General features: G+C 46.1%; 1 pseudogene; it reads right to left on the reverse strand.

Annotated features, from left to right (window-relative positions):
* Positions 1-7,328: 7,328 nt before the first annotated feature.
* On the reverse strand, positions 7,329-53,605 carry LOC142775447 (bone morphogenetic protein 1-like; annotated as a pseudogene).
* Between the last annotated feature and the right edge of the window lie 18,484 nt (positions 53,606-72,089).

Raw genomic sequence — 72,089 nt, forward strand, 5'->3', positions numbered from 1 at the left:
ATATGGTAATCTCATTTAGAATGCACGTCATGTGGTTTCATTGTATATGTGGCCACAAGTAACTCTGGTTGCAAAGCAATATGGCAGAGCCTAAACAGACGTCACTGACCACTCCAGTCTGAACTTGCACTTGCTACTTGCCCATTATCATCCCAGCAAAAAATGAATAATTGAATCTGCTACAGATATGTGCTAGCTTATGCTAAGAACCAAGTATGAAGGGTGTTTTGTCATTATTGAGATCAGTTATTTCTTGAAGAACACTTGCTGTCAAACACAAATACATTGCTGTCAAAGCATCAAGACTGAAATATAAAGCAAAAAGAAGTGTCTCTTTAAAAATTACAGGCCACAAGGTGCAAGATAAATATTTGATATACTTGGGATGTAAGGCACGCACAAGAGGTTCTGCCATATTATACTTTTTCTTGTGTTGAAACCTGCTTGCTTTACTCACCCAACACATCTGTAAAGATGCCGTGAAAACACCAAGGAGCTGATGCAGCAAGGTTGAACACATGTCCAGGGATTCCACCATTCTTAAGCAGCCCTACAGTCTCCACAGTCCTGCAACCATTTGTAAGATAAATATAGTTCTACCCAAAGTTCTTGGTTTACAGACACACATGCAAGACGCATAACAACTCTACAGGAACTTTGCATGATAATGCGCTGGGTAGCAAATTGGATGCCAGTATCAAGTATCCCGGCCTGCCGCTTCTTTCTTTACGTTCTTAATTAATCAATTCATGGTTAATAAATGTTCCCCCAATGTGTAGTGTACTGGCAGTCCGGTGAAGAATTGCAATGTATTTCAAACACAGTCCAATTCATGGCAAGTAAGCATGCAATAGCGTTTTGTCAGCTGTTCGAGAAAAGTTTAGCTAAAACCCATGTTTTTTTATAAACACCATTCAATTTGATATAAAAGTTGTGAGCATTATGTGAAGGAACACAGATTCATGTTTAATCAATGATTTCTTATAATGTACTGATATGAATGCAAATAACTGAATATGAAATGATAATTTTTGCTTGAGAATTTAGAGTTATGAACACTATCGCACTTGCCTGCTGCATCTTGTCCAAAACAGCGGCAAGATAGGCTAGTTTGTGTAGGTGAGTAGTAATGAGCAGTGCAAAGTAACAACAAGAAACACCAGTAACAACAGTATGGGGCAAGCACTGACTGCCAACTGTATAATTTATTGCAGAAAAGTTCGCCTGAATATCAGTCAGACAACTCGTGCAAATGAAGGTCTAGTTGGGAATAAACAAGTTCCGAAATCAACAATGCCTGCTTTCACTAACAGGACCCCTCATTCACATAAAGTATGCAGCGATAGGCCCCTACCGAGGTACGTCACAGCATGATGTCACTGGCACAAGTAAAAGGTGTGGCTGGAAAAACACTCCCGCTGGTGGCTAAGCCCAGAACAGTCGTGCAGTGTTTGGGGCAAGTTTTATTTTTCAAAGCTTACACTTCACGTTACAATGTCGACATTAGCTGTAGTATGTGTCAGCAAACATCTAGCTGTGTGTTCAACTGTGTGGTAAAATATTTGCCACGCTGTCTGTTTATCTTGAAGAAGTGAACACACGTAGTGGCCTGTGCGAGGAACAGCGGCTTAGTCTTCAAAAATGTGCACTGTTGATTGCGGCATGTAGTGTGCATTGAAAGGTATTGAGAATATCGGTTCAACTGAGAATATTGTGTGTGGTGTGTGCAGTGTCAATAACAATGTGTCTTGTTTGCGAAGACGATAGCACTCATGGCAGGGACCGGTCGATGAAAAAACTTGATTCGACATTTTAGTCAAGGTAAATATGCACTTGACGCGACCATCTGCGAGTGGGTACATCTCGGTGTTTGCGCTGTGTGCAGAAAAAATTGCATGGTCACTGGGCTGGAAAATACCATTTGCTGAAGCTGCATGTGTGAATCGCCCCGACGAGCACGCAAGCCCAATAAAGGTATAACTCGTTTTATCGAAGGCCTCATATGTCTTCATGTAATAAGCAGAGATTCTTGTTTCACATATACCCAGTAACTTTACCGCTCGATATTCATGAAGTGACAATGCAAACAACAAGTTTGTGTGTTAGGTACTAAGGGAGCAATGTAAATATGCAAATAAGTTGTAGGTGTCAGATGCAGCGATGTAACTGCACAAAAGATTACGTATATATTAGGCTACAGGTTTAAAATCGCATACATCTCAGTGGTCTATCAGGAACGTCACAAACAACTTCCTTGCAAACCAGTCCTTGCACAGAGGTAGGGAATGGCTGGCACGGTGCTCGAAGTGACGTCACACTATTTGCAAACATAGAGAGGTTTCTTACTTAGGCAAAATTTTGCACAATATATTTTTTAGATGCAAGACTGTACTCGTCCACATTGATCATACTGATGTCTTTTGTTGTAACTTTGTGCTGCGAATTACTAGGCATTTAGTCACCATGATCTTTAAAAGCTCACTTAATTGTTCTCTCTCATATTGCTGACAACTGTTTTGTTGCATAAAATGGGCAAAAAAGCAACACAGAAAGGCTGATATAATAAATACACCAACATGGGTATTCTCCTGCAAACAAAAGTCGGCACTGGTCCTGTCATTACCCGTCTTCCTTCTCTCTTTGCCTTGTTTGTGCTGAAACAGCCTAACACCTGATGAGTTAGATGAGAAATATTAACGCATCAAAACTATAAGTGCTTGCATCAGCAACTACACAACAGCGTGATAACCGCACCCCTGCCACACAGCAGCGAAACATATTTTGAACATGCTGGCAGTGTATTATTTTATAAAAAGCAACTCTGGCCGATTACAAAATCTCAAAATGTGCATGCAAGTTTTCTTCAAAGTCAGGCGTACAATGTAGGTGCTGGCCGGTACATTATTAGTTACAAGCAAAGGCGTCTTGCAGGTACACTTGCAGATTGCACGAACACCTCTCTCTCTCTCTACACTAGGCCCACACATTATATCTTTCAACAAGCACACGCGACTGTTTAGGGGCATAATAACGCTCTACCGTGAACGTATGCTAATCACCCCGCTTAGGCGGTTGGCTAGGTGAATCGAGCCAAGTTACAAATTGTATCGCCCGCGAATGTAAACAAAATGCTGCTTTGCATCAAATGGCACTGCAGGCTTTGTTTAATCAACAACGTAGCAAGCGCCGTGTGCGTCTTCCTCACTACATTGCGCATATGAAAAAACTGATCACCATACACATGCATGTTGCCGCAGTTGTCTCGAATTAGCTCCAGTAAGGCCGCGCCGATGCGCCATGGCTCTGCTGGCGTTAGCGTTGTCAAAGCGAATCGGCAACCGCACTCGCAAAGGCGCGTAAGGTTGCCGTTTCACGACGTCTCGTTTGAGTGCAGCAACACACACTTGCACTGAGTGGCATACTTGGTCTACATAAAAAAGTGTCCCCCCTTACCTTTAGTTTCTTTCACACTGTCCTGAGGGAAGCGACCACAGGCGTCAGCCGTCACCTCGCAGTCTTTCGAGCGCCCGCCCAACCCGCCGATTCCTTAGACGACTCGCACTTGAACAACCGCGGGAATAAGGCGCAATCTTAGCACATCACACGAACGAGGAACGGCGCTTCCTTGCGTAAATTTAACATTTCGTGCTCTCGTATGTAGCAGCGCAAACACATGAGAGAAGCACCGAAACGGCATGCCCACGGAAACAAAGAAGACAAACAACATGTGGCCTGAAAAACACTCTGTGAATGGATTTGATTTGGATATCTGTGTGAGGAAAATAAAAAAAAAACATCTGTCGCTGCTATAAACTGAAAAAAAATGTATGTTATGTGGCAAAATAACTTTCAAAGTGATAAACGGTTATTCAAAAAACATGTTACAACTTATGAATATTTTCGCAGGTCTTTGTTTTGTTTTTGTTCTAGCAGACGACAGCCTCCTAGTGCTTCTACGACAGACGTAGTGCGGTTTCACGTTCGGGGCGTGTTGCCGAAGCAAAGCTCTACAGTAGTGATATCAGAGTTATCACTTCTCAATGAATCATAGGATGGCTACAAAGCAGTAACATTTTGACATAGTGCAGTACGCAATCTTTCAAGGTATGACATTTCTTTTTCTCTGAAGCAAATCGAAGCAAGCCGGCCGGCGCAATCAGCTGATGTCGCCACTACGCGAGGCATGGTCGTGCGCAATAGCGTCGCGCCCTGCGCTCGATTTGTTATCAAGCGATAGAGCTACTAAGTGGAATACAGCTAGATGCAGGAATTAATGGCGTATCACTCTAATTCCCTGTAATGGCCGACTCAATCACAAGAGAGCCCCGGAAAACAACCTTCAACTGCTCAAGCTTGTGTGTGGGTGTCAAAATACTTGTTTTCATCCCCGGCGGGGCAGCAATCGATAGTTGAAAGACATGCGAAAAGCATGTGACGTATATACAATCACAAAACATATGCACACAACAATAGATACGATCGCATATCGTACATAAGTATGCCAACACATAGCTTGTAAAAAGCAAATTTATATACATAACTTAAACTCACGTGCACTCTTCAGCGCGAATAGCTTAGCAAGCTAACGCACTCAGTTCACGTACGCGAGCACAACTGAGTGGCGCAGGTTCGAGTCCCGCCAAGTCTATTTTTTTGTTTTTTTCAACGTTTTTATTGTACTGCTATCTTTTCTAATGCCTTAGGTTCTAAAACAAAATAAAAGCAATATTGCGTTCAAGTACGTTTGTGGGACTGTGTTTTTTGCGCAACAGTTATTAGTATTTCTGTTTTCATTATTAATTTTTTATTTATTTCATATTATAACAAAATTAAGGACTAAGGGGAACATTGGGTCTGCTTGATTGTGAAGGGACTCGAGAAGTGAGAAAATTCAAACCAAAAAATTTATTTAAGAAAAAACTGAGCATTTCACAGCCGGACCAGTTTCTTCAAGGGTAGGCCCTAGGTATGCGCGAGACTTGCTATATGACTCATCTCAAGCTGTGGCAGTTGAGGGAAGGCAATATCCCCGAGAAGCAGTTCCAAAATATATTTTGATTGATGTTTTTTTGATTCCTCCAAAATAAGGGCTGCACAATTGTGATCGAGCCAAACCAAGAATTGCGGGCACGAAGTCATGAAACAGAAAATGAATAATGTGGATTGTTTGAAAAACTGAGCTTAATAAAAGGAAGAGTTATGGAGTGCTACGTAGCTTAACTCGCAGTAGGAATTTTCTATATACATATAAATAGTTTAAAATGGACAATGTTGCACACACAGACATTGGTTAAATTTCTTTGCAGCACAGTTGAAGCATCTACGTAGAACTGAAGCATCAAGAGAAGCTCATGCGTCCTCACTTTATTGCGCTTTACATAGCTTGTATGCGTCCATGCAGCCATGATATGATATATTTTAAAGCATTTGTTTAACCTATAATCTTCTTAATCATTAAAGCTGGCCCATAAGTTGTGTCTTATGTAGCACTACAATTGAAGCTTAATCTGCATAGTGGTCTGAAACAATGCTTTTGAAAATCTCTAAACGACCCAGCTCTATACACGACCATTCGAGCATCAATGATAAGCACCATTATGTGTCCGTACATATCAGTTGTGCTCTCATAATTATTTTTCTGACCACTCCCTCTGCCCCTACCTCGTTTCTGTCGTGAAGCGGTGGCAAGTTGTGTATAGCTGTATTATATTGTAGGAGCACATACTATCAATAAAAATTATTTTTAGGCTACATGCAATTAGTTTTCATAGATTTTCATTTCTTTTGTCGGTGCTCAGGAGAGCTAAGCTCATGGTCGATATTTTAAAATGACATTTCTCTTTGCCAATGTTAATGAGAACAGTTTCAATAATATTGACAAGTTCATTCACATTAAATTTAGTTCTCATTATTATTGTTTCTACCAAAAAACGAGCCCTTGAAGTTATGCTTTTTTTGCTTGATTTGTTTTCGTGTGACAGCATGCAAGTAAAATGACAGTTATTGTCATTCCTTGTGAATCACACATTTTCCGTGTGACAGACTTTAGCACCTGGTCATCTGCAGAAGTTGTATTCATTCTGGAAAAGCGCGAACAGCGGTGACTGACAACACAGACTAGCCTGCGTTATTCTTTTGTACTATATATGTCACTGTGCATTCATTTATAACTTTATAGAGCTCGGATTTCCTGCTGAAAATGTGACAACAACTGTAGAGTTTCCACATTTTTGCAACAATCCACATGCCTTTCATACACTATTGAACATTTTCGTAAGCACCTTACAAAATCTGTATATTTCCGTAAGACCTTACATTCTGCATTTTCCTTATGAAAGCTTCTGTACACTCCATACACTTTCCTTATCCTTCCATATCTTCCATAATGAACTCTCCGTATGCTTCATAAGTTTCCTTATCGTTCCATATTTTCCATAAAACTCGCTCCATCCACGCCATAAAACTTCCTTATCCTTCCATATACTCCATAAAAAGCTTTCCATATATGCCATACATTTTCCTTATCGTTCCGTATACTCCATAAAAAGCATTCCGTATACGCCATACAATTTCCTTATCCTTCCATATACTCCATAAGAAGCTTTCCGTAAATGCCATACAACTTCCGTTTATTTTCATAAAACTCCATATTTTTTCCGTATGTAGCATAAGAAAATGTTACGGAGTCCATATATTTTCCGTAAGATTTCATACGGAACGTTTCAGGAGGGATAGGGTTTCCTTTGAGGAGATGGTCCATAGTTTCTTTTTCTAAAGCGTTAACTATGAGAACGAGAACTGAAATCAGCTGCAAGCTGCTGTACTGTTGTGAAGCGACGATAGAAGCGAAATTTCGAAGGTCCGGGTAGTGTGCGACGTCAATGCACGTTAAGATGCATCACATGGTAAAAATTTCCGGAACCCTCCACTGCGGTGGCTCTCATAATCCTCTCCTGGTTTTAGGACGAAAAACCCCAGATATCATAATTAACTCTTCGCTTAACGCTTGCCTTCCTTCTCCTTCCCGAGTTCTTGCTTCGGCACTCTTCTTTAATCTCTCCCACCCGAAGCTCCAATCTTCTTCCTCAACGCCCCCCTCCCAATCACTTTCAATCACTCCACTCTCTTATTGCAATGTCCTCACTTTCTCTCGAACCTGCTGTACTAGGAAATGGAGCTTGGCCGATTCGTTTCACGCATACAAGCCCGATCTTTTTCGTTAACGACATGGCCTTACTTCAAGCCTTTCGTTTTGAAATACAGTCGGTAAAGCTCAGTTGGAAGTCGGGGTCCCCTCTCGCCTTTCGTCAAGTTTCCACCCTACTACGCTAATGCCGATGCGTTATCCCATCAAGCCCGAACTGGTATACGTCCTCCTGCATCCCACAGGTGCAGTAGTGTTCACTCGCCTCCTCTTCGGTGAGCTAGTTGAAGTTGTACTCCTGGCCGATCATGATGTTGCGGGTGACAATTTTGACGTGTTGGTCGCAGTCAGGCCGCGTGTGCTCGTGCCAAAAGCCGAACACGTGGCCTAGCCCGTGCACCACGATGCCGAACTTGTCGCAGTTCTTGCCGATGGAGATAACCTGTGCCCCGTTGCCCCGCTTTCCGACGAACGAGCAGCATCTGCAAAGGCAAAATGCAGGTTCGCTCTGTCAATATGCCACCCTGCACAGCGTCAATCTTAAGGTGGCTCAACTTACACAGACAGTATACGGTTGGCGTGGCGAGTTTTGTTGTTCAATCCAGCCAGGAGTAAGAATTTTCTGCGCTATACGGTGGGCCTGTTTCAGTGGATCACTCGCAAGAAACCTTTGGTTAATGGCTTTTATGCTTAACTAGTAGACTCATGGTTAACAATACTGGAATAGATTCGTATACACCCTAGCGTATTGTGTAATTCATGCCAGTGACATTACTTATGACCACCTGCAGCAGATCATTATGATCCACCCGATCATATGGTAGACTTCAATTCTAGAACAACCCGGACAAATTTTTTCGCCAAAAATCACTTACTGGTAACAGCATTGTTGCAACAAAATTCTCGAAGATCATTACCATTGTTGGAAAAATGCCAGGCCTGCCCGGAAAATGCAGCACAGTCACAGCGACAGGTAGAGTGGCCTTTCAGCGCCTTTTCAATACACTCATTGGGTAACTATATACTGTAAGCACACTTGCTTGATACCCCCTAGAGCAATGGTAATAATTTTTTTGATAGTAGGCCGGCATTCGCTAAAATATTTTTCGTCATTTTTCTGAGAAGCGTGATATCCGCTAATCAATTGTAAGTAATTTTGTGCCAATTGTTCATGCAGTGGCTGACGACGATGCGGCATTATGGCTGAATTGGGTACGCACCACAGTTAATAGGGGAACAAGAAGAAGCTTTTGTAATGGGTTGGAGCATTGGATGGCCCACTCCTTACGCTAATCGCATTGTGCGAGAACTGGTTGTTTTTTCGCTGTTCTCAAACGCTTTATAAGTTCTATTAACGCGATTGCTTTCCCGACATCAAGCCTGCCTAAGGCAAGTTTTTCAACAAGTCACAAGCACCTGCGTAGCTCAGTGGTACAATGTTGAGCTGGCACACAGCGGACCTGTGTTCGAGCCCCACTGTGTCATTGATGCTAGGTATTTTTTTTCGCACGATGTGGTTACGGACACCGGCGGTGGTGGACAACTGCACGTGACGCGAGTTGTGATCTCATAACAGCTTTCGCTGTAATAGATTTCGTGTAGCGCATCCAGCGAGTAAGTACTTGCTTATTCTTCATTTCTTGGCTTTGAACAAAGCATTGCATGGCGGATTGACACTTTTGCGCAAATGCAGTGTAGCTGAGTGCATACCGTGGCTTTGCGAGTCACGTCGAGTAAAACGATGCTTGAAGAATAGCGTAGGGTGTGACGTCAAGTCAGAACTCACATAAGAATAGAGAGGTAAGTTTTATCGCAACGAAGTGGACGCCATATACTGTGCGACGACGCACGAAGCGTTTGTTGGCGTATTTCTTTGGGGTTGAGCAACACTTAAATATAGCTTGCCGAGTCATTGAAATGAATGTGTAAAAAATATTGCTTTGCTGTAAGATTGAGTGTCCAATACTGCTATCACAGTTGACTTCACCCGGACTCGAATCCTGAGTAAAATGTTTTTCCGAAGCAGTTTGCATACCTAACATGACGCTGCGGAAGAATACACGAATGCCACCATTATAACTCGTGGCTCGATTCCAGCTCGAATTCTTCTTTTTTGCGTTGCATCCGATGGGGTTTTTCACTCTCCAAAAATGACACTGAAGCCAACACTACATTTTGTACGACAAGGGCCCCTAACACATGTTGTAGGCCGGTGTGCTCAGATTTAGGTGCATGTTAAAGAACCCTGGTGGTCAAAATTTCCAGAGTTCTCCAATACGGCGTCTCTCATAATCACATGGTGGTTTTGGGACGTTAAACCACACATATCCAGCAAGGGCCCCTTACACTGTCGGGTTTCAAAAGTTCCAATGCCTGCATTGCCTCTAGTTGACTGATATGTAATCCGAACTACCTGTGGCACACACCCGCATAATAGGGACGCTGGTAGGCGGGTATGTGCCAGACGTGACTGGGGAGGGTCACCAGAACACCAAATGTGAACTTTGAATTCATGGGCACAGTCACTGGCGCGCGCGACGTCTCGCTATCTCGGCTGTCATCAACGGATGGCTCGTATTATCAATGCCCACGGCCTATAGGTGGCGCGCCGTGCAATCCAAGATGGCAGCGGAGGGCTGACCAACCCGTGAACTCGAACAGGAAAAGGTAGGACGTACGGACGTAGTCCCCGTGCCGCTTTCACAGGTAAACTCTTGACCGTCAAATAAATGTATATTGTACCAAATTACTTTCCCAACCAGTAGGAACTGCTCAATGTTCGCTACCTCATTTCTTGCCGCAGTGCAAAGGGTGGTGGTGTCAGCTTATCGACCGTGTATCAACGATGCTTTGGGTAATCCTGTGCGTGCTACAGAAAACTGATAAACTCGAATTCACGTATGAACTGAACGGTACTCCGAGATAATTTGTGCCGATCCTGCCTGGCCAATTAGCCGCATTAGTAGGCCAATAGCGAGTACAACGCAGTCGCGGCGGCACAGGACCGAATGTTTACCGTAGCGATGGTTTGCAAACACATTACGCCGTCGTCATTACTTGCGCTGTAAGCATCATGCAGCTGCTTGCTCAATGAAGCACCACCATTCAACTTCCCATTAGGTAGCGCTTGTGTCACAGCCTTTATCAGACTCCAACAGCGTGCAATTCACTGCACTCAGATGTTGCAGGTTCCATCAGCACGATCGAAACAAGGATAACGAAACGAATATATGCGTAGGCTTTTCGCAATGTCAAAACTGTGCAAATGTGCTGAATAACAACGTCGTTCCGACAGCACCGGTGAAGTGCAGGAGAAGCTAGCGTGGACTGTAGTCGTAACTGCGTGCCTATTTCATTGCTCCAAAAATTTCGCTTCGCTGGTCGAGCTCGAGCGTATTGGAGGCACGCGGTGTTTTGTAATATTCACTGTAATCAGGATACATGCAAAGCACAAGAAAAACTATATTATGTTTTGATTTGAGCTCGCTCAAGGATATTATACAATAAATACAATCAAAGTCACTTACGAGCATGAAAAAGAAAACACTAGAAAAGCTTATTGCATCACGAATTAAACTCCTCAAAACTTTTAAGAATCCGCCCAGTGTGAGTGGAGTTATAAAGCTTTGTCGCATGCCGCAATTGCATAATCTCTTCTCTAGTCCCGACGAAAGGGCTGGAAATAATCAGGGAGGCATACAGAAATACGCTTACATAAATAGCGGACACTCCCGTAAAGAAGTGTCGGAAAGGAGTTACTGCGCTCCTTTTAGCGCCACGAGTGGTTGGTCAGAGCCGATAATGCCTTCAACACCAATAAAATAACAAAATTTTCTTCTTTACAATGATGGGATTTGAACCTGAACCTTCATGCTCCGAAAGCGAGTGTCTTTTTCACTAGGCTACACACCCATGCTTCCGAGATGGAAATATATGTACAGCACATTTAAACCACATGAATATGCCTCTGTGCAAAACAAATGCAGAAAGACGAGGCTTTCTAGTCATACTATGCAGTTTTCTGTTGTAAGGCATTAAATGTGCTAAGCGGAACAAGATGTAGAGCAGATATAAAAACTTCCACAAGTTATTGAAATTTTTTTCACAAACAATTGATGTCAAACCTGCGTAATCATTGTCCTCCTGAGGAGGTTATTACATGTCTTAAAAAGGAGTAAAGGCGAGGATGGGTGGGTCATCCAATGGTCAGTCAGACCCTTTCTTGGGCCGGAAAAAGGCTCCTGTGGCTACTCTTTATATGGTATATTTCTCTATGAGGGAGCGGTGGCAGGGCAAAGGAACTACCCCGACATGGGACCTTCAGCACGTTTTGTTTCGTCGAATGCGCGGCCTTCTCAGTGTGATCTCGCGCGCACACGTGGGTAAGTAGCGGCCTCGGTAACTTATTTTTTCGGTCACAGATGCACAGATAATTTTTAGCTCACAACCAACAGAACTCACACCAGCGCCGGGTCTTCTGCGACACGAGCTCTTTACGCTATCGCGTTAAAAAACATAAACGCATGATGGGACGCGATGTGCACTCGCTGCTCGTTCGTCGTCGCTGTCACTCTCGGCGCGTTAACAACCATCTACGTCCAGTGGAAAATCCTCGACGTCAAGACGGTTCCTTTGAACATCACTGCTGAAATTAATCTAAGGAGTTCTCTCCGCCAAACGACTTTGATAGCACCAACAACGCGCCATTGCGCAACCTCAACACGGCGTCACTCGCCACGTTTATATGAGAGTGCGTAGAACATTTCGCTTCGATACCAGGGAACAAAGAAATTGCTTGCAGTGTGCTGGCATCTATCAACGAACGTGCAAAACAAGCGGCACAGTGCACACCAAGTTTGGAAGCGCAAATCGTGAGCCTGCGCCACTTTCCGCTTGCAATGAATGTTATAAACTTCATGCACTACAAAAGCACTGACGAATGCTATACGCGGGAAAAACAAGGTGAGTTTCAACTGCAAAGGTTACACAATATTATTTAACTATGCAACGTGGCTGCAGAAAATCACGCGAATCTGATATTTGTACTCTGCGGGCTATATTCGAAAACAAGAGTCGCCACGTATTTTCACGAAAACTTCACCTCTTTAGAGGCTGCTAAACCGGGGGGAACTATGGGGGTCATCGCCCCCACAGGTTGGAAACCAGGGGGGCACTGACAGCTGCTACGACCCCTCCCCCTTCTTTTTTCACCTTAGCAAAAACAAAGATAGGTATTAACGCCCATATATATATATATATATATATATATATATATGCTGACGGCTGGTTATTTTTCCATCCACATTTCTTTCTTCCTTTTTACATTCCATTGGTTCTAATAACTTCCCCTGTACATTCTTTGGCATTACTGCCTGTTAGATCTCATTAATACTGTGTTAAAACACGGAAAAACAAGCCCTTGGCTGCACACTTCTCTCCCTTATATATATATATATATATATATATATATATATATATATATATATATATAGTCGCCCCCCCGATTCAGATATATTTCCGGAGGTCCTGAACCTCTCGCAAGAACGTATCAGATTTATCGTGTCACGGGCTGTCCGGTATATTCACTTATGCACACAACATACAAAGTGGTTTGTGTTCGTTTTTTGCTAGCCCGTCAACACTCAGGCTATAACCGCCTAACGAGAGAGCGTTGGGAGTGTCTGCCTACTGATCATTCTTGAGAGGAAGCTCCCGAATTCCGCTAGTCAGCGCGATAGTCTACGAACATTGCGAATACGCTTCTACGTGCCGCGCTCTCAACGCGAAGAGAGTGTGCGAAAGGTGTCCCTGGAGCAGCCGTATTTTTTCTGTTACACAAGCGTTTTGTAGAGTTACGTGAGAAAGCATCCAAAAGAGTTAGCTGCCAGCCTCGCTTCGCAGAACATTACTATTTGTGGCTATCACATTCATTGCTTCGCACTTGCGATCACACTGACCTTTTTTTTCTCTTCAATACAACCTTGTCTGACACTTCAAGCCACCGCGGTAGCCTAGTGGTTATAGAGCTTGTCTATTGACTCCAAGATTGAGGAATGGACTACCGCCCGTTGTGCCCGATGGAAGTGGGCTGCTCGAGGTCGCTGTGCTCAGATTTAGGATAACGTTAAGAAATATTAAGCGGTTGAAAGTTCTGGAGCTTTGCGTTACGACAAGCTTCCTAATCACATGTTGTTTTGGGACGTGAAAGGAGAAAAATTACTATTATTATTATTATTATTATTATTATTATTATTCCCTTCAATGTGGTATTTTAAGAGAACAAAACCTAACTAAAGTGAACTTGTTTGCAACACTCCGAGCTAACACTGCGAGTATTCAGAGGCCGTTGTCGCTTAAGCGTGATGTACGTACCATTTTCGGCGTGCCAAAGATATATATAGCAGCACGTGCGGAGATAATTGTTCTATACTCGGCCAAAGCATCCCGAAACATTCCAACTGGAAAGAATGTATACGGGATCGTCATACACCACGAAGCAGTAATTTCAGCAGTGGCGTGTTCGACGCGATTCCAATTGGAGGCAAGAATTCCTGCTATGAGGCAAAAGTTAATCGATGGAGGACGTAACTATGAGTGCTTAAGGAGAAGGGGGGCACCGGTGAATGATATACGTGCCCAAAGAAAAGATTATGCTCATCGCTACGACGGGGTATGATTCAGACAGGTTTTAATGTAGTACACGCGTTGAAACCTATTGCCGCAGAGAGTTGGCGAAAGTCCAGTTCGTATAGGTGGCTGGTTGGAAGAGAGGTTGAACGGACGCCCCTCCTCCATGTGGTACGGTTTTAGTACGCAAGGCATAGATGGTATCTGGATAACGAGATTCGAAAAAAAAGCCTAATGGTTGATCAGCAAGTAGGCCCGATCTTATAATTTCTCTAGCACGTATATTTTTGAAACGTGAGCAGCCGTATTGTGCCATTTTACATTGACAAGGCCACAAAAACACCAACGACACTAAATGTTTCAACGATGCCGAAAGATATAGGTTGCAAGTTACAATCGCACACGCAATTATTATTATTAATTATATTATTATTATTATTAATATTATTATTATATTGTTATTGTTGTTGTTGAACAGGCCCAAAATGGGAAGGCAGTGAATCGATCAATCTGCCTCCAAGTGCCTCTTATCAGCGAAGTATGCTGAGCATAAAAGATGAAGAAAACAATAGAGTAATAAAAAGCGGCTGTCGCTGCTAACACCGTCCATGAAATGCGCTCACTGAGAACATTATTAGTGTGCGAGATTGATTAGGATGACTATTTGCATTCGCACATCACTGAGCTACCGCCGCCGCGAATGGCATTGGCAACTACAGTAGTGACAATTCGCGATACCGTGTTAAACTACAACATGTTCGAAAAGCTTTGCATTGCAAGGCTGTTCCTGCCAACGGAAGACTACGAAAATAATACACGTCAAGGGCCATTTACCTGCCGATGCTGCATACACAGACAGTTATCGTATATATTCCTGTCATATGCACATTAGTTTAGGCAGCATTTCTCCAGTTTCTTCGAGTTTGGGAAGAATAATGTTAGTACGAAAGCCGCGCAAGAGGTAACAAGTTTCCCGACACGCTAGAAGTCTGAGACAGCAGGTAACCTATATACGAGACTAGTACAATCGCCTCCAAAAGGTCCAGTGTGCACATTTTCTTTCTTTACTTCCTTTACTTGCCTTGTTCATACAATTGTGTTCTAGCAGAGGCTCCATAATCTTTCCTGTTGAAATTCATAATCTTTGCTTTCAGAATGTTAGAATGCTAGTCTGCAGGAATGCTAAAAATATTAGCCCCGTATCTGCATGTTTTATTGCAAATGTTGTTGAAAGACCATAGTCTTGTGTGTGGAGGGAGTGAACAAAACATTGATGTTATGCGCGAAAAAATCGGTTAATTGTATTCTAGAAGCGCTGCGTTAGAGAGTCTTTATCCATGCAGCGAAAGCTAACGAGGGCATCGAGGCACGTTAGACACGAGCGCCATCTGTCAGTTATCTTTGAAAACGAAGGAAGGCGTGAGCGCCCGCGGAGAAACATGCGCGCCTGTCTCGGGAGTGATAAGGAGTTGAATGCAAAGCTACGGGCAGGGGCTACCACCGCATCGTCTTAGCATAGCATCAGAGACATTTGACTTTTTGTGCACCACGTTGCACTGTACGCTACGGTCCTTATAATTACTTGTGTGTACCTTCTCTAGAATAAAGGCGTACATACAAAACATCGACGTGTTGTTATTGTGCCTCAGATATGCGCAATAATTGTTTTTAATTGACAAATACACAAGTATGAACGGTGAAACTTGTGCAATATTGGTGGATGCGTCAGATGGACTTCGCCGTTTGAGGTTACATTTGGTGCCTTAAGGGGGATCGATACCGTGGACAAGCATACAAATATACGGACAGACAGACCAACAGCTGTTCTGTCTTTCTAGTCTTTACTTCTTGAATTTTCTAGTTCTCTGTGGTTTCCCTTTTCATTTTTCATCATAGCTTCTCTCACAATAGCTACCTTTAATTGTCACGGTATCACCATAGCGTCAAAACAGGCCGAGGTTATTCTTTTTGCTCGGTCTCACAAGATAGATATTCTCGTTTTGCAGGAAACTTTCGTGTCTAGCATGGGTCAGATTAAGAACTTCTATAGAACGTTTGGCACCAAACCCTATTGGAATTATGGCAGCGCACATTGCCGGGGAGTCGCTGTCATTTTATTGCAACGATTTATCAGTTCTGTGCTACGCTACGCCAGGGATGCGAATGGCCGTGTTCTTTCAATGGATTTTGATTCTGACTTTAGAATCGTGAATGTTGACGCTCTATGGAAGTGTCGGCAACAAAAAGATTTCTTCAATCTTTCAGATTTCTAACTATAGTTAGCTCATCGCGTGTCATTCTAGTGGGCGATTTCAATTGGGTTTTAGAAAACACGAATCGTGTTTCCTTCATAAAAACTGCAAAGTTATGAAATAGAAAGGGTCAGCAGGAGTTGTGGGAGCTTGTTAACGAGCTGGCACTAGTCAATGCTTGGCAGTCGTTTCACGCCTTCCAATCAGGAATAACTTGGACGGAGAGAGGGAGCCGATCGAAGATCGATCGCCTTTATGTCTCGCCCTCACTTGCTCCTAGCATGCACTCTAGCTGGCTGTGTTCTTCCGCTTTGAGCGACCATAGCTTCCTTGTCTTGAGATTCGCCGACTACAGTTTACTGCCATGGGGCAAGATACCGTGGCGTTTAAACCCGCGGCTCTTTAAAGAGAAGGACGCTACAAAAGATAAAGCCGGGCTTCTCATCAGCTAGCTTCTTGGCGATCAGGGTTTAGGTGGTAACGAATGAGATGCTGTGAAGGCCGGAGATGCGGAGCGCTTCCGGGAATGGGGCAAGAGGCGGCCGCGGGAGGAACGCGCCGGTATCAAAGTGGCTTCTGACGCAATTCTCCTGCTCTCAAAGCCGTTCTCCATTGGCCCGGGAGTAACCACGGCTCTTCAATTGCGCTAAAAATATTGAGTCCTGCTCCAGCGACGCTGGGGCCCGTTGCGAGGCACAGCACGCGCAGAGCAGTGGGAAATGGATGCTTGGTGTAGTAGAAATGTTCTTCGTAGACATTTAGCTAGGAATAGTTCAGCTATATCTTCCTTTGTTAATCCAAGCCCAGGCAGTTTAGTGAAAACGCAGGACGAAATATTAAAGGTGGCAAGGCAGTTCTACAAGAACCATTACGCCGAACGACCTCCCACTCCATAGTCGTTTCCTTACACTAAGATTTACGAGGATTTTGATATTTGTGATACTCCTCTCGTCGAAGTGGACGTGCTTGCAGCTCTTAAATCCATTAAGCTTAATCGTAGCCTAGGTTCAGATGGTTTGACAGTCGAGTTTTACGTCAAATGTTTGAAGGTTTTTTTTGGGGGGGGAGGCTTTTACCACATTGGCAAACAGGCTTCTCCGTGAGGGGACTCTGTCAGCCACTAAAGGGAGTGGCGGATCACCCTTCTGTACAAAGATGAGATGAGACGCATTGACCTGAGTGCCTGGCGACCCGTCACTCTTCTAAACTGTGACTACAACCTCATAGCTAAGTGTCTGTCCGTTCGACTCACTCCAGTACTTAGTACTGTTTTGGGCCCGTACGAGTAGTGCTGTGTCCAAGGTCGATCGTGTCAACTTCATGATTTTGCTACTGGAGATCTTATACAATGGTTGAATTCACGCAACTTTCGTGGAATTCTTTTTTCTTTCGATGAAGAGAAGGCGTTTTATATTATCAGTCATAAGTACCTATTTAAAGTTTTAAAGCAGGACGGCTTCAGTGCCAAGTTCGTTATCATTCGTCCTAGTTCTGCTGTTGTTCATTTTCGTCCTAGTTTTGCTGTTGTCATACAAGATCGCGTCTCGGAGCCTTTCGGCGTGTGCCGTGGAGTCAGGTAGGGTGATCCACTTTCGCCTGCTCTCTACGTGCTCGCATTTGAGCCGGTCTTGTAGAGGCTTTCTAAAGACAGCAGCGTGAGTATATTTCCCCTTCCACCAGGTTCCCCTCCCCGGTGGCAATGTTCGCCTATATGCAGATGACCTCTCCATTGTCGTCCCAGACGAGGCAGCTGTTTGCACCATCTTGCATATTATGAAGGAGTACTGCATGGCGAGCGGCGCCAGGATAAATAAATCGAAGAGCGCAGTCATTTATTTGAGCTGTGCTCCCTCCAGCCCACGCCCTGTTAATGGCCTCCCCATAAAAGAGCACCTGCGCATATTGGGTTTCCATTTCGAACCGAATAGCCTGACTACCGAAAACTGGCGGTTAGCTAAGAAAAGGCTGACAGACAAGATTCGGGAACTTGGTGCCTTGTCTTGTCTACTTACACCTAGGGCAACGATAATTCTCATGTATGTAGGTTCAGTTGTGTCGGTTAGGCTCCATACCAGGATTCTCCTGGAAAAAAACTTTTCGTTTTTTTTTGGCGAGTCGTACATTGGCGTAGTTGCCACGCCCCATGCTCAAGTTGCGCAGGGATGAAGGAGGACTCAGTATTCCTGACCACTGCGCTGTGACCACGGCGCTACACGTTAGGTGTACACGGGTAGCTCTCGATTCGGATATGCTCCTCACTCGAAGCTTTGCGTTGTATTTCCTGAGTACGCGGCTGAGACTGTTCTCGCCTGGGGCATTTTCGAATTCAGTGCCTCGGACAGGAATGCCTTCTGCCTTCTATGCAGGGGCCACTTCTACTTTGGCCAGTCTCCAAGAGGTCGACCCCGAGATAGATTTAGCTGAACACCGCGAGCTAGTCGATAGACTCAACCCAGAGTTACCTGCATGCTGTAGAGAATATGACCTGTCCAACGGTAGTCCTAACTGGCAGTTCATTACTTCCAGTTTTCGGGATGCCAAGCGCGCTACATTCATGCACTGCCTGGCCAGAGATCGCCTGCCCAACACGTTCTGGCCCCTCACCATGAGCGCTACACGAAGAATGTGTCCCATTTGCGGAATCAGGGAGGACATAGTTCACATTTTCTCTCAGTTTGCACTACCAGCCTCCTTCCATCGAAGGATAGCTAGTTTGCTTGGTCACCCCGGTGTTCCTTACGACACCGCTCGGTTTTCGCATCCCCTGTCGAAAAGAGCGGTTAAGCAGTACGTGCTTCTGCTGGTCGAGTGCTCCTACCAAGTGTAAATGGCACGGTGCTGTGCCGTCTTCGATGGGAGACGATCTGGGCTTCACGAAGTACTTGCAAAAGTACGGAAGAAGGTGTGGTTCGTCCTCCATCAAGAGTGGCAGCGCCTAGGTGCAAAGAAGTCCGACGAAACGTGGCACCGTCCGGCAGTTATTTTCAGTGAATTGGGAGGGCAGAGTACCATCAATTTTTAATGATGGCGCTCCTTACAGTTCCACGACTCGGCCTAGAGAGCCAATCGCCCCTGAGTTTAGCCCGTGTTGTTATTTGCCTGTTTTTTGCATGTGCTACGGTAATTTTGTCGCCTTGTCGGGCTTTACCCGCAAGGTCCGTGTTGGCCCCTTCTCCGTGCTCGACGACTCTACCCACAGAGGCGGAGGGTGGCTCCCTTCCTCATGAAGGGCTGAGCCGGCTTTTAGTCGTGCTGCTCAATCAGGGTACGTTGGGTTTGCGTGCAGCGTCATTCGCATATGCACCAAACAGTAGTCCTGTAGTCCCCAAGGGACGAATTGTGTGTCGCTGGACCCTAGCGGCCAGGAGACGAGTAGTGACTGCAGCGTGCCCCACACGCTGCATTAGCCCACCTTGACATGGTATGTCCGCTTTGTGTGTCATGATTGAATTACTGCACCGAAGGGAAGCCCTTATGTGGAGTCTCCCTGGATTATACGCCGGGAGGCAGGCCGCGCCTGTTCTGCGCATGGTGCAAAGCGGTGGGCCCCTTGCCAGGGTATGACCGTCCGCCTGAAACAAAAACTTCCCCCTCACATGACCCTTGGGGGGAGGACATGCCGGGACAGACGTATGGATGATGATGGGTTGATGAGTTACGTGAGACTCTGAGACAAAGCGCCTCCGGGAGCCGCCTCTCTTTTCTATCTGACAACGGCCTGTGCAGACAGACCGACAGAAAGACGAACAGACAGACTAAAATTTTGGCGTCGATGTTCCCTAAGAAATACTATCGTCTTTAAAAGTTGCGTTTCTAAAGTGTGCTTTAAGCAAGATGCTTCACAAAGCAAACATGGACGTGAAGAGCACAACGAATGCGCGCGACCTTGTGCTCTCATCAATGTTTGTTTTGCGCAGCACCTTGCCTAATAATGTACGACCGATTCACCCAACAACATTCATTATTGAAATCACGCTTCTTCATTTAAAAAACAGTGGCTTCTTCTTCTACGAGAGCCACCATTAAAGAAGAAATAAGAGCTTCACGTACAAAAACTACAATATGATTACAAGACATGCCTTAGTAGGTGACTCCGGATTAAGGTTCGAATAAATTTCTATCCCGTCAGGTTATTGAAGCTGCACCTAATCGTAACCACACAGAAGTTCTTTGAATTTCATTCTTACCAAATACTTGAATTTTAATATCATCAGTAGCTGCGGCCGGAAGTCAAAGCCGTACCGTCGAAGTTAGAAGAGCGACACCTACAGTTCTAAGTTACTACCGCGCTTTTCTCAGTAAAAAAGCACTGCATGTGCCAAACTCTTGTAGTTGTAGTGGTGGCTCTGCAAAAAGAGCGCAGTTATGAATGCGAAGCATTTTTTGCATACTGGAAACACGTTTTCATCTATCTATCTATCTATCTATCTATCTATCTATCTATTTATCTATCTATCTATCTATCTATCTATATATCTATCTATCTAACCGCCTAAGTCTGGGTGCTTTCGTGGTCATCTCCTTACTGTAGCGTGAACGAAACTTAGTATGGGAGGGTAAAATGGTTTGTCGAACATCATGCGCTCATCAATACATGAATAATCTCACAATCCCGTCGCTTACGTCGTCAAACACTTCCCGTCAAACAGTGACGCATACCCGCCCGCGGGTATGTACCTCTTGTGGACGGGTACGTGCCACCGGCGATTGAGATTTAGTGTTTAACCAGAAATTACATGAACACACATGGGCAATTTTAACGCGTGAGCGTTAAGAAAAAAGCTGACATCGTCAGCGGTGACCCGACGGGTGCAAAGAATAACTGTCAAGGTCCCCGCAGGTATCGAACCCAAGAATTCTGCGTGGCAATCAAGCATTTTATCACAGAGTCATGCCAGGTCTCGGAACTAGTTTTCAAATCAACCCTAACGTTCATAAAACGTCTATTGTTTTGGCAGTGCTGGCCATACAAATATATAAACATTACATATGTACTTCAAAGGTTCAGCCGTCACGTCATTTTAAGGACAATTGTAGTTAGGTGCAATGCGCTGAAGTTGGTTTATGTAGCAGTGTCTAAGGCTACCATCCTCGCGGGCTCTCTGCAGCCCTTGATATGCGCTTATGGCTTCTGGTGTTGCAAATACTCATGTTCCTGTTGTCATCGTGGTGCAAGTGCAAACAACTGGTTACATAAGTACCTGTAACTATTCAACATATCGCCTCGCCACGGTATTCTAGTGGCTAAGGTACTCGACTTCTGACCCGCATTTTGCGCGATCAAATCCCGGCTTCGGCGGTTGCATTTCCGATGGAGGCGGAAGTGTTGTCGGCCCGTGCGCTCAGATTTGGATGCACGTAAAGAACCCCAGGTGGTCAAAATTTCTGGAGCCCTCCACTATGGCGTCTCTCATAATCATATGGTGGTTTTGAGACGTTAAACTCCACATATCAATCAATCAACTGTTCAACATATGTGTAAGCATTCAACGTTTGTACATATGTTTAGCGTGATTTTATTACGTGTCGCTCAATAAAAATGTACAAAACGTCACCTTCCCTCCGCATGCATCGCAGAACCTCTTTTCCCAAGGTACGTGGGATCCGCGAAATTATTTCTTTCTAATTTTCAGGAACTTGGCTCAGCCAATCCCCTCTAGATCATTTCAGGCCTGCTGACTGTTTCTGTCGCGGGCTCTGACGTTCCTCCGTTTAGTCGGGTGTGTTTCACTGCGCAGCCGTGCCTACGCTTGCTCTCGTCGCTCGACAGGAATGGATTGCCAAGCCTGACAAACGTTTTCTTTGCGTGCTGGTGTGCTTGTTGGTGATTTGAGAAGACCATGTGTTTCTGTGTGAAATGCAGCATGGATATGTAACATGCGCTTTGTGGACTGGATATTCGCAATCTAAATGGCTGCAAACCTTAATGGTTTGACGATGCTGCGTGGAAAATTGTTGCGGCAAAAGGACTGAGGTTGCGAGTGTTCTTATTTTCTTAGGACAATCGAAGAATGAAAAGGGATCGTGTAGTTTGTCAAGCTTACATACACATCCTTTTTCTGCTCGATCCGAAGGTACGCTTGTGCGTACTACATATTTCTAAGTCGTTACTATGACACCATCTCCACCACGTTCTGTGCTGGCTCTAAAATAAAGAGGGCAAATGTGCTTCTGGTTTGTTAGCGTAAGCCCTGGCATTAAAATAGTAAATGCGCGTGGCAGTACACTTTGAGAACAGGCGTTTTTCCTTCATTAGTCAGTAAACATTTTGCTATTGCCGATAAGCGAAGTGGACTTCTTGTATTTCGACTGTTTACTTGGTTGGGAAAAATGGAAGAAATGCTGTTGCATTGCTTAGTGCATTGATTGTGTGCATAATATTATGAAGTGTTTGTGGCAGAGTGCAAATACGGAATAGAAGTTTGGACTTTGGAAAAAGATCTCTCGGCAGCTTTGTCCGGTGGGGCCTCGCCATCTCAGCCTTGTGTTCAATAAACCACCACACCGCTACTCTAGACCAAACACAGTGGTAACAGCCTACGACGGGACCGTTACCCTCGAGACTTCGCCGGAGTCATCGCCTAGCCAGCCTGCCCTTTCGTTTGCCTATCATGCCTAACGAAGCAGAAGCTCGGGAACAATTGACCTTACCGGAAACCTTTTCCGGGAAGGCCAACGATGACGTGGACGCATGGCTCTAGCACTACAAGTGGGTAAGCCAATACAACAAGTGGGATGCTGCCTCCCAGCTGTCTCGTGTGGTTTTTACTTTACTGACGTTGCAGTCGTATGGTACGAGAACCATGAGGAGAAACTGATGACGGGGGAACGTTTTGTTGCTGAGATAACTGTAGTATTATGCGGTAGACGCGCCACGGAAAACACAATGCGCGGCGTGGAAGCGCCGGCCGACAAGAAGAACACGGCAGCCGGTAGACAAGCATGGACTACAGTAACGGTGGGACAGCTTGCACGGGTGCTGAGTCGACAGCACGAGGAAGAAGGCTGGATGTCCACCTTATCACCTGATACTTGTGGATTGCAGATCCTTGTCCCCAAAATGTAGTATCGTGCGGCGGACGATACTACAATAACGAAGTGTTTTAGTAACACAGCTGCGCAAAAGAAGCTTGCTGAGCAGACTCTTGCACATAGGGCTCAGTTGCCCGGTGAGACCTGTACATTGTACACAGAAGAGATTTTGAGGCTCTGAAGGCAAACAGATTCCAGCATGTCTGAAGAAGACAAGGTCGCACATATATTGAAAGGTATTCCTGAGGATGTATATAGCTTTCTTATAACGAAAGAAAGTCTGACTTCCGTGTCGGATATCATTAGACACTTTCGGACATTGGAGACATTGAAGCAGCGCAGAATAACGCCAAATTTTGCCCGTCTGGCCAGTGTCACCACGGTGGCCAGCGCAGAAACTGTACCACCTGTTGACTAGCTATAACCATCTGTCAGATCGTTACAATGGCTTTGGTGCACACTGGAGCCACCGTGTCGATCATGAGTGCTGCGTTCAAAACTCGTTTGAGACGGAAAGTCATGTTTTTGTGGGAGAAAGCGATAATAATCAGTGGGGTTGGGTTGCAACTCGCTGTATCCGATTGGTATTTGTACCGCGGCAGTGTCACTGAGTGAGCAAGTGTTTGTGACAGAATCCATGGTTCTTCCACGGAGCACACATGACATCATTCTGGGCATCGATTTCCTGCGATTGTGTGGGGCCACTGTAGATTGTCGAAATGGCGAGGTTATCCTAAGTGACGTTGTTCCTCATAAACTTATTGTGAATTCGGGCAAATAAAACCGTGCTCTCTGATGATATGAAGATACCATTGTCCCGGCCTTCTGTGCTGTATGCGTTTCAGTAGTTTATTCGCATATTACCAACAATACCAGGTTCGACGCACTAGTGCAGCCTTTCCATCTAAGTTGTATAAAGAAGAACACGTGGTACCCCACAGCATCGTTTCAGTGAGGGAATGTTATTCGGAACTTAGGGCAATAAATGGTTCAAATGAACAGGGGCTGCTACCAGGAGGACTTAAGCTGGCCTCGTTTAGAAAATACTCGCCGACAACAGTAGCGGTCCTTAGTGACGTTCGACTTGATGACCAAATGACCACCTGCTCAGGCAGTTTCAAAATTTTACCTATGGCTAATAAGTCACTGCCTGCCTACAAGCGCAGTATGCTTGTGGACGTTCTGTTAAAGTACTTGCAAGTTTTTGATTTCTCGCAGAGTAACCATACACCTTCGATTACTCCACGCCATACATGCAACAGGATAAATAAAAAAATGGCACAGACAATCCGTCAAAAACTGTACCGAATATCGCCGTCCGAGCGCTAGATAATAGACGATCAAGTGCGTGAACTCCTCCAGAAGGGCATCATTCAAGAATCATCGAACCCTTGGGCAGCTCCTGTGATTCTTGTGAAAAAGAAACACGGTACCTGGGGATATTGTGTCGACTATCGTCGTTCGAACTCCATCACGAAGAAAGATGCTTATCCTCTTCCACGAATTTATGACGCCTTGGACTGTCTCCATTCGGCGTCCTAGTTTTCGTCTACTGATTTACGTTCAGGCTACTGGCAGATCGCTCTCCATCTAGTGGACAAAGACTGTTTTCATAACTCCGGACGGACTTTATGAATTCAAGGTGATGCCGTTATGTAATGCTCCTGCCACATTCGAAAGGTTCTTGGATATGATTCTGCGTGGCCTAAAATGGAACGTCTGTATATGCTACCTAGATGGCATCGTGATGTTCGGGCGCACAATTCGTGATCACAACGAACGCGTGGAAATTGTTCTGAAACGCATTAGAAAAGCTGGCCTTGTTCTAATTCGAAGAAGTGTCATTTCGGCGAGCGACAAGCCTTGGAACTTAGGCACCTCGTGAACAGAGATGGTATATAAGGCAGCAGTTGTGAAGGCGTGCAAACACCCTCGCTCAACAAAAGAGCTTCATAGCTTCCTAGGCCTGTGCTCGTACTTTCGCCGATTTATTCCCGCATTCGCCGACGTTGCCTTCCTCCTGACCAGCCTCAAGGTGCTAGTTTTGAATGGACACAAGACTGTGACATGTCCTTCAACCAACTCAAGTTCTTACGTCACATCCTATACTCCGACACGTTGACCCTTCTGCACCGACCGAAGTTCATACTGATGCCAGCGGCAATGGCAAAGGGGCAGTTGTAGTACAACGCTGCAATAGAAAGGAACATGTCATTGCATAAGCCAGTAGAAGGCTAAGTGAACCGGAACGAAATTACACAGTGACTGAGCAAGAATGTTTGGCACTCGTCTTCACTGTACAGCGATTGCGTTCATACCTGTACGGTCGTTCCTTCCAAGTGGTCACAGACCATCATACCTTTTGCTGGCTTGTAAGCCTTCGAGACCCATCTGGCCGCCTTGCACTCTGGGCTCTCCACTTACAAGAGTATGACTTCACAGTATTATACAAGAGCGACAGTAAGCACACTGACGCTGACTGCCTTTCACGGATGCCACTTACTACAACACTTTGCGGTGCCGACAATCAAATTTCCCCTTATAGATTGACCACACATTGAATCACGCTCATCGTTTGACTTTTTCGTAGAATAAATTCCTCACAGTTAATCTTAAAACACTTTCAAGCATGAAACAATACTTAAACCAGCGCTTTTTTTGTGCAAAAGGCAAAACGAAAATTCAGAATGAAGCTGGTAAGCATGCAAAACCTGCCGCGAACCCTTGTTCTTTTAACAGGACACGATGGTGGCATTGGATTCACAGCCTCCTGTACACGCCCTCGCTCGGGCCAATCGAGTCACTTCGTTCTGTGATCTTGATGCTCCGAGTGGACTGTCTGAAGCGGCAATATCGTGCTGCAGCCTTGGATTACGCCTCTGAAACAGTGCTACCATCTGGGACAACTGGACTTTCCATGTGAGTCACAAGGTCCTCACTCTTCTTCTTTCCCACGTTAAATTTTGCGCATCACTGTGCTCCCTGCTTTCTCGGCGGTCTTCTCGGTCGACTGCGTGTTGCGTGAGCGTTATCTTAAGCGCGTGCGTGGAGCGGATCGAATGCGATTGCGATGTTTTTTTTTATTGAGATAGCATATATATGGACACTCTCGGTTGGATTTTGCCGCCGGCGTAGGCGTCGGCATCGATGTCATGCACCGTAGATGTATACGTATCTGAATAATGAAAACGAAAGAAAAAAACACTCTGGTGCGCACAATCAAACGTGGAACTTCTGCGTCGTAACAGCGAAGCGTTAACCACTGAGCCACACTTGAGCCAGTTGTTTACCTGTTTAAACGGCAAGCTATTCATATCAACCACTTATCGCTGTTCACGAGCATTTCGGGGGAATTGTGTTTTCAACATTACCAGCAAGATGGCGCAATGAGCGCGCGTCGCCCCATCACGCGGTGGGCCCGCTCTAATCTCCTACGCGTACTCTGGCAGGCTCATGGCGCGTTCACACTTGGCCTCGAAGAGAGTGAAACCGGCGAAACTCTCCGGAAACTGGATCGTTTCGCCACCCAAGCGGCCGGAAAACCACGCCACTCGGCCGGCGCGCAAGAATCGCTCCGAGACCAATTTTCCCGCCACGCGAAACCGGATCCGGATTCCGCTTCGCAGCCTTGGCTGCGCTAGATCAAACCACGTCACCTAACCAGCCGGCCGCAGATTCAACATGGTGGCACAGGCGTCGGCGTTGGCTCGCATCGGCTCAAACCGCAAACTATCCGTGCAGCATGATGAAGCTTGATGGCCTTAACAAGGACGCGATCATTGAGACCCCGATTTGGATTACGATCGCCGAGAACTCTGGAAGTACACGGTGCAGTGGCAGCGAGTCGGCATGCCCCAACATTTCTCGATGTTGTGTACAGCTGGTTGAAACCGTGCAAACACGGCCGGTGCATTCGCTCGTGTCGTTTCTGCGGGCGTATCTCCCGAAACAACATTTGAAAAGGTACGAGCTGTTGCTTTTCACTACTTCGTGTTCATAACTAGAATACGAACTTTAGTTTTCGGATAGCAGACAAAATCAAAATAATTGTCAAGGTAGCGACGGCAGCGATGGCAGGATGGGGCAGAACGAATGTGAACATTGACGTGTGCGCTCGTGGATTGCCGTCCGCTCTGGCGTTTTCGTTTTCTCTTCACTTCCCAAGTGTGAACGCGGCCTCAGAGAAAGCGAGTGATGCTCTCTCGCGCACTATTATCTCGTCGTGGCGAGGAGGGGAGGATCGTACGCCTTGGATAGCCTCTGGCCTTACCTGGAACAATTCTGCTATAGTTACCGGGCGCACAAAGGTCACTGCAATCATTGCAGTCACCGTTTGCGAAAAGCGCTCGCTTTTCATACACAGCAAAGAAACAAATGGGACGCTCATTCGCGTGCATCCGTACCTGTGAGTACGTTTCGTGCGTCATTTTATGCGTGAGAAACGCGGGGAACGTTTCGATTTGCTTTTCATTCTGCGCATGACCTTTCAATTTGTTGCTATTGCGTCCATTGCTTCGCCTTTGCGGCAAAGCTGTGACTTTTTTCTCTTCTCAACCCTTTTCTTTTCCTCTTCACTCGTATGCCCACTACCCCATGCCCTGTGCCGACCTGTTGAGGTGTCATCTCAATGATAGACAGTAATGAGCGACACTTATCTCTTGTTTTCCTTATCATAATCACTTAGAGAAAATGATTTACGTCACGGTGGCAGCAAGCAGCCCTGAAATTATTTTTTAGGAAGGCGTTGGTTCAGCGCTCAGCCTCGTATCCTGCATTGCAAGGGGTGGCAGAGAGAAGTGAGAGTTACAAGGAGGAAAAGGAGGTAAGGGGGTTGGGAGAGGGCGAAAAAGAGCATAGTTATGTATAGTGACAAGGAGTGGAAGTGATAAGTCAGGGATATATATATATGTCTTGAGAAGTATATAAGAGCCGTAAGTTCGTGTGAATATCACGTAAAAAGTTGCATAATTTTTCTGTGTCTGTCCTGTCGAACTGCTATACGACATAATTTGTCCAACGTATGGGATTCATAGCTTTGGTAACTTGGAAAGCAAATTGTGCTCCTAATGAAATACCCATTCGGTTTTATGGTATTTCAGGAGGGTCTATTTAGGTGGCGAGTAAGCCGGGCTCTCTCCGAATGCGAGAGGTGTTCTGTGATTTACCCGCAAAGGTTCTCAAGCGGTTCTGGCACTCGACAGCTCGCCATAAGGTCGCGGGATTGAGTTTTGGCCACGGTGTCCACATTTCGATTGACGCAAAATTCTAGACACCCGTTTGAGTGTATGCCGTGTAGCATTATTACAGGGCTTAGCGTACACACACACATGCCCGTGTGTGTGCCTGTGTGTTTTGTGCGTGCGTATGTGTGTTTCCATTGTTTGCTAACTCAACTAGGTCGGTTTAGATGCTTACAAGCCTTGAAAAATGACTTTCGTGGTTTTAATATTATCAAGAGTTCAACGTTCCACAACCAAGATATGATTATGAGAGACGCCGTATAGTGTAAGGCTAGAGAAATTTTGACCACCTGGAGTTTCGAACGTGCCCCTAAGTTCATGTGCACGAGCCTCACACAATTTAGTCTCCATCGAAAATGCAGCCACCGTAGCCGGGATTTCACCCCGCGGCCTTCGGGTTAGCAGTCGAGTGCCATAACCACTAGACCACCGCGGCTGGCCATCTAACAAAGTTATGACTGAAGAACGTCTTTCTTTACTAACATTGAGCTAACAAATGGGAATTGAGTAATACGTTTAGCTCTCACGGGCCAAGGCCTAGCATACTGCCACGGACCGCCATTTTTCGCTACCTAGCATCACGCGTATTTAGGGACTTTGCCTTTTTTCTGTGTGCATGCTGCTTGGTTATTTTAAGGTTAGTGCTTCTTAGATTCCACATGTCTTAATGTCACTAGATTAAAAGTTGTTTACTTGTCCAAACTCGCCTCCGGTATTTTCGCGACGTCTGCTTGTGTATGGAACGACCAACCTGCTGTCATTGCCGTCGCCAACTTCGTGGTGGCGACGCTAGAGTGGCTGGTTCTAACACATATTCAATTTCAAAAGCGCAGAAACATAACTGATATCACAAGCATGTACTAACCTTGAACCAGAGGTTCACACGCTTGTGCTAAAGAGAAAAGAAATATATTTCATTAAGGCAATAGGACTTAGGCGGCGCTTTTCTTTAGAATGCATACGGTTGCACAACTGAAACACGGTGTTACAAGCTGCCACTCTAGCGTCGCCAGCGCGAAGTCGGCAACGGGAATGACAGCAGGTTGGTTCGTTCCGTACGCAAGCAGAGACAGTGAAGAGATCAGAGACGTGAGAAAACAAAACAAACTCTACTCTAGTAATATTGCAGCACACGGGATCTAATACAACACTTCAATACAACTAACAAAATACATCAACGCTTGATACAACTAAAAAATATTTATAAAAACATTAAATCAGCTTATGCGAGAGAACTATTACAAACTACACAAATTAACACCAATAGACTACGGGGGAGAAAGTTCGAAGATATAAACAGGTGAAGGAACGTGTGATGACCGGCCACGTGGCGTCCCCGACGATCGGATGCGAGAAGTCGAAGAGAGTTCTGGCACGACTGCGATGTCGGCGGTTTTGCAACGCTGGTGGCTCCGGGAGGCTAGTGCTTGCAGGTGACTTCGAGCAGGTTGAGCTAACTCGAGGCGAAGTCCCGATGTCTACGTTGCAGACGTTAACATCGCGTCACAACTAGACGAACGGCTAAGTTTAGGTGGCCAGCCGATACAGAGCCACACTAAAAACTTCTAGAAGAGATGCTTGTTGATCTGTTTCTACACCATGTTGGTCAGCGACTAGTCTGCCTAGCAGGGCAAAATCCTGCTCTTAAATCTCCCTCGTGTCTCCTCGCTCTCTTCCTTGGGGAACAGAGACCTCTACATGGGTCCAATCATGCGCGTTTAATTGATGGAAACTCCGCCCCAAAAATATTCTGACCCCACCCCTTTTTAATTGGGAGAGGGCCCTCAACTAGCGAGAGTGACAACCTGTTAAGTTGTTGTCATACGGCTTGGCCACCAGAGGTTTCCCACGCTTTTCCCCGTGGGAACGGTCAAACCGTTTGGCTCTCAGCCGGTGCGTATCGTAGTCTAATCCTTGTTCGGGGTATACTGCGGCCTTCTACGACCTTGCAGACGCCGCCACAGTTACAAAAGAATCAACCGTCGGCGGCGACGTTCTAAGAAGAGCACCCCATTCTGCACTCCTCGGCTCCCTTTTATGCGCTCGCCGTTCTCACGGTCAGTGGGGGAGTACGGCGCCCGTTAATTGCCGTGACGGGGTGTCGCCAAAAATAGCCGTTCGTGACATTGCCCCCCATTTTCAGAATGTTACTCATAACATTTGTTCACACGGAGGGGAATTTTTCGACAATAAGGAACAAAACACCACCAACAAGGGAGACATGAGGGCTGTCCCTCTCATACAACACATGAGGCCCGTGTACATGGACGCGACGGGGGCGGGCTAAGTTGAGTGGCGGGTTCAGCTTACCTCGACGCGCCCGAGTTTATATGAGCTCGCACGGACGAGTTGAGGTGAGCGGTGATCGCAGCGACGCTTTGCGTCGAGGCGAGCCGAAACCCCGTCTTCCGGTACCGGTTTCCGCTCCTCCAAGCCTGCGCTCTCGCCGCTGTGGGCTGCGGTTGTTTACGCAGTGGTCGCTCCGCCACCGCGATGGCTGTCTTGGTATTTTTTCTTAGTTTGCACCAGCTGTACTTTATGGTTGTGCTTGTGTCTTGGCTAACACTGCACAACGCGATGGCAGCAGTGGTTCTGGTGCGGCACAGCGCTCGCCGCAGGCATATCCGCAGCCTGACGCACCGTCCCCTGTTCACCCCTGGCTGCTCTCCCAGGAATTCGCCGTGATTCATGGTTTGTAACGCCTTTCATTTGTGTACCTGATGCTGTGGAAAATCCTTTGAAGCCCTACACGCGAGTCATTTTTTGCAATAGTTGTGGCTTGTCGCTAACACGAATTAAGCGGCGCCCTGAACCTCGTTGAAAATTTTAAACTGAAAACAATAAGCAGTTTTTAAATGAAAATGACTAAAGACCCTCCTCGATTGTTGGAACAAAGTGTACAGTTTCACCACAATTAAGTGCACCGTGTTCCTCTTGCCTCATACGCTCACCCTGTTTGGCTAATCTGATTTCTGTGGCTTTTGGACTGGACAGTGAGATTCTTACACGATGAATTTTTAATCTGAGGCTTGTAATTTCAATCGGAATGCAATATACATTTTTGAGTAAAATTTCTATCGGCTTACGTAAAAATTCATACGGCCGCATGCCATTTTGCCGTAATTTTACACCTCTATTTCTATTGTGCCTCGTTTATGCTTAAAAATTAAAGTAATTTGCTATTTTTTTATATTTCCTTGCAGGACTGGAGCAAATCACTCAGTTTTTTCTCGTTGACTAAAGCTAGCAACGTCGGTATTTTATCATCTGTCCACATGGTGCGTGGAGCCCGCGAGGATGTCATCGTGCCTAGTGCGCGCGTACCGGCCGACAGAGAAAGAGCAACGTCGGAGTGATGGGGACAGGGGAAGCGGAGACCGCGACGGGCGGGAGAGGTCACGAGCCGTTAACTCAGCGCGACCGGTCATACATGCCCTTTCTGAGCGCGGCGAGTTCGGTGAACCTACCCCCTGTCTCCGGGTCGACTGTATTCGTCGCGACGACTCTCCGCCCCGACGCGTCCGCTTATACATGGGCAGGGCGAGTCCAGAAAACCTGTTTATTTCGACTCAATGCGCCCTCGTCGGGTCAATGTAAACGGGCCTATAAACAGGAAGAGTGCATCAAAGTAACAACAAAAGGAAAAACAAACAATTGTTAGAGTACCAGCTTCAGTTACACGCAACAATATCAATGCGCCATACAAACAAGAAGAGGAGATAGCCGTGTACGGCAGCCAACAATACAGAATACACTGCACGAATGTATACTACGAAACAAAACGGAACCGGTACGCTCCTCTACTGTAGTGCAATCCTTCAATGTGCATTACAACAAGTAAAAACAACCAATGCACCAAGCAAAAAGAAAATAACTCAAAATACACTTCTTATACAATGAAATACGCACATACAAACAGAAAACAACCGACGAAAGGAAAAAAAAAACAACATGCTCATAGACCTCAAGAACTATATCCGGCTCAAGTAATCGGCTCCCACGTTTTCGCTACCCTTAATATGTGTAATGGTGAACTGGTACTCTTGGAGTAGTAAACTCCATCGAAGTACTCGAGCGTTCAGCTGTTTGCCCGTTGGATATAACTCAGAGGCTGGTGGACTGTCTTTGTTTACGGCCACCAAATATTTGTCTACTACTGAAACATTATGCTATCCAGCTTTCCTGAAACCTTGACCTATGCTGTGGCCAAAATACTCTTCGTTCGCTCAACCTGAGAAAACGTTTACTGTTTTGCTTATATGATCACTTGATCAATCGTCTTCAAAGAAAACCAACAACACTTGCACTGGTATATGCTAAAACCGTGCCCCAATGACTCTCAATTAGATTCGCTTGAATCGCACACGATGGGGTCGCGTTCCCGGTGGCTTTCGATTACGCCAGAGGTTACAAAAAGCACGAACGCCAGGCTGTGTCTTGCTGTCACGCCTCATTCTGCATTTCGGCCGGCTCCCCTCAGGCATGTGCAAGGGACGCCAAAAACAGGGGGGAAGCCTGGGTAATAGTGTCTTTGTGGTCGCCCCCACGCAGTACTTAGCCGTTGTGCCATTTCGACTTTGAACCTTCGGGCAAGGCCGCTTTCCCGAAGTCGTCGAAAAGAACCGCGCGTTTCGTTCGGGTGACGCACCTCCCTTTCCCCCTCCACACCTGGCTCGCCGCTTGTGCCTCCATTAACGCCACCATTGACGTTTCTTGAAACGGATTAACGGCCTAGCCTTTCGTCTCTGTCGGGACGGAGTGGGACCAGCCCTAGGCTCACGCAGTGTGGTACGCTTCCTCTTCTTTCTTTTTCGGCGATGTTTGCGTACCTCCTTTTCCTCGATGTCATCATCATGTCGCTTCGGTACCTCAAAAGTTGGGATGCTCGTTGGAGCTGGTGCTAGGCCTTCCCTCCCGAAAACGCTTTTTGAACTCTGCGTCACGACGGACTGTTGGGCCAAATTAGCTTTGTCAACACTGATGAAGCCATTAACTGGGCCCTCTCCGACGGCATCGCTGCATTCCTGAAGCGTCGCGTCCTCGCTCTGATTCGCCACTGTGCTAATCATGCCTACAATTGACGATGTCGAAACGTACTCTTGAGGCACGAAGGAGGTTTCCAGCATCATACTGGGCCCATTAGGGCTGCTGGCACTCTCCTCATCCACGCAAGGAGCGTCTTTCGACATCGTCTCTACCTCCAGACAGGCCAAGGCCTCATTCTCAGCATACTCTACCTTGATGCATTCTAGAATACGCGGGCCCTTTTCTGGCGCGATCTCTGGTTCTAGCGCTTCCTGCCACACTTTAACGTCCATCGCTTTCCGACGCGCCTCGCTTTCAGACTGTTGTCTTTCTGCTTCGCGCTTTCTTTCAGACTCTTGTCTGAGCTGCTCTTTATTTGTTCAGACAGAAGTTCCGAATATCTGGAACATCCCTGCCTTAACTACCTCGTAGTTGTTCGCGTTCTGCTGATTGAGTCGCGCAACAGCTTCATTTGCCTCGCAAGGCAGAACCGTGAGTAGCCCTTGACATCATGTGTCTCGCTCAAATGACAGTTCCTCGCCGGCATCGCCGTGCTCACTGCTGGATCGGCTCACCCTGCTACTCTCACTGAGGCGAATCTTTAATTGCAGTAACTGCACTTCCCGTTCTCTGGCTTCCCTTGCCGCTTCTCGTTCTTTCGCCCTTTCTTCGCGTTCTCTCTCCCTTTATTCGCGTTCTCTCTTTCTTTCTTCGCGCTCTCTCTCCCTTTCTTTTTCCCTTTTCTCCCGGGCCCGTGCCCGCTCTTATCTGGCTAATGGCTGTGCCTGTTCCTGCTGATCTTTAACCCATTGTCTCAGTTCGGCGCCCTCGAGGCCTAACTGTTTACCGTGCGCGATCAACTTATCAAAATCCATACACTCCATACTGCAAATTGTCACTATAATGCCCCTATAAAACCAGCGCAATCATATGCAGGATGCAACCGCTTCAACTGTGCTGCTCTATCACCACGCTGTCCGCACGGTTCTCGTTCACCCTTCACTGTCTTATACTTGTACGGAACGTCCTGTCTCGTGGACGCCAGTTTTTTTACAAGCTGCCACTCTAGCGTCGCCAGCGCGAAGTCGGCGACGGGAATGACAGCAGGTTGGTTCGTTCCGTATTCAAGCAGAGACAGTGAAGAGATCAGAGACGTGAGAAAACAAAACAAACTTTACTCAAGTGATATTGCAGCACACGGGATCTAATATAACATTTCAATACAACTAACAAAATACATCAACACTTGATACAACTAAAAAATACATATAAAAACAATAAATCAGCTTACGCGAGAGAACTATTACAAACTACACAAACTAACACCAGTAGACTACGGGGGAGAAAGTTCGAAGATATAAACAGGTGAAGTCATACGTGGCCGCGTTGCGTCCCCAACAATCGGATGCGAGAAGTCGAAGAAAGTTCTGGCATGACTGCGATGTCGGCGGTTTTGCAACGCTGGTGGCTCCGGGAGGCTAGTGCTTGCAGGTGACTTCGAGCAGGTTGAGCTAACTCGAGGAGAAATCCCGATGTCTACGTTGCAGACGTTAATATCGCGTCACAACTAGACGAACAGCTAAGTTTAGGTGGCCAGCCGATACAGAGCCACACTAAAAACTTCTAGAAGAGATGCTTGTTGATCTGTTTCTACACCATGTTGGTCAGCGACTAGTCTGCCTAGCAGGGCAAAATCCTGCGCTTAAATCTCCCTCGTCTCTCCTCGCTCTCTTCCTTGGGGACAAGAGACCTCTACATGGGTACAATCATGCGCGTTTAATTGATGGAAACTCCGCCTCAAAAATATTTTGACCCCACTCCTTTTTAATTGGGAGAGGGCCCTCAACTAGCGAGAGTGACAACCTGTTGGGTTGTTGTCATACGGCTTGGCCACCAGAGGTTTTCCCACGCTTTTCCGCGTGGGAACGGTCAAACCGTTTGGCTCTCAGCTGGTGCGTCTCGTAATCTAATTCTTGTTCGGGGTATACTGCGGCCTTCTACGACCTTGCAGACGCCGCCGCAGTTACAAAAGGATCAACCGTCGGCGGCGACGTTCTAAGAAGAGCACCCCATTCTGCACTTCTCGGCTCCCTTTCATGCGCTCGCCGTTCTCACGGTCAGTGGGGGAGTACGGCGCCCGTTAATTGCCGTGACGCGGTGTCGCCAAAAATGGCCGTCCGTGACACACGGACAGAAGAAAAGACAAGCGTTGCATAGATATCAACTTCGTGTGCCATATAGCACCTCTTCTTGTATGCGTGGTTCAGTAAGGTAACTTCACGCATTCTGATATCAACAAGAATGAAGCCGAAATAGAAAAACTCGCGATTTATTTCGAAGTCACTATGCTTTCCCGCAATTCATATTCAAGCTTCAATGTGACCTTTTCAATTATGGCGTCTCGATGGAAAAGATAATTGAACGCGGCTCACGCACCGTTGACAAATTTGTCTCTTCAATAACGCGTCTTTTTTTTGTATTCCAAGTAAACGCAAACAGTGTATCCAAAGAGTCATCATATTTGGGTAAGGCAAGAACTTTCTCGAATGATGTGAACTCCGCGCGCCCCTTTGTAGAAATTTTGCAGTTACTGCGAGAGACCAAATCAAAATTATTGATTTCGTATTTAGCTTACAACTACGCGCATGATTATGATAGGCGGCACTAGGCTCGCTAGTACAAAAAATGAAGTACTCAATCGATTCCACTTCATCTTGAAGTTCTTTTTGTTTTTAAACAGCAGCGCTAATCTGCTAGACGAAAAAAAAAACACAATGGCAAGAACGTTGGCCAGCACTGGCACTTCTTTCTTTCATAAGCTTTTCCTTATTTTTGCGTTACTGTTCCAAGACGCCAAATCTCCTGAAATTGGGACTAAGTTTAGATCTCCTTCAGTCAGTTGACGTTTGAGGTAAGTTTATTGATTCATGCCGTCCAATTTTTTTACGTTTTTATTCGAAGTGCCGGTTCAGCATGACGTTGCTACTTCAGGGCGAATACAAAGACGTAATCAGGAATTTACCTTGGGAGAGGGGGGGTGGACTATTCTTTTTGTATGTACTATCAGCAGCAAAATCTTGCGGGGTGTTGGATTCACAACAAAAACGCGAATTTTTCCTATGTCAATACCTAATGCTTGAAATCAAGCTAGGGAATGTATAGGTCGGAATGCCAAGTGCAGTATAGAACATTTGTTTCAAAAATACATCTCGACAAAGGGGGAATTGAGCTTTATCGAACGTTTCGCACGTCTCACAAAGTTTTGCTGCTGGTACTATGTGCGCGCGTTGACGTGTGTGTGTAGAGTATATGCACACATGCAAAACTGAACATTTTGGAGTTGAGTTTGAAATCTCAAATACCGCTTCTACATCGCCTGGCTACGCCAGTGGTGACTCAAACCAGGTGAAAGAAATGTGTTCCACCGTTGGGCGAACGTGTAACTACTCTACTCATACAATAGGATGGAATAGATGGCTAAAGTTTTATATAAGCAAGATTTTCAATATATGCCGTGTAGTCTCGCATAGGCAATCATCCTCAACCTACTGAGTCTACTGCAGTTCGAACACTTCCATCATTCCTCTCGAGTTTACCTTATATTCTGCGTGTCGATTCCATTTTATAAAAGCTCTGTACTCTATAGGCTTGCAACCAAGGCCATAACTGGGGAGGAATTAAGGAGATTCTGACACCCACCCCCCCCACCCCCCCAAAAAAAGTTTTTTGATGCTTTAACTTTTCTGGTGACCCCAAGCATTCACACACCTTCACATCAACCACCAGTTACCCAAATTTGCCGTCCTACACATAAACACCCTTAGAAAAAATTTCTTGGTACGGCCCTGTGTTCAGATAAGTGACTTTTCAAACTGACGCTGCTGCATTGGTGAGACAATGAGCAAACGTCTACAATAAAGCCAGCGTTATGCAAAGACCAAAGCTATGCAAGGGTATGTAGAGCACATTAGACATAAGTCATTGTATGGATTCAGCCACTATTGTTACTAAGTACTCAGTTCAGTCCGGTTCAGTCCGGACATCACAGTCACGACAAAAGGAAGAAAAAAAATTAGGGGACCCTAAAGCTTTGCCTTTAGCAGTTAACGCGATATCGATATTCTGTTTTTAGTGCGTGGTTCAAACACTTCGTACATGAAACCTTTTCGAAGTTGCTATGCACCAACTACGTGGCCTTAAGGGAACAGGTGCAGCAGCATGTATGCCTTTTGTGGGTGACCAGCTTTAAACCACAAAACCATTACGATAATCACATGTTCTGACAGCCGCTGGAAATGGGCGTTTACTCCACGCATTAATACTGTAATATCTCATGTTGCATTGTGAAGCATGAATACATGATGCGTGTGTTTGTAATGGATGCAAGCTACTTTCACTTCATTTCCAAGCAGAGGAGGCTGTTTTCACTGTATTAATAAAAACCAGGTACGTGGCTGTGTGGTGGAACGTCCACTTGTCACGGAGACGACTCGGGTTCGATCCGCACTCGAACCCGGACGAACCTGTTTCGGGGACCTCTCTGACCCAGGATTTTTTAAATATTTTATTTTATCTGCATCGTTCTTGATTTTTCGGTCACGCATCGAATGATGATATTTTCGCTCACAACCTACGACGCTGATGGCGACACCGACACCGGAATTTCTGCAAAACGAGCTCTTTAACGCTATCGGATTAAAAGCATGCGGTATCACACCGCTGGATTCAAATGCTTTGCAAGCGGCTGCAAATCGGTGCTCGTTTTTTCTTTTATTTACCTTCAGCTGCCCTCTAAACTCTTGGAATCAACCAAAATGTGAAACACCGCGCAATGATCTCTGCACACAAAGAAACGTCCTCTTTTACCATTACCTTTGATCTAAATAAAACTAATATTCGATTCCGCGATCTAATGACATCATTTGCGCTGGCTTAAATCTCTACTTCGTGAAATCCTACCGCGAATATTTGGCGCACATGCCCCGCGCTAAATATGCCATCCTTGCCTGGCAGTATTCAATTTGAGTAGTTCGTGCTGACGCTTCACCGAACTTAATGAGCGGAAGGAAGTCGGTCGAGCTTAGTTCTCTCTTCTTCTCCACCGCTATTTCTGTCTTCTTCATCCAACACTTCGCAGTGCACGGACTCAGCGACGTTGAGCTATCGCTATGGAGTGGCACCAACGACCACCTCATTACTGGTTCACTTCAAACTGATTGACGTCTTATACAGAGCCGGCCACTTCGAGTTTTTGTGTCTTTGCTTCAAAGGCCCTCCCTGTATTCCGCTCACTTTCGTCTGCCCGTGTGTCTATATTATCGTTAGGCGCGATGTTACGGGGGATGAGTTCTTTCATCATTCCTTTAGCGGCGGGACACTGTTGAACCCATATTCGACCGGCTGAGCCTACCGGTGGCCAATTAGTGAGTATTCGCACTCTGTGCATTTTTGATTTCTTCCTCTACTTAGTTTAATCGCGTAGGGCAGAGAGAAAAATAAGGCACCACGACCATGCTATAGAGATTGTGGTGCCGATCATTAAGTACCAGCAGTCTTTTCTGAAACAACTGGCACGCCTGGTATTCTTCTATTCGAGGGCAGCTTTATGTTTTTAAATTAATGAAAACGTGTAAATTTTCGAAGCACTCTATGCGAAGTGCTTCCGAAAATAGTGCGGCAGAGTCGTACGCGTTTGTGTATGCTGCATAGGAAACGAAAACGGAATAAAGAAATAAAGGCATCGTCTCTAAAGCACACTATTATAGAACATTATGCGTGAAACCGAAATACAGAGCGCTGTCGAACACCATTGAACTACATGGGGCACTAAGACAAACCCACAAATTCTGCCACTGCAGATTTTTCTTCATTGCCAGAAATCAGAAGCAAAAATGGTGAGATAATAATTGCTTGAGATTAATGCACCAAAACCATCATATATAGTTACGACGCACTCTTCAGTGTGGGACACCGAACCAACTTTGACCAGCTCGGTGTCATTATCTGACACAAGTAACCGCAACACACGGGGGCTTTTGCATTTCACTACCAATCACAACCATGCATCAATTACGTGTTTCTTCTTTTTCACCCCTCAGCTATATGGACAGCCGTGGCCGGTAATCCAACCCGCGCTCTCGAGATGAGCAACGCGGCGCCTTACCTCCTAAGCGGTAAATGGTGAAAGGCCGGCAGGTCAAACTGCACCCGCTTCTGGCTTATAGCAGCTTAGAAGCTGAGCGTCATATATATCCAACGCGTATGTTCAATCTGCAGAGCCGTGTTGAACCTACACGGCCGGACTAACGGGCAAGCAAAGGACATCTTCTACTACTCGAATGTGACACTTTTCCCTTGCGGCAATGACAGGCAACGGTGGCACGACCACCTTGTGTGGTACAACGCCGCCTTATGTGTGCGTCTAACATCATACCCGGCAGAATAAAGTGAAGAATATACGGGCACGTAATCGTACCTCTCCGCGGCTTGCACCAGCGTGCCGCCAGCTCTTTACAAAGATTCGCGCAAGGCGAAAGAGACAGCCTCCTACAGCCCCTTGACGTCCTACACCGTGCCACCACACCATTGACGTATACAGGCTCCGATTAAGAACACCCTAAGCAACACTAAAGAGGCTTACCAAACAAGCGGAAGGCTCAGACTTCTAGTCTCAGTAGAGCGGGCGCTCGTGTTTTTTTTTTACAATTTCCTCGATCTTCGCTTTTCTCACAGACTGCGTAGAAAACCGAAGTCTTCTCCCCCGCTTACGTACTGAAAGCGACAGATTGCTGAGGTGCGGATCGTGAAATGGCTCATCTCCAAATGGGTCGTATAACGTTTGCGTCGCGTGCGCAAATCACCTCTGAATGCATACACCCCGAAATGTGCTGGTAGGTGGTTAGAGCACATTATAACGAAGGCTGTGCCTAAGATCTCGCGTTTCGCAAAAAAAAAATGCATACGACTTTAGCAACGAGTTCCCTCTACAGTTATTTGAATAGTATCTATAGAGGCGCCCATCTCCGTTTGCGGGATTTGTTGGCTACAATACCAAAAATACGAGAAAATAAAGAGAAGTGCTGAAAAAATATAACCACTTTTACAACAGCAGTTATTAGTTTTGACGTTGGGTGCATTACAATGCGAAGGGGGCTGCTGAGAGCTTTAACAAACAAAGAGGTGCGCGTACGCGGCCTATTCAATATCAGCGGAAAAGGGAAAATGCCATATTTCTAAGTTGCTGTTGGCTTGCGCTGACAACTAACACATCCTAATATAACTGAAGCGATCAAAAGTGACGTTTCAGACACCGTGGTCTTGTTTACTGACCGCTAGGTCACGGGTTTGATCCAGGCCACAGCTGCCGCATTCAGATAGAGACAAAATCCTAGAAGTTCGTGTAATTAAAGTTAAGTGCTCGTTAACGAACACCAGATAGATGAAATTTATGAAGCCATCAACTACAGCCTGCTTCACAATCATATCGTGATTTCGGCATGTAAAACTCCGAAAAATGTTACTACCTGCCGTTCGATAGCTGTCCGCCCGAGAGAGGTATACGTCTCAGACTTCTCACTCGTCAATGCCTTTGTGATGTGATTCAAAAAGAACATATTTGAAGGAAGCAATGCACGATTTTCGATATCAAGATGCATGTTCCTGACGCCATGGATGCGTTGTGCACTGTCTTTTTAGGCCCCGTTTGCTTATGTACCGAAACTCGAAGTAGGCGAAAGCGGTGCAACTCACAACGAATCTGTTTGCTCCGTAACATATGCCAGTGAAAAACCAAGCGGTGAGCTCGAATGGTCTCGACCACTTACTTCCTGCAAGTGACGTCTTTTCCGCTTCACTGAACGGTACTCTTTGGCTGGACTAGCATGGAAACAACGCAAAACACCAGCGTAATAAGATTACAAGATCTAAAGACGGGGTCTAATTTATTACGGTCCTCCGCAGTATATGTCTGCCAAGTTATAATCGTAACGTGGTATTCTCCCGGAAAGCCTTCGAATTTATTTACTTTTTTTAACTACGCAGTAAAAAAAAACAAGACAAAAACCAAGCAGCTCGTAATGCCACTGGTCTTGGTAATTGTGTAAGAGTTTACTTTCGATATGAATGTGGGGAACATACATAAATAAAAAGTGGCGAATTCAGCGATAACTGGCACATCACACGCACCAAATGTCGCACGCTCTCAAATCCTAGAATACACGCCAAGGCAGAAAATAAAGCCAAATTATGGTCTTATGTTCAGTTAGTTACGCGGCTCCGCCTCATGTCCCAGAGTAACCGACCCGCTCCGAAGAGACCTTAAGAATAGGCGGGACAAGAATTAGCCGGGATTTTAAGTCAAAATTTTTCCGGCTAGGTACAGCCAACAGTTACGCGTCACCTTTCCGTAGGCAGCCTGGCCCTGACGTGGTTGCGTAAAAAAAGCATTACTTTAAGCATGCGAGAGCAGTTTCTCGCCGATAATGCCGTGGTTAGTATGTCTATATCATCTACATCTGCTGGATTAACATGCAAGCCACACTCGGCACTGGAATCGAACTTGGGACCACATGCACTTGAAGCGCATGTCTTACCCATTGCACCACAGTGCCACCGCATGAAGGCGACTTTTTTACGGGAGTATATATCTACCAAGTGGCTTTTTGGAAACCGTTGGTGGAACCTTCAACTTTTTTGTGCCATAAACGTCAAACTCTGGAGTTTTGTGGACATGCAGCGCCACCTGTCGACGCAGTTTTGAGTAGTGCAAAGGCCTACACACTTTGCTGCGCAACCAGGTGCAACTACAGCGTATAAACCAACGATTCAGTTAATATTACAAGTATTTGCGCATTCAACACTCATAAAAAGAGCTACGAATTTCTCTCCGCTAGTCAGACGCGTCGCCGAACCGCCGTGAAGTGCTTTCTGGTTCACTGGCCTGAACGAAGGCGAAAACAAGAGCAGACGCAACAGCTCCACGCTCTACGAAAAAAGACTCCAGTCTGCAATGCTGTTGCGTTGTGAATTGCCACGGACGTAAATGACTTCAGATTTACTGATTTCCGCACCTTTCGCAAAGCAGAATGGCGACAGCTCTAAGAACAGGCCCTTGCGAATATGTTGGGTAAGCGAATTACTCGCGTTCTCCACAGCTGTTCGCTTGAGTAAGTGTGATAATGTAGGTCTCCTGTTATTGTTCTGTTATTCTTTTGAGTAGCCTTGACGGAAAACCATGTTAACATTGTTTATGAAGCTTAACAGACCTTCTGACCGCGGTGTTGAACGTGCAACAGTAGACAGGTGACGCCCGGCCAAGATAAACATCGCACACGCCGCAACCACCGATAATTTGAAATTGTCGCCACGACACAGCATTACGCACGTAGGGCTTTCAAGGCTCCAAGTCCGGGCTTTAACCAAGAAATGCCAACACGTGCGTCATACAAGTGAATCGCAAAATGATCGCGACCACAATCAGTTTTTTTTTTCGCCGTTGGTCTTCGCGATTACCGGAGCTAGCTATGTCGGAGGCACCTGCTTCGCCTTTCGTTGTACACTGAGAAAATGAACACGCTTGTATCTCCAGCAGCAGTATACACAAAAGACAGAAAACTGCCAACAGGGCATTTGAGCAGGTGTAATAAAACAGTTCAATGCAGATGAAGCGAGAAATAACCAGGGCCATTCGTGCCGGATAAAGCGAGCTTCGTACCTCTAATTGCATAGATTGTTCGTGTTTGCACTTGCTCACTTTGGCATCACGCGCATGCTCAATTTTATTTCATTTAGGCATTAATTTACACACCTTGTAGTGCTTGCCTTGAACTAGACTTCATGTGACGCTGGCTTCCAGTTACATTGCCAGTTGCCAAAAAAAATGAACAATCCTTTGCATTGTGCCTACATTTCCTTTTGATGAGCTTCCTACTTTTATGAAGCGAGGTTGGATGGAAGGAAGAAGCTTGCCAGGTCCTTGGTTTTCAGGAAACCGCGGATCGAGACCGACAAATGAGGAGAGCCTATGCACGTTCGCTTGCGGACGGCTCTCTGTGCACTACCCATGTATGACCGGCGCGGCGATGGGGGCACTGGTGGCGGCCCTTTTTCCCAGTGCCGCCTGGGCAGAGTCGTACGTCTTTATGCATTTGTTTGCGCATGCATTTGATCAGCGAATATTTTGTAGGGCTTCATGAACTGGAGACAACCACGGTGAGCGCTTTCGACTCCGACTTCGATTCGTGGTGCGCTATATCGCAAGAACGATTAACGTGTGATCGTGCACCGTTCTGGTGCTTCCCCGTGAACCGCGGGTGTTCCGCTCACCGCAATTCGCGGATACCAGTGCGACGAAGCTGTGTTCGGCTGTCGAAACCGACGTATGTTTCTCGCACGTGCGTGTGCTCTGAGCAATTTCACTTATTTGTGTCACGAGGTACTTGCGTGTAAGTGACAGCAGTCTATTCTCAGCTGTTTGAAGACAATATGCTATGACCCGTAAACAATGCATGGGTATTTTTGGCGTGCCTACTCTAACATTTGTATTTCGTACGCGCGAGCTACCGCGAGCTGCACGCTGGCGAAGCAGCGCCTTTTTAGCATTTTGATGATTACTTATTTCACAATTGGAATATATGCGCATTTTTCAGCAATATAGCGTGGTTTTTACCCATTTTCAGTTTTTAACTGATCTTATGGTGAGTGGCTGCTCTTACAATTATTCAGCATCACACCACTGTTCAACTGAATGCCGAAACGCGCGCCAAGCTCAAGTATGACGTACACAAACTAGTGACGGACAGGTAAGTCTTCCTCCAAATAAATAATGCTTCTGAAAAAATTTTTTGCGAACATCCGCGTGCAGTTGGGGTCAAGAAATGGTGCAGAACGAACCTCAAAATTTCTATTTTTACCGCATCCAGTTGATCTTTAGAAAATGGGGATTTTCAAAGCTGGCACATTATCCCCACAGCAGTACACTGGTTGTCTTGGTCGTGGTTCACTGTTACAAATCCGTGCTGGAATATGAGAACTGTACTTAGCATTGAATAGAGTCAGCAAATGACGGTGGCATACGCTCTCCTGCTGACTTCTGCACCTGACTTCTCAATTTCGTACTTGATGATCAATATTATCATCAAGTTACGCAACCACTAATTAAACACCAACCAACCGATTTTCACTTTTGATCGTTCTCTGTCTCGCTGCCTTCCGTTTGTTTCTTTTTTGCCATGCGTTGCTAAAATGATCAGTTCAACTTATTTTGTAGAACACGAGCATCAACGTAAATACATGCCAGTGTTTCAGTAAGATGGCGCGCATGCCACACCACGAACACAGAACTTCTCAGCTTTCGCTGTTCTCGCCTCTGCTTTCTTCTTTTTTTCCCCTACTCCATGCGCCCAAAGTGGAGAACATGAGCGGGCACGCGTCTCAATTTTTCTTTCTCCCCCCTGCCGCCACCCTCCCTCTTCCCCGTTCATGATGCAGTCGTCGACGCTTCAGCGCCGCTTCGGCGCGTCCTTTCGCTTCCCTCTTGCGCGCATCCGCGGGCGCGGCCACATACGCACATCGGCCGCTTATCAGCGATTGCTATAGGAGGCATTTCTCAAGTTCGAAGGCCGCCTAAATAGAGTAACGTATATGTCTCTTCGGCGGGCTGTCTACAGCCGTGGCAACAGCAGTACGTAGGAGCGCGCTGCCTTTGTGGCGCCCGTTATCCAGCACCTGACTGAGAGAGTACGACGATTTACTACGAGTAAGCGACGTCTTAAACACTCCAGGTAGCACCGGCCGACAAAGAAGGTTCATCACGCTCAAAGCGGGAACAGCAGTAACATATCGTCTTCTTCTTCCTCACTGCAAAACTAACTCCGGCTGTTCAGTAATGAAATAAGATGTTCCATTCGCGCAGACAATACGAGCCTCGTAATCAAACACATATCTAATTAGCTCTTAAATTGGTCAGACCAGTCAACCTCTGGTCTATATTCAGCTAATTTTAATTTTGTAAGAGATACCTTTTGTTCGTTGGCGCTATGTGTCTCCACTGAATGTTGAAGTCGACGCATATAAGGTAAAAATGCAAAATATCTTTCACATTAGGTATTAGGGCCATATGCACAACAACCACAAACATTTTCAGTGACACTGACACACGAAACTCGGTAATAATGTCGACCAACTGCGGCTGTTTAGCGTACACATACATCTTTAGGTACACGTTGTCTTTGTACTTCGCCCACCGCACTGCGACTAGGAATGGCTAGAAGTCGAACCCACGTCATCGAGCTGGGCAGCAGAAAATCTTGACACTTCCACTTTGTTGTGTTCGATGTATGCTTCGGAAGCTTTTTCGTGTGCAACGCCACACATAGCGCTTGTGTGTAGTCCGCTGCCCCATTGCTTATCATTTCAGTGCCGCGCTTTAATTTGATAGATGTGTGGGGCATGATGCCCTAAATCCACGCTTTTATTTAGGAACGTCACTGTTTGTTTTATCGGAAGCTTCATTCAGTCACGTTAATCCAGTGATCCCAATTGAGTCACACCCTCTATCTGTTGTACGAGACTAATCTGATGCATATGTTTACACGTTCTTGGAAAGCTGGGCATTGATACTCATTATTTATGGCTATTCGTTGACGCTTGCCATCAGCTGCAGTTTCTATCCCTCCCCCTCCTTGGTAGAGCAAAGTGTGCCCCCATTAACGAGGCTCTGCTTGTATCGATGAAGTTGTCTGTCTGCTGTTTAAAAGTGCAAAATCAATCACAATCGCGTTTAAACGTGGACGTTACAAAAGAATATGCTAGAACGTGTTTACAGTAGAAGGTTGGTTCGCAGCTTAAATACAAGAACAAACACTTGATGAAGTTTGCTCACAAACCAAGTTACTCTCGTCGCGACCAGTCGATATCAGAATCCCTTGTCGTTTAAGTAAATAAACATACAGTGAATTTTTCCACAAAAGTGAAGGTGTGAACGGTTATCAACTTAGTATTTTTCTTTATTTTTATTATTTTCCAATAAGGACGTTTCAGGTACAGTTTCATGAATCCACGAAGTAAACTTCTAGTAATATTCTCGCATCATCTTACGCCTACAGAGCCTATTGAGCGGATTATCTCAATTTGTTGGTTGGTTGCGAAACTTTATTGTGGTCCTGCAAGGTGCGCGTCAGCGCACAGCGGGTGACTCCCACGTAGGGACCGTTAGGCCAAGCCTATCGGCTGCTCCGCGGACCTGCTGGACGGCCCAAAGTTGGTCGGCCAAGAAGAAGCTGAGTAGGGCCGCCTCCCATCTGACCGAAGTACGGTCGGGGTCAATGACATTGTCTTGCAATCCGAGAGCATCTGCGCCAGTGTGGATACACCCCCACAAGCGGAGCAAGCGTCATTGGAGAACACTTCAAGATAAATAGCGTGAAGGGATCTCAGGTTAAGGTGCGTGTTGGTCTGCAGTATTCCGAGCGTAAGGGCCTGTGGCCTATTAAGTTTTGGATGAGGGACTGGATATAGCCTTCACGCGAGGTAAATTGTTTTGTTATTTCGTTGTACGTGGCAGACGCGTCCCTGTTTTTCTCAACTCCATTTTCCCCAAATCGTTGCCCGCAACCGGCACGGTTGGTTAGCGCGCGAGCGGTCCCGTGGGCAGACTTGTTGAGGTTGGAGGGAGTGCCTTGAACTTCTCCAACATGTGCAGGAAACCAGATCAGTACGTCATGCTTGATTTCGTCGCGGCCGCCACTCTGGAGCACGCGCAGGGCATTCTTCAAGACGACACTACGCCCGAAAGCGTGAATAGCTGACCTAGTGTCACTATACACTCCGTGCGAACCTATAGGGGGCGCCTTGAAAGGCGTGCGCATTTCCACTTGTGGTGCGGTGGGCGTGCAGCGTTGACAGGCGTAGCAGACAGCAGCACCTAATTGCTTTGAAAGCTATGGTGGCACAAGCGCCCGTGGCCGGCGGGTTAGTGCGTGTTTTGAGAAGAATTCGAAGATATCGAGGGGGACAATTTTCCGCGATGCCACCATGAATAAATGGGAAAACCTTCACGAAACGGCCACGTTTTTTGCGTTAGTGAGCGCTTTGCTGCCCGTCACCAGGAATGACGGCTAAACGCGTGTGTCAGCTGTGCGTAGTGCATGAGGCTTGCTGCATAACTATCACTGCAAGCTTTCAATCTTTCGAACTTAGGTCATTGTCGATGGGCAACTTGCCCACTACTCGCGTACTTGCAAAATACTCAGAGGAAATAGAAATATCGATGGCTCCACGGCCACTCGCCGTAGAAACTGGCGTGCTCATTTGTTGCGGGTGTGCCGCGCCGATTATCAGCCGCCGAGGCTCGTGAAATGCTTTGCTTGAAATTGTCGTGGCATCATTGTCACTCATCATAGTCATAGTCTTTACCTCGCCGCTCACGCAGTTCGTGCTAAGAGCTTGAGGCGCGGGCGAGAAACAGAACGAGTGAAGATTTAGTCCAAAAAGGACGGCGCATGCCCCGTTCCATTTTTCGCTTCATCTTGTAGACTGCTGACGACGACGGCACAGTCACTTTGGCCACCATCACGTGTCTCTCATTCATTAAAACCTCTTGTGTTGTTTATGTTGTTTTCCGAAACAAACACAGACATGCACATCCGTCGCTACAGCATTCGCAAAGCATCGTTCCTTACCATGTATTGTTCTGCTATACTCTATGCCCTGCATCATTTTTTCCTAACATGCCGACTGTTTAACACTCAAAGAAAAGGGCTTTTCAATGAACCAAATCCGAAAGATGGGATTCAATTCATTACTTCTGCGGTTATTTGCTTTGGAGCTGCAGCACTTCATTTTAGACACAGGAGCATTTGGGATGCCATTGCGATTTGCTAGGTGAGACGAAACGAATTGTAAGGTAATGTAAGTGAAACTTATTCTTCAACGACATTACGTTTTTTTTGGTGAATTAAGCTAATAAATATTTAGAAAATAATATATTGCTAATGATTTCGAGATGTATAAAGAAAATCATTTATTTAACAAGGCACCGTTGATTTCATGGCCGATCCCCCATGGTGCCTTACGCCAGTTTAATAAAGACCAACTAACCAACTGACGTTCTAGCTTGATCCTATCGAGTGCGCATACGCTGTTGGGTGGCTACTTGTGTTTACAGTAAAATTTTATGTAACTCAGTTCGCCCCTTCAATGATAAATCCATCAACTCAGGAAAGCACCAATTGACCTCGCGCTGAAATTCTCAAAACTGCAAACAGTACACAGCGAGGTAGTAATCATTAAGGTCCATTGAAGCGTCCTATCAGCCTTGATCTGAAATGAAATTTCTGGCATGCGTTTCTTTTCTTACCAGCCCTATGGCAGCAAGAACATCACGCAAGATCATCGCACCTGCAGAGGGTGTCTCAGACCAATTCAAGCGCGCATCGGCAGAATTTGAGACGGCAGAGGAAACGAAAACTTAACACTTGACATCCCACAGCAGTAATGCAATTATTTTGCTGCCCAATAAAACAGGGACACGTCGAGAAACTCTGAAACTTTGTTCCCGCAGGACGCGGCGTGTAGCTGTTGGTACACTCGACAACGCCGCAGTTCATAATTCAGATGAACTACGTGCTAGCGAACGTTGAGAAGTGTTTCGTTCTGCTCGGGCTCTTAACGTTTGTCTTCTCTGACGGCCGCGTGGCGGTGCGCCAGTCTCAGCGCACGGAGTCTATATATTACCTCGCTTGCACCATCCAGGATGCCAAGAGCGATGGCCACTTGCTTGACAATCGTCGGATCGTCGGTGTGAACCAATGCGTAGTTGGTGATTTGCTGTTTGAAGTCGACGACAGCTGCGGAGAAGGCGCGACTCCCGCGGTACGCTGCCGTGTCGACAAAGCTGACGCCACGCTCCTTACTATGGACCTGCTTGAGAAGAGTGCCAACTCTAGCCCGTCGCCTACCACGATTGTGCTTGGGATTCACATTCCTTGGTATCGGTGCCACGGTGATGATGTCGCAAATCTCACGGGGCACCTATCTCATCTTCTCCTCCACTTCAGCAGGAGAGTGACCAAGCTCTTGGTGTATATGTCTGCCGGTCAGCGAGCTTGAAAGGTTGGCGAGCTGGGCCCGCTCCTTCGCTTCGGCTATCTCCTCCAACGTATTGTGTACTCCGAGCTGGAGCAGGTGCTCAGTGAGCGTCCTGATCGGTATACCGGTGGCCCGCTTGGTAATCTTTCTGAGCAAGACGTTGATCTTGTCACGCTCGGTACGCTGCCAATTGTGCGTGGCGCGATATGTGAAAAGTGGCAGAGCACAAAGGAATTGACTAGGAAGATCACATTGTCTTCCTTGAGGCCTTGGCGACGGTTGGCCACCCGCCGAACCAGCCGAACCGCGTCGTCCGTCTCGCGGCGAGCTTGAGCATAGTATTGCCGTTAAAACCATTGGACTCGGTGGTCATGCCAAAGACCCGAATGGAGTCGAATCTGGGTATTGCGCCACCGTCTCTGGTGTAGACCGTGATATCACTCTTCTAGATCGGCTGCCAGTTTTTTGTCTTGGACACTCGCCTAGTGAGTTGGTAGAAGAGGAGCTCGGATTTGTTTGGCGAACATCTCAGGCCTGTGGGACGAAAGCAGTCTTCCGTGTTGGTTATGGCTTCCTGCAGGGAGCGCTCAACTTGCCCGTCGCTGCCACCTATGCACAAAATGGTAATATCGTCCGCATAAATTGTGTGGTTAATGCCCTCGATTCATGAGAGCCTCTTGGACATCCCAACTATCACAAGGTTGAACAGGGTGGGCGATATGACTGACTCCTGTGGCGTACCGCGCGAGCCCAGCTCGATCTCCTCTGAGACGAGGTCTCCCACTCGGAGGGTGGCTCTCCTACTGGATTGAGAACGATTTGAAATATTCGTAGAATCTTACTCCGGGGCCGAGCTCGGCATTCGACCGCAACACAAAAGAGTGAGTAACATTGTCGAAGGCTTTCTCTAAGTCGAGGCCGAGAATGGCCCGCACTTCTCGACTGTTGCAGTCAATGACTTGGTGATTGAGCAGCTTCATAGCGTCTTGCGTCGAAAGCTTGGCCTGAAAACCAATCGTGGTGTGCGGGTGTAGCCCATTTTCTTCCAGGTACCGAGTCAACCTATTAAGTAACACATGCATAGCTACCTTTCCCACGCAGGATGTGGGCGAAATGGGGCGCATGTTGTCCAAGTTGGGTGGCCTCCCCGGCTTGGGAATGAGCATGGTGCGTGCGACCTTCCAAAGGTTGGGGACCTCGCCGCTCTTCCATGCCTCGTTGATGACTTCGGTGAGGTAGTTGATTGACGTGTCGTGGAGGTTGCGCAAGATCATCTCAATGATTAAATTTAATTGGATCATGTCATACTGCATTTATCAGCGCGTCATCTGTGGATAGCATTTGGTTGCCTTGTAATCAGCATGTTGCTGTTTTATTCTATGTTAAATAAATTAGAGACTTTCAATATTTAAATTGATATGAAAAAATAGATTCTAGAGTTCGTCATGAGAAAATTCCTGCGCAAAAAAAAAGATTGAACTTAGTGTTGAGCAGTTTATGAGATTATGAAAACATGTACTTCTGATAATGATAATATGTATGGGCATAGAGAGTGCAACGAGACACGGCTTTTACACTAAACAGGGGGATGGAAATAAGCGCGAAGAGCATGGCATGGTGTTTCCATGCCACTCTGGCCTTGGATAGATGGAAAGCCTTTATTAGTTGTCCGGCAGATTAATGGGCCAGGCTAAGGTCTCCCATGTCGGTGCGTCAAGGTGCGTCAAAAATATTCTAGAATTGTTCGAGATTGTATCATGGATGACTCTAATAGCTTTTTATCACCATCCAGGCTAGAGCTGCTTAAAAAGAAATGCGGAACACCAGGAAATGTTTATGCCACGCTGGTCACGTTTTCATCTCCATTATACGTACATGGCTGGGTAATATCTGCAGGTGTATGTTAAATAATGATATTTGTGGTTTAGCGTCCCAAAACCATATTATGATTATGAGAGACGCCGCAGGAGAGTGTTCCGGAAGTTTCGATCACCTGAGGTTCTTCGACGATCACGTAAATTTAAGTACATGGGCCTCGAGCACTTTCGCCTCTATCGAAACTGCCGCTGCCGCAGCCGGGATTCAACCCAGCGACCTTGAGATTAGCAGTGCAGCGCTATAACCACTAGACCATTGTGGTGGGGCTGGCATGTGCATGTTGAAATACTTGTCCTAATATTCAAATCATCATTAGGAGCATACCGAAGCTGGTACTACCCCGTGAATGTAAAAGAGGTATGGTATCAAATGTTATGAGGAAATCATTTATATTACACTGGCGGGATTTGATAACGCGTAATTTATACTTCAATTTTCGCACAACCATTAGTGATCTTCTAATGACCATGAGGGTATATCAATGGGATAAGATTTTCTCGCAACTGTGCTTGAGTTTTGCCGCCCTATTGATGTCGAGACATAGAAATGAGCAACGTTTGCGTTTACTAACGTAGGAGTCATTTATTGTTGTCCATTTTTGAGCAGGCTTAAGATAATAAAGCTATACGACATCCAGTTTATTATAGCACTGCCTTGAAAAAAAAAACAGATATAGGTATACAGTAAGTTTATCTGAGGACAAAAGCAAAGTAAAACTTTCACGCCATGTACAAGCACTGTGTCTCAAACTTGCCTCTGCAGACATGATAAATTCAGTATTGGGAATAATGTTTGGGTATTTTAACGCGACAGCGTTAAAGAAACTGGTTTGCAGTAAGCGACCACGCCACAGAAACTGCGGTGTCTTTGTAGGCGTCAGTGCCGGCTTTATTGGGGTGACAGGTAAAAATCGCGATTAATGCAAGTAAAAAGATAGTGGCTACGGGCCAGAATCAAGCCCAAGGATTCTGCGTGGAGAGAGGGTGTTTTCCGACAGAGCCGCAACTTCACTTGAAACTATTCCGGAAAACAAAACTATACAGGCTTCATGTAGTGCTATGAATAGCGTTAGCACATGTAATATTGGGTGGCGGGAGTGTAGAGAATCGCGCCACATGTCAATACATCTGAAATGCGCAATGTGCAGATGGTTTCAAGGCTCGCGATTTACAAAGCACTCAGCACATTTAATGAACAACAGCAGCAATAACATCAACACAGCCAGTAGCCGCGCAGGTGCACGCGTTACCTTACGGACGCTTAGTGGGTGCGTCACGAATTCGTAAAATGACGAATTATGACATTGTGGGAACTTCATAGTTGTACTTGCTCTGGCATGCACCTTCGGAGTATTCAAAACGACCACTGTTACACGCATAGACGTTGCTTTCTTAGCGGCTTGCTTCAGTTGTCCAAGCGAAGCATGGTTGGTTAATGAGAACTAAAAGGGCCCATGAACACACTTTGAGCGCAGTCAGAAAACTCTGTCGATCGGTATATAGTCAAGACGCCTTCCAAAAACACGTGAATCAATTAAGCAAGCACCGCATTCAGCCTGGAAATTGCAATAAACTCTCAAAGTTAGCAAAAATTGCTTTCTCTTCTCTCGGCAAATAACACCACAAGCCCAAAAATCACTTGCCACCGCCATTGTATGAACCACTGGCTGAGCTAGTGTGCTCGGTTATTACTGGGGCCGCAGCGGGAGGCCGCCATTTGCACGCGCGTATTCTAAAAAAAAGAAAAAAAAGTGCACAAGGTGACGAAGCGCGCGTGACGTATTTTCTTCCCCTATGCAATCCCTCTTTTTTTAGCTTTCAGCGCTTTCCACTGGGCGAGTGAAGAGAGAATGCAATTGTAGCGTGCGACGAATCTTTTTGTATCTCCACTCGATCGTAAGGTACCAATCGAAAAATTTTGGGTGGTCAATTCGTGAAGTTATAGACTCATTTAGTGAATACATTGCATGACTACCTGAAAAAGTGTTGCAGGGCGCCTATAAGGACATGCGAAGTGGGTCCGCTAAATGTTATGTCTCTTTCATTTTCCCTTCTCTGTGAAATGTCACGTTGTACAACGAATTCATTCTAGATTTAAAACTATGATTATTAGTATTATTATTCCACGCCACGAACCCTCCCACGTTCCCCCATTGGGGCTTGAACTCACCCGCAGGGCCTCTCGGTGAAGACGATGTAGTGCTGGTGCTCCATTCCACGCTCCACGAACTTTATGCACGTATGGTTCTCCCATTGGCGCATCGCCTGCTGGAAAAGTGCTCGGTGGTCCCCTGCAGACACCAGCAGCACCCAGCATGTCATGTGCCGTCACCGATAAATACAACACAGTGGATAAATAATAACGCAGTGGCAGACAGCTGTTCATCACCTAAGCGTAAAAGCTCCTCAAGCACAGCAAAGGACTGCAGCCGCATAGCCTGTACCAAAGAGTTCACATAGTGTAACGGCAGATGAGTGCAGTGTGGTTGATCTGGTTCGCGATGTTGTTTCCTTCACCGCAACGAACTATATCAATGAACACACATTATTTCGCTCATGCTCGACCCGTTGCCTTGAATGATTGGCACGCGATTCTGACACTTTACGCCCTGTTCTAAAACAAATATGCAAAAGTTTTGCCCTCGGATTGATGCCATCTCGACATGGAGAGAAGCTATGGAGCCGTGTTATAACGGCATAATACATTCTTCTTCAGCCTGACTACGTCCACTGCAGGACAAAGGCCTCTTCCATGATCCGCCAGTGTACTCGGTCAGATGTTATCATAACTACGCGCTACATGCCCGGCCCAAGTCCATTTTATCTTGACTTCAACAATTTTATCCTGGAGCCCGGTTTTTTCCCTGATCCACTCTGCTTTCTTCTTGTCTATTAAGTTTACATCTATACTTTTCTTTCCCATCGCTCACTGCGTTGTCCTCAATTTAAGTCTAACCCTCTTAGTAAGCATCCAGGTTTCTGCTCTGTAGGTATGTACTGGCAAGATGCTGCTGTTATAAGCCTTCCTCTTGGGAGATAGTGACAATTTACCATTAATGATATCAGAATGATTGCCGAGTCTACTCTAACCCGTTCATAATCTTTCAGTTAATCTCGTGGATCGGCTCCACGGTTATTACCTGTCCGAAGTAGACGTAGTGTTTTACGACTTCAAGTCTATCTCGAACCGCTGTTTTCTTCCAAGGTTTTTGTACACTACTGTCATATTCTGCAGAATAATTTAAGACCTACATTTCTGTTCTCTTTGTCTAATTCAGTAATCATAGGTTGCGATTTGTCCCCCTAATTACTCAGGAATGCGATGTCATCCACGAAGCGCAGGTTACTAAGATACTCATTAACTCTTATTACTAACCCTTCCCAATCCAGCCCTCTAAAAACCTGCTGTAAGCATGCGGCAAATTGTATTGGGGAGATTGTATCCCTTATCTTACACCCTTCTTGATAGGTATTCAGTCGCTTTCTTTACACAGCCCTATGGCGGCAGTTGATCCTCCATGAATTTCTTCCATGATATTTTTATATGCTTTCTCGACATCATGATTCCGCAGTGTCTGCATGACTGCTGGTATTTTTAATGAGTCAAATGCCTTTTCGTAATTTATGAATGCTATGTATAGTGGTTGGCTGTATTCTGAGCATTCCTCTATTACCTGATTGATAGTATGAATGTGGTCGATGGTTGAGTAGCCTGTTCAGAATCTTGCTTGTTATTTTGGTGGTATTGATTGCTAATGTGTTCTTAATTATGTTAGCAATTACCTCTTTTGTTGATAAGTTGTATACGACGCAGAGCAAGCTAATCAGTCTGTATTTCTTCAAGTTCTTAATTTACATCTTCTTTCTTAAGTATTGTACGTGGACTTGAGGCAGGGTTGGAGGGAGACGAGGAGGAAGACGAGGTTAGAAATAAAGAAGATGGCTGACACCCCAGCCTAGTACTGTGTATTATTACAAATTGGCGCAGCCGCGTATACTTTCTGTGCGGACATTCAAGATGTGGGTGGACTTCAGCAATGGAGCAAATCAACGCGGTGGCATCCGGATCTTGACCGCAACGCCTCAAGATGAAAAGGAACTAGCTCTTCCGGAAGCAGTGAGCACTGACGTATTTGTTTCCTATATAAGCACTAAAATGAAGCTCACTCCAGACCATTTACCTGCTAAAAGAACGGTGAGGATCAACATGAAACTTCAGGATTATGAGAATTTCGTGCTGACTCCAGTAAGAAACGACGCGAAGCCTGCTACCGCTGCTTCGCCTGACAGTTCCATCGAGCTGATCAACAAGTTTCTTGAACTGCACCAAGAACAGAATAGGCAGCAAAATGATTTATTGCGCTTGCTTGTAAACGCGACGGAAAGATTAAGCAGACCGAGTCACAAACAAGTGAAGCCAGACATGTTTGACGGAGAGTCTAGTAGTCCCGAGTCCTGGCTCACGTTTTACGAGTATGCATGCAATGAAAACTACTGGCACAGCGACGAAGATAAAGTGAAAAACAAGCGACTATTCCTATCGGGCATAGCAAAGAGTTGGTACGAATGGCGTCTCAACGCTCACAGCAACAAACCATGGACAGAGTGGAAAGCAAGCTTTCTGAGCTCCTTCAGCGAGAACAAGGTGTTGCTATGGGACAAAGCAATCACGTTCAAATACAGGTCTGGATCTGCACTCAGCTATTTTTATGAGAAAAGGCGCTTGCTACAGCTGGCGGACTCATCTTTGCCTGAGACGTCTGTGGTTCCGCTTATCATTCATGGTTTAAGTCCGGACCTCCAGAAGCGAATACAAATGCGAGGACCCAAGACGGTCGAAGAACTTCTGCAGGGAATGCGAAACCTCTACCTCCAGGACCTAGGAACCCAGCGTCAACCCATGACACCTGCTGCAAGGAATACCGGGGCCGCACCAGCTGAGGAACGAAGCCCGCTTGCAAGCTGGAGACCTACTGCAACACCAATATCCTTTGTCAATGCAACATTGTTGTGGGAGGGAGCTGAAGAACTTAAGTTCCATAACGGAAAGCTCACAGTCCCAGAAACAATGGTGCCTCGAATTTTGGAGCTCTATCACGACTCCCCGCACTCAGGTGGACATGATGGCTTTTGGAGGACATATTACAAGATTCGTCCGCGTTTCCAGTGGAAACACATGAAAGAGGACGTTCAATGGTATGCTCAGTCTTGTCATCAATGTCAAGTTCACAAAGCCAAGTACCTTCAGAGAACAGACGAGATGGTTTTGCCTCAACATTCCGACGTACCATTTGAAGTCATTCATCTGGATTTCGCAGAGCTCAAAAAGAAGGCTGCAGGAGTAAGAAGAACGCAGTCTTTCCTAGTGGCAGTAGACCAGTGCACAAGAATAGTGGCTGCACGGCCGGGAAGGGAAGACGCAAATAATGTGATCGCTCTTTTCAGTCGAGAGATGTTCAAGAATACAAAAATAGTAATATCAGACAATGGGCCAGCGTTTCTCAGTCAGCGTTTGCAAGATTGGGCGAAGGAACGAGGAGTTGTATTGCGACGCTGCGCTCCGTACCATCCTGCAGGAAATGGCATGACTGAAAGAATCATTTGGGATTTGAAGCAGTTCATTTCAATGTATCCAGGTTTTCAGGGTGGATGGAAGTGCTGCTTGGAGGCAGCTGTCGCTCATCACAATCGGTCGCACACTGCGAGCATCGGCTGTAGTCCATATTTTGCAGCGTTCGGAAAGGTACCAGTGCTTCCTGCTGATCAAGAACTTTGCATTGCAGACCGCCTGCAATTGTGCGAAAAACGAAAACCTTCGGAAGCCTACCAGCGATACCGGGAAAGTATGAAGGGGAACTTTGACCATCGCCACAACACGCGGATACCTCAGATACAACTGAACGATCTGGTGCTTGTCAGAAAAGGCCTTCCCAGCACAAAGCAGGTGTACATGGGACCTTATCGCGTGGTGCAGATCGCAGTGCCACATGGCGTTTTCAAAAGGGTCGGTTACACCAACGATGATGGTGTGCTGGAGTTTGCGACCATTGGAAAAGTTTTCAAGTATCACCCCAGGAGGGATGAGTCTTCAAAGAGGGGGAGTGTACGTGGACTTGAGGCAGGGTCGGAGGGAGACGAGGAGGAAGAAGAGGTTAGAAATAAAGAAGATGGCTGACACCCCAGCCTAGTACTGTGTATTATTACAAGTATTAAGATGATGCTAGCATTTTTTAAAAGATTTCGGTACCCATACGTCAGAAGACAGTTTTTGTAACACAATCTGCCCTCAATCTTTCAGCAGATCTGCTGTTACCTTATCGTCATCAGCAGCTTTGCCTCTTTACATGCTCTCCAAAGCTTTTCCGACTTTTTCCATCATTACTGGAGGGGTGTCATACGGGTTACTGCTAGTTCTTTCATTATGGTCGGCGTTGTTCCGGCCACTGTACAGATCCCTGTAACCTCAAACTCTTCTGCTATTCTAACTATCCTATCCATATTGGTAGTTACTTTGCCTTCCTTGTCTCTTAGTGCAGTCATCTGGTTTTGTCTATCCCAAGTTTCTTCACCACTTGGACGCTTCCTCCGTTCTTTAGGGCGAGTTCAGTTCTCTCCCCATTATACCTTCTTACATGGGATACCTAACGCTTAGTAATCAACTTCGAAAGCTCTGCCAGTTCTATTATGCCTCTTGAGTTTGAGTCTTCGATGTCTTGACCTTTCTTAATGAGATTATTTGTCTCCTGGAACAGCTTAGCAGTGTCCTGTCTAACTACCATATCTCCAACTTATACTGTACAATCCGCATAGATACTCATCAGATTTTATTCATTGTGTAAACATTAGGCCGGTTTTCTAAATAAAAACGGAGTATCTGTTCTGAAGTGAGACTCTGGATTTCTGTGTTTTCCCTCTCAGTGCTAGCTCATTGATTGGCTTCTTGCACATCAGTTTTGGTCATTCTTTCTTCAAGTCAAGGTGAATTCGAGACCTTACCGTTTCATGGTCATGCATCGTAGCTTGCCTAGCATTTCCACATCGTGCACAATGCCTGGGTGTCAGCTCAATATAAAGTTTATTTCGTTCTTACTTTGACCATTAGAGCTCCTTCGTGTTCACTTGCAGCTTCTTCGTGTTTGGTAGAAGGTATTCAAGATTCGTAAATTATTGCGCTCTTCGAGTTCTACTAATAACTCCCCTCGGGCATTTCTATTCCTAGTGCCATAATCTCCTACTGCCTGGTCTCCGGCCTGTTTCTTCCCTACCTTAGCAATGAAGTCGCCCATCAGTATTGTATACTGTGTTTTACCCAACTCATTGCTGATTCCACTTCCTCATAGAAGCTATCAAATAGCGCGTCATCATGGCTGGATGTAGGTGCGTAAGCTTGTACCACCTTCATATATTACCCCTTATTGAGTTTAATTGCGATACCTACCTTTTAATACTGGTATAGTGTTCATCTAAGTTATCAGCTATAATTTTGTGGATAAGAAACCCCCCGCTGAGTTCACTTCTGTCAGCCTAACCACGATAGCAAAGGACGTGCCAATTCTGTAGCACTGTATAGGCCTCATCTGCCCTCCTAAACTCACTTAGCTCTATTAAATCTTCATTAACACGCTCTAGCTCCTTGAATAGAACAGCTAGACTTGCCTCACTAGATAAGGTTCTAGCGTTAAATATTGCCAAGTTCAGGTTTCAATGACAGCCTGTCCGGACCCATAGGTTCTTAGCACCCCCTGCTGCGTTGCAGATCTAACCGCCGCCGTGGTCAGCTGCTCCACAGCCACTGGAGAATGAGTGCCGTGTGTTAATTGACGTATGCATGTCGGAGGTAGTGGGAAGATACTTCAGTAGGGTGGCCAATCTTTCTCTGGTGAGGAATTGCGTTACCGGCGGTGGTCACCGGTGAGGCCGCACGCCAGGCCTCTTAATGCAATTCCATCATCCCGCAGAATAATATTTTTTTATTTCGGTTGGGAACTAAAGACGCCCAAATGATGCCATTGCGTACCACTTCATATACAAGCACTAAGGGTCTCATCGATGAATTATCCGTGTCAATTTTAAAACAGAATAAAAAAATTCTCCAATATCCCCGAAGAGAAACGTGAGGAAATGCCAATGCATTGCGTAGCGTCCATAACGGCGTTTTACACGTGAGAACCCAGCGTTAGAAGAATAAAGTTTTCTTTTTTTTTCTTACACCGAGCAGTCATTAGCGTCACTCACCACACGTGGCATTGTTCTGTCGCAAGAAACGCGGTATGCGTTTCCCGCTCTAGTACCTAGCGTACTAGAGCGGAAAAAATACAATGAAGTCACCAAAAGACACAGCGTTCTCGGCGCGGCTATGGCTTTTCACACCGGCGTCCACCGAGCTATTATGTTGACTCTAGAGGCAAAGCTGGGCCAGAACAGCTGTAACCACGAAAGCTCAGACATTTTGGAACGTTGTCGCCCCGCCGCGGTGGTCTAGTGGCTAAGGTACTCGGCTGCGAACCCGCAGGTCGCGGGATCAAATCCCGGCTGTGGCGGCTGCATTTCTGATGGAGGCGGAAACGTTGTAGGCCCGGGTATTGAGATTTGTGTGCATGTTAAGGAACCCCAGGTGGTGAAAATTTACGGAGCCCTCTACTACGGCATCTCTCATAATCATATGGTGGTTTTGGGACGTTAGAAGCCACATATCCATCAATTTTATAATGTTGTCGATGTTGCCATTACAATAATTTTAAAGCGCTAAATTTAGACATTTGAAACAATCAAGTTTTCACAATAAAAATCGCAAAGAAACGTGTACACGTAGTGTAAACGAACTTAAGTTGTATCACGTTAGTATCAATTGCGTGTAGGAATAAAAAAACGGCTATTTGTGCAATATACCGCGCACGAAACGGGCGGTTTGCAGGTTGGTTTAGTATGTGGCGCCGCCCTCCTAGTAGCATCCAGAGCGTGGCGGTGCAGCGTGTGGCGCCTGTTGCGCCGGCTTGCTTACGTGCCGGGCGAGTTGTATACTACACCTCGTTGTCCGTGCTTGTCGCTGCCTTGAGTGAAAAATTCCACTTCATGTGACAGTCTCTTAGTGTGATGTAACAGAAAAATTCCACTTCATGTGACAGTCTCTTAGTGTGATGTAACAGAGATCCGCGAAACAGAAAAATGGCAATGAGTATTGCAGCATACGGTGGCAAGGGCTGAACGTCACGCAAGAGCCGAGTGTCGTTCCATCATGACGGCACCCGAGCGGTTATAGGTTTATTGCATCGACCCTATGGGGAGCTTTTCCTCTATAGTCTGTATATTAACTCTATTTCGTTGTCTCGAGCACACATTTCCTAGTGTTCTTGAGAGGCACCCAGCCAGTGAACAGTCTAGAGGGAGGCGCAGGAGCGAGAGAGAGCAAATGGTTAGAAAAGAGCGATGAAGCACATTACCTGCATGCTTTCTTCGCCTTCTAACCGCTACCACCACCACCACACTATCTCGCACCACATGTTCCAATTGCTCAGGGCGAGAATAAGCGCGCGCGTCTGCAGATGTTGCTACGGGAGAGGGAGTGAGAGGAGAGAGATAACCCCTGCCGGCACGCAGGCACCACCGTGGACAATCCCGGAGGCCTGACAGAGGCCGACTAAGAAATGCATTCGCATTTAAAAATGCGGAAGAAGACGCACAACTTGTCTCACTGGACACGTACGGAAACTGCGAGCGAGTGATGCAAGTAAATGTTGAAAGCATTTTTGCTAGCCAACGCAAAGATGACGGAACAAGGATGTCGCTGATGAGAGAAGCTTCATATATTGCGGAGAGTAAAGGAGGGTGCTTGCATTTCACACACGCGTTTGCGTGTGGCAATGGGAGTCACCATAAACTGGCGCCGCTGATAATATCGGCATGGTAGCCGCTCCACCATACACCTATTTGCTTGTGCATACGTGATCTAACCCTTTCCAGGCTATGCACGTAATTGTGTACATCGCTTGTCTTTGGCTATTCGCATCTGCTATAAGACTATGAAAAAGCGAAATACACTGAAGGAATTCCGTATAATGAATATTAAAACTGCCTTCTTTTAACTATAACTTTCAGAGAGCTCTAGTATATCATTCTTTGCTGAAGGCACTACCATGTTCGACATGCCGTTCAACAAGCCACTTCCCGCGAGCCACGTGAAAAGCAGTTTTCTTTGCTCAAGATGGACACAAGCAATCATAATTTTGCACTATATTGCTATCCTGAAATAAATATACATATGCTAATTTAGAGCATGAATGAGATCAGAAAAATTGTTCTATTATTGTACAGATAATTAGGATTAGTTACTGTAGCACACATAAATTAACGTAATACGGCACTGTTTTTGTAGCAGTATGTAGAGCGGCTTGAAATATCATAGGGACATGACACATTTGCAGAGAGTTCGTCATAGATGACGTTTCAAAGAGCTATTGTTAAGCCAACCAGAAAGAAAAGTCTGCGCGCACGACTGACAGTGATTTATTTTAGTCATAATAATGAGAAAACATGAGGTTCTAGAGTCTAAAGGGTGAGCTAAATAACTGAATTTGTCACAATGAGAAGAGACAAGCTGCTAAGCTAAACAAGGTAGCTGTCAGGAAGCAACGAAGCAATCAACTGTGACCGAAAAAAAACGTCGAGCTTATCACACGTAAAATATTTGTGTTCCTCAGGGCAAATGGCTCTGCTTTTTTTTTGTGACGAATGCGAGAAATGATTCTCACTTCAAATCTACTCGTTACATTTGGTCTCAGCTTTATTCTGTTAGGCGCTGGTTACTGTGCAGAGATGGCGAAACGTTCAGTAGGAATACCTGAAATAGGCTAGTTCTCTCATTTTCCTCAGTAGCATACAGTGACATTCGCTCACCGCCACCACCGGTAATGGTGCTTCCCCTATAAACGTGCCACTGCATAAAATCACGAGTGCTACGAGGTGAATGTGCCGATCGCGCACAATTACTAACCGCGGGCCTGGAAACGTGCGCGATGCGGGCATTCGTGTTTATCACAGACGACATCCTGCAATGTGCTCTTGCAGGATGAATATGGCGGGAGCTGAAGCGTTCACTATCGCGCAGAAGTGGCCATGCTTACCATTCCTCGCGAATAAGGATGATTCTCGGTCACATGCGTGGTACGGCAGTACAACACTGCTATAAGAGGTGGTGGTGAAATGGCCTTCAAGATTCAAGTTCTAAAGTTTTAATTTTGGGGCGGTGTTAAAGACTAAACAGGTCTTGATATTGCCCATGTTTCTTGTTATTTTCGTTCTTGCACACTGAGAAAGAAAACACGGAGTCAGTCTCAGAGTGTATAAGCTTCTGAGAATAGGTTTCGAGGTGTAAGGTTGCATCGGACGCTGTCCGAGGAGCCAACGCCACCGGGAGTCGTCGGTAGAGGTGGCTTGAAGACGGTGACAGTTTCCAAATTATTGCTTTGAGAGTTTGTGCAGGAGAAGCAAACCCACCGCAGCCAACTTCGGGGCGGCCAGGTGAGAGCCGTGGTCTGGGTCTTGTGGGTGACCCGACCGAGAAGCACAAGCGCGAGATCAGTTTAGGGTCCGTTGGTGATAATGGCCAACGTGAGTGGGGCGCTCGAAAGAGAGCGTCCCGAGAATTCCTTTTCTCTTGACTGATAGAAAGGAACAGGGGAAGCACATACACTGCTTTTGTTCACGATTGTTTTTCGACTGAGCGGGAATGCACGGTTGAAGACGGAACGGGGAGTTTGTTGGGCGCGGCCCGAGCGGACGGTCATGCAACAAACGCTGCCTTCCACCAGACTCTGGCTCTTTCTTCGCGTTGCCAGCGTGCACTTGGAACACCAAGTGGCTGTCGATACCAACAAGATCACAACATCGGAATCTAACTGGCAAAGTCGACAGGAATGACAGAGCTCACAGCGAGGAAGACGCCGGAGCCTTGGTGAAGGTGAGCTGCTACGTCATCACCGCGACTCGGCCGACTTTGAAGGCGTTGGTGCGCCAGCGAAAGAGGCGCGAAACATGGATGGCTTCCGAGGCCGTTGGAATATGTTCAAAACTCTCGGAGCGAGCCTGAAGAAGTCTACGGCCAGGGTTGCGGTCGTACAAATTATTGAAGGAGTACGGAAAGAGAGCGTCTGCAAGAGGCAGGTGCCGACAGTCACGGGATGAGCGCTTCGGTAAGGGAGGCCTCGTTCGGACGAAAGCGGCAAGAGGAAAGTCTTTGGGGTCGATAGCGCTACGACGTGGAGCGCAGAAAACACCGGAACGTTGCTGCAGTGTTGTAACTGTGTGGTGCATTTTTTACCTCTGTTATTTTATTTCAATATCGCATCGAGCTTTGGCATCATCGGAAGTGTTGACAGTAATAGATATAAGAAACTTCTGAGCACATCAATTCAAGCAGCGACAAGAGCAACAGATGGAAAGTGCCACTTCGCATGGTCACATACGTATCGAGCTCTCTTGTGATGGTTGTGTTGTAAATGCATTTGCGTTCTGGCATTCTCTAGGAGTCAAGAAATATGAACGACACGGAGAACAGCTCAGATGGTGGTGTTGGCACAGCGTATTCGAGTGGCACCAATGCGCTAAAACTACGGATTGAAGCTCTCAAGCTTAAGCTTGAAATAGATAAGTTAGAGTCTTCATGCGCGTTACCAGGTGCTGCCCCGGTACTAAGAAGAACGATAGCGATAGTGGGATACGCGAAGGAGTTGAGAGCCGTCCTCGCCCCCATGCCTACGAATGAAACCATGATTCTGGCACGGTTTAAAAACGTTGACGCCTCCTTGAGTACCCTGGGAATTTCCGAGGAAATGCAGCGTGGGCGCTCTAATACTGCATTTCCTAGGTAACGCGATGAGGACGTCCTTGATTGGCCAGTCGGTCAGTGGCTCACTATCCTATGGAGTACTGAAGAAGAAGGTGCTTGAAGAGCTTAGTATTATCCCAGCTGAGTACTGCAGGGGGTTCTTAGATATAAAAAAGGATGCAGGAGAGTCGTGGTGTCACTGCTTCAAGATTGGAAACGATGTTCAATTAAGCAGCCGAGAAGCAAGTTCATTCAATCAGTTGCTGGCTCTACTTATAGCGGATAGACTAAAACAACTCATGCCACCTGAAATTAGGTCTTTTGTTACTCAGGGTGAAATCCAAGGTTGGCTGCACGTGAAAGAGGTGGCCGAGCTGACGGCAAAATTTGAGGAGAGCACGTTGCACAGATTGACAAGCTATACCAATGCTATAGCAAAACAAGTGCGGCATATTCTCTGCGTGGTCGGCTTACGCCTTGACGGCATGCTGGGCTTCGCTAGCGGAAAGCCGGGACATTTTCAGCGAGATTGCAAGACGCAGCATCGCATTCGTGTGCGAGACAAAGAAACTTTTGTTTAGCCATAAAAATTGACACTATTGAAAAAAGAATATTGGGCATGGTGTAAACCATCACCCACCATTACAGTAAATTAAAGTAGTGGGTGAATGCTGAAAAACGTCCACCATGGTTTATGGTAGAATATGGTGGATCCTGCAGTGCCAGCAACGCTTGAGCGCGAAATTGCGTCAGAATCACCGTGGCGAGCTGCCACAGAACATAAAAAGAATTGTATAGAAAACAATGTAAAGAAAACAGGCCACAACAAAGATTCGAACGTGCAACCTGCGGATTCTCATTCGAAGATACTAACCCCTGCGCCATACCAACATGTCAAAACTTGCGCGTTAAACAGCTAGTTAGTATAGGAACTGATGGTTCAACTTCAATTTTGTGTCTCCCGTACACGACATAGACGAGATCTGCACCTGCAACTAAAATTTGCACATTTATTAAACACAAGAAACTGCTGCCTGTAACGACTGCCACTGCGATATGCTTTTGTTTTCACTACGCCCACCGTGCTTTCCAATAGCCACCATGGTAGTGTTTACGTGAGTATACACACGTAAAAGAACGTACTTTGAGAAACACTGACATTGTACTACGCATCTCGGGAACACAGGAGTGCATATATTTGTCAAGAAAAGTCTACGCAGAGCTCGCACCGACTCTAGTGCAGAAATTACCGTGATAAGGGCAACTGAAGCACCAGCCGAAATCCAAAAACTGAGTTGCGGGCACGTCAGTCTCAGGGGTGCGTTTGGCCGAATGATTATTGTGGAACCTATGTATGTCCTGCTCGGCCTATTGTGTGCTGTGAAGGGTGAAAAGCAGCGCATGCTGCTGCTCTGTGCATTGACCCCAGAATTGACTGAAAGCGCAGACCTGCTACTTACTCGAGATGGCTATGAAAATCTTCGTTTCGCTGTGAAGGAGGTGGGGCGTCACCACACAGGTCGCGAGTATGAAATAGTGAGGGAGCCACCGAAACAAGGTGCGAGAGAAACTGTACATTCCATTGGCCACACCAGCGCTAGTGAGGCAGCGCGCGCTGCCATAGGGGAGGACATGAACAAACGTACTAACGAGGACGCGTAATACGAGGTCGCTGCAGTTGTGGGGGATCGGAACGGGGTTGGTCAAAGTAGCAACATAACTGAGCACGGGAAGGTTGAATCACAGTCAGAGGATCGAAGAAAGGGTGTCAGAATGGTTTGCATCACCGAAGGTCCGCTACAGGTTGGGGGAAGGGAAAAACTCGAGTTCATTAGACTATCTTCTGAAAGGTTTTTTGCGGAAGAGCAAATGGTCGCTTAATTGGTAGCGAATGCATGGCATCAGGTCAAGAACAGGCTGGGCGATTCGGTCCCTGAGAGTAAAATGCTTCGTAACGGGAAGTCACTGGGAGGCAAAGAACACCTGCAATATGTGATGCCCAAGTATCTTGTGCTTTTCATTTATTCAGTGCTTGTATTTTATTTTTTTTTCCCTTGTCAGTTTTTTTATGACGCCTTGTTTACCCGCAATGGTCGAATAGGCCCATGACAGCGCGTGTGTTGCACATTCTCAAAAAAAAGCGAGCAAGTGATTTAGGAGCCAATTCGATTGTTTGTTGCTGGATTCTGAGGTAAGGTGTCAGTGTGGTACATGTAAGGTCCACCATATGAGCTTCCGTTAATTGACGGCAGAGCGGGCGTGCATAAACGCATCTCAGGCACCCGCGAAGGCTGTTGTGTATATTATTTATCTTGGCTGTATTTGAACTCGTCGACGTCAGCCAGCCGGGTGAGGGCAAAATCTCGCTAGTTCAGGTAGTTCATCAGTCGTAAGTAATCTTTTTTTCTTGAGGAAACTGAGCGTGTTGTTCAGACTGCACTTCAATGCAGCGTATGTAATCGGTAGTGTTATGAAGTAACAACATTCAGTTGCAATGTTCGCAAGTGTGGTTTATGTATCACTGGTAGTGTGTTGAATTTAAGGCATTTGTTTGAATGCTATATTGGTTTTATTTCAAATATGACTCTGGCACAACTGCTTACACTGTTTTATTTTCTGTTCTTTTTCTTCTTAACGTTGTTATATGTGTACGTTACCACAGATGAACCAATAACAGGAATGTGTTGATATGGAATAGTAGTTTTTAGTAGGGCGCATGATAAAGTGTGGCTAAACATGTGCTGTTGGCGCGTTGTTAATGGTTCGAACAGTATCAATGAGGGATGCTGAGCTACAAGGTGTCGCTCCCAACGAGAGTGCTTGAAGAACCACAGAGAGGTCGAGATGTGTCTCACATTCTTGTACAATTGTGTGACGTGTGATGCGTTTCGTTCCAGTGCAAGGTTTGGTTGTAGGTTCAGGGCCGCGATGCTGGCACCTTGCCGGTAAGTGTTAACGAGCAGGTGTTTGAAGTTGTAGAGTTACCTGTGCGTTATTCATTCTTGTTTCACTTTTGCGTGTTGAGTTGTAAGTACTAGTTTTCTCATTTTCTCTTGAAGAAAGGAAAGCATTTTTCTATTTGTCATTCGCGTGAACAACGACTGTCCAGTAACAATCTTGAAGGGGGAGGAGTCAGTCTCAGAGTGTGTGAGCTTCTGAGAATACGTTTTTGAGCTGTAATGTTGCAGTGGACGCGAAGCAAGGGGCTGTCGATACCAACAACATCACAACATCGGAACCTAACTCACGGGTACTAAACAATGGCCCTAAATTATGCATTGTTATCACGAGACACTTGCAGGCTGCTGTCAGGTGCGCACGCATTAAGCTTTGACTCAGTATTCTCTGTACAAATACGTCGGGAAAGGGTTAGTGACACGCGAGTAAGCTTGGTATTCCATTAGGTGAAGCCGGCATTACTTCCGCACAGACTTACCCAGTATTGCACCATTTCCGAGATCGGCCCCCATTATGAGCTGACGAACGACAAACTAAAGAACTCTAATCAATATACAACTAAAAAGTTCGCTCCAAAAATAAAACACTTTCGACAGAGGTCATCGTGGTGTAGCGACTATTACAGCGAGGCTCACTCAAAATTATAACGAACGAACATCGCTCCACTAGACTAGCAGTGGGGCATCTCTACCACCGCTTTTTGAGCTGAGCAACTCCCTGTCCGCTGAAATTTTATCTACTAAAACTCAGTCGCTTTTGTAGGGATAGACACGAGACCTTTCAAACAAGCGTCAGTGTTTTATTCTGCGCAGCGAATTGAGGTGACTGATGCGTGCAACGCTCATTCTAAGTTTACTTGTACGCTATGAGAATCCAGCTATCATTTAAAAAAAACAAAGTAGTAAAGAAAGAGCGCAGGTATCTTCTTAACAAAGCATTCACTGTTGAGTGACTCTCAATGTCGGCAGTGCCTAATTGCCAATTTCCCATTGGCGCTAAATCGAAGCAACGAGCGTATGCGCAAGTACAAGGCAGCCGTCCTAACAGAGGTGGTGTTTAAGGTAGCCCAAATAGTATAGTCTTCAATGATTACAGCACACAGAATAAAAAAAGGATTGAGAAACAAAGAACGAATAGCCGAATGGCGCGTCACGAAGCAGCTTCGTCGAGCGTTATTGAACACAGGGAAACAAGGCAAAGAAATAATTTCTAAAGAAGACACACTCCGTCAAACTATTTTTTGAAAAAGAAGCACTGTCTTTAGCGACTGTATATTAGAGCAGCCGCCCTGAGCTTGTTATCCGGTTCACTGTCAAGCCGCACGTGGCTTTAATGCTCGATCCACTCCGTTATCCCTCATTAATGCACCAACACTGCGCCCTCTGTACACATTGAGTCAAGCGAACGTAGATGGTCTAACCCGTCTCGCCAGAGCGGATGAGCGCGCCAGGGACACTGCATGATGAAGTGCGGTACCAGGCAGGAGCGATCGAGCACCCGCGTCTATGTGAGCGGCCTTAGCAGAACGCGGGAGCCAGAAAACCAGAACGAAGACAAAAACCGAACGACCCATAAAGTTAATCCACCGCAGCGTGCAGTGTCGCGCAAACTTATATATATATACGGCATGCCATGACGGCCGCCAACGTCAGCCTGGGACGTAGCGTTGGAGACAAGCCCCCCCCCCCACCTCTGTTCCCCCCAACACACAAGCTCTATAAAGCTATGCCAATCCCTGTGAATACACTTTACATGAGGACTCACGTATGCTCGGAAAATAGGTATAAAAGAAGGAACGGCGGAGAAGAAGCAAATAAAACAGGCATCGTTACAGCAGATTTGGAGCATATGGCGAAATCGTAGTTTTCCTCTTTTGAACGGTACTTTTTTTTCTGTGTAAAGAAGGAACGGAGGTTAGCTTAGTGTGTACCCGAGCCGCGTCACATGGTGGGCAAATCGATCAAGATACGGGGATATAAAAGGGACCTATCATTCGCCGTCGGCTGCTGAAGGAGGATCATGTATGCCCAATCCAGTGAGGCCTCTAAGCGTACACACGTATATAGGGTGTTATGCCCCAGGCATCGTCCTCGTACGGGAGCGCTTCTTCCAAAGAAAATGAGCGAAGTTCCAAAAAACTCTTCCCGCCCTCCCTCCATCACAGCGCCACCTTCCACGCAGACGCCGCCAAGCCACGTGCTGTTCCAGCAAAGGCTTCGCCTCCTCCGCCAAGCCACCGTGCAGTCCCGGGGAAAGCTGCGCCTCCTCTACCAAGCCCTGAGAACTGGTCTCAGAAAAAAGACCAAAACGTTATTTAAGGCCATGCTGGGTCGATGCTTGCGCATTTTTGCCCCAGCCGACATCGTCGTGCTGCTCGGCTCCGTAAAAACGATAAGCTTCTGCTATGAACGTTGCTACCTGTTTTGTTTTACAAAACGTTTGCCTCCCTAGTACGCCTCTGGGCGAAGGCTTCAGCGAAGTCTGTTCGACTGCTCGCCACTCTCGGCTACCGCTACCATTGCAACACAGCGTATTCCTAACAGTGGTAGCAGCGGTGGGACACCATCAAACCCACATTCTTAACAAGGGCCAAAGAAGTAAAGCGGTTCGTTCGATTACATCGCGCTCCTGAAGTTGCAACTTCTGTACACATATAGCGTTGCCTGATTTGTGTATGTATTGCATTCTTTCATATTCTCTGGAACTGAGAAGGCTCACGAACTTCTAAAAGCTTTTCGGCGACGTTAATCCAGAACACGCACACGAATCAGAGCTTCCCGCCCAGCCGCCATCCATATGTATTCCATCTCTTCACTCATCGATAAGATCCATGGCATGACCAAAAACTCTGTTGCGCAAATTTGTTTTCATATTTTCTATGGGTGGAAAGCGTAGCAGAGGACGGCGGGAAGTTAGGTTTGGTGATTAAATTCAACCCTCAAACGCACACGAGATCACCCACTCCGATGGTGAGTGGGCAGCGGAGCTGACAGATGCAGGACCTTTCGTGGGAGTTATCGATGGGACGAATGAGCATCAAGTTTTATTTTATGTTGGCGACTTTCCCGATATTGAGCGCTATTTTCAGTCTGCATATGCATGGCGACTTTTATCTATCTTTCGACAGCACTCTAGTGGCCCCTTCAAAATGCGCATCGGGCGACCACCCGCAGGCTCGTTTGGCGTGAAATTTTCGCAAAGCCGGAGTCTTCCTGTTGAATAGAATTTTCCATTTAGGCTTTAAACTGTTGTCCTGCAGAGTGTTTTTAATACGTCCCGCCATCCCATGAAGCCTTTGAAGGGAGTGTTCTCTTTTTATTTACATTTGTTTCGCACAATGGGTTCATACTGTTCAGATATATTACCTTTTTGCAGGCATAGATGTTAAGACACTGGAAGCCGAAGCATACGGGCCAAGGTAAAAATTTAGCCTAACCAAGAAAATTTATTTTATTGATTTATTTTTTTATTCTTTCACCTCTACTCTATAAGTGTGCAAATCTCTTTACATCTCTTTAGAAAATAGCATGTGGTACGTAAGGCGTTTATACCAACCAAAAAGTTTGTTCTCGTTGTTCTGCAAAAATGTACCATAGACGCTACGAAGTAGTGAGTGAGAATAAAGTGTCTTTTTGTGAATAGTTTTTTTAAAGCCGACAATCCGGATTACCGTTAATGGTGGTCATTTCGTGACGTGATTGTTCATCACATTTTCTTCGCTGGTGCGCTGCCGAAAAAAAATTGCACGTACGGATGCATCAAAGCCGGTGATAGCAAATCATTTGCCACCGAGCTGAGCGAAGTGGTTTGAAAAGTCATCCTCCTTATAACCCATTAATTTTGTAGCAGGCGAGTGCAGTCTGTCATGGACATGTTGCAATCTGCATTTTTTTATTTTGATGTCCTATTTTTTATGGGAACCTAGCAGTCTCACTCCCCTTTCTGTTGAGTGTTTATGTACCGTAACATTAGTGTTCAAGTACTAAATAGGTGCTGTGACAGTGTACAACCTTCTATTTTTCGTATTCCCTCGTGGTTGGGCTTTAGTATACGCCTACAGAAGCTGTAAATAAAATAAAATAAAACACCCCTCAAACACTAACTGAAGAGCAGTAGGGGTGAAGGTACATAATAAATGATAATTGAAATGTGAAGTGTAACGTCCGAAAACCTTCATATGATTAGGAGAGGCGCCATAGTGAAAGGCTCCAGAAAATTCGACCAATCGGGGCTCTTTACGGGCACCTAAACCTAGGCACACAGGCTTCAGCATTTTCGCCTCCATCAATAATGCAGCCGCCGACGCCTGGATTCAATCCCGCGGCCTGCGAGTCAGCAACCGAGAACCTTAACCACTATACCACCATGGCGGGGCGAAGATATATTAGGGAGTTTTAGTTTGTACGTATACTTCTTTACGTTACCGTGTTACCGGTTTACGTTTACCGTGTTACCGGCGCCCGAGTTTTAGCAGCGTTTTGCTACACATACGGGAACCTTTACGTTCGTTAGTAAAAGTTTACGTTCGCCGATGATGATGATCATGGATGCACACATATTCGTTTTCTTTTAAATAAAACTTAACCAGCGCTGCGGCGCAAATATAATAACTTTTAACATGTAAAGTTATCAAGTGTTTTGGTGCTATATAATTATTTAACCCATTAAAGTTGGCTGCGTGCAGAAGGCTATAAGGAGCCACCGCATAATTCTTTAAGCCTCTCTGGCTAAACCTCTCGGGTTGAACTGTAAGCGGCTAGCCGCATTCGCAAAGAAGTGGTCGTCGATATGGCAAAAAGTGTGCTCCAAGATCCTTTCCTGGCTCAAAATCTACCGTGGAAGTACATCGACGATCTACTGATTATGTATCTGCTACAGCCACAGCCGCGGAGGAACCTTCACGAGAACGGCGTGTTGTATATCGACGCCATCGATGGAACCACCTTTTATCGTAACTTCAGGTTCCACAAAGGCGATTTGGACGACCTGATCGTTGGCCTGCTCATTCCCGGCGAAGCTATGAGT

The sequence above is a fragment of the Rhipicephalus microplus genome, chromosome X (assembly GCF_043290135.1).
Source record: "Rhipicephalus microplus isolate Deutch F79 chromosome X, USDA_Rmic, whole genome shotgun sequence".
Lineage (NCBI taxonomy): Eukaryota > Metazoa > Arthropoda > Arachnida > Ixodida > Ixodidae > Rhipicephalus > Rhipicephalus microplus.